The sequence below is a fragment of the Ochotona princeps genome, chromosome 1 (genome assembly GCF_030435755.1).
Source record: "Ochotona princeps isolate mOchPri1 chromosome 1, mOchPri1.hap1, whole genome shotgun sequence".
NCBI lineage: Eukaryota > Metazoa > Chordata > Mammalia > Lagomorpha > Ochotonidae > Ochotona > Ochotona princeps.
This window is the reverse complement of record NC_080832.1, coordinates 25,981,726-26,053,814: the sequence shown is the minus strand read 5'-3', so window position 1 is coordinate 26,053,814 and position 72,089 is coordinate 25,981,726. Positions and strand designations below refer to the sequence as shown.

General features: G+C 43.2%; 1 protein-coding gene across 1 annotated transcript; it reads left to right on the top strand.

Annotated features, from left to right (window-relative positions):
• Positions 1–58,194: 58,194 nt before the first annotated feature.
• Positions 58,195–70,408, top strand: TNFAIP3 (TNF alpha induced protein 3). Its single transcript, XM_004587267.4, is given in 9 exon segments — positions 58,195–58,811; positions 58,814–59,132; positions 62,412–62,602; positions 63,227–63,374; positions 63,543–63,713; positions 64,436–64,616; positions 65,282–66,213; positions 66,881–67,062; positions 68,023–70,408. Coding segments are annotated over 9 exon segments (2,499 nt in total). The 5' UTR covers positions 58,195–58,724; the 3' UTR covers positions 68,311–70,408.
• Positions 70,409–72,089: the final 1,681 nt, after the last annotated feature.

Below are 72,089 nucleotides of genomic sequence, written 5' to 3'. Positions count from 1 at the left end.
GGGAAACATTGTCCCATTCACATTTCTCCATACCTGACCTTCCCCAATGTAATCAAAGGCCCCAATGCACATGGCTGTGCATCCCTGTCAACTAAGCAAACATTATTAAAACTAAAGTTTTAAAAATATCCACCTCAAGTAACCATGTTAGCACTAAAATGAACTTTAATGATCACCTTATCCAAATTTTATTCAAAGGAGTTGAAGATATCCACAAATTTTTAAAGCAGATAACCTTAACCTGGCAATTTCACATCAAGAATTTTAGCCTCCAAATGTACTCCGCAATACACACAAACGTACATGTAAAAAGACATTGAAAAGACATTGGTTACAGCATTATTAGTGGTTGACAAATATTAAAAACAGCCAACCAGGGCCCAGCACAGTGGCCTAGTAGCTAAAACGTTCATGCCTTATAAGCGCCAACATCCCATATGGGTGCTGGTTCTAATCCCGGCAGCCCCGCTTCCCATCCAGCTTTCTGCTTATGGCTTGGGAAAGCAGTTGAGAATGGTCAAAGCCTTGGGATCTTGTACCCCTGTGGGAGATCTGGAGGAAATTGCTGGCTCCTGGCTTCAGATCGGTGCAGCTCTGCCTGTTGTACTCACTTGAGGAATGAATCATCAGACGGAAGATCTTCCTCTCTGTATATCTGACTTTGCAATAAAAATAAATAAATCTTTAGAAAACAACCAAACAACAAAAAGGTGTGTATTTATACACAAAGGACAACATATACATGTAGGAGAAGCAGTTGAAATAATCCCCATGGCAGAAGAAAATGTTCAACCTAGGACCTTTTCAAACTACTTCCTATATATAAATGTGTGTGGAAAGGGGATATGTATGTGTGTGTGTCCACAGAGAGAGTGAAACTATGCTAATAGTACTTGCTCTAAGGAACAAGACTGGCACAAAGGTGGAGAAGGAGAGCCATTATGTTTTATTTCATATACTCCTGTTACTAGCTTTTAAAACAGCAAATATTAAGGAGTACACGCAATGCAGAAATTATTTCCTCCCTCTCATGTGAATATCCTTTCCATTAATATTGTTGATATGGACCATGCGCTCTGTTACTAAGTATGTTTCCTCATGGCTTTCCTTGCTACCGAGGTAGTAGACTTGAAGCCTATTTCACACCGTTTAGTAGTGGTTTAGTGCTAGACATGTGATTTCTTTTTTAAAGACTCAATGTGGTAGGAAATGATACATTTTCCCTGCAATCACTCCCTGCTGCCTATTAGAGCCATAGCCCACGAGGGAATGGATTGCTGTCCTTTTCCTTTTCTGTCTCACTCCATCAATGACTGGTTAGAACGCTGGCCATGATGGAATTACAACTGTAACTCAAGCTATTCCTGCAATACCCTCAATTAGTTTCTCAGATACTTTCCAAGGCCTGGAAACAGTACACGTTTAATTCACTCTGAAGTATCTTTCAGATGTTTCTGGAAGTCCCTAAAAATTATTTCCTGGGTGCTGTGTAATAGTACCCCTTGTCCAAACTGCTCCATGGTTTCTCCCAGCCATTGACCTGCCATCACTGCCACTTGTTAGGCACATCCATTTACCCTGTAGCTGAGGTCCAGAAGTGTTCAAATTCCATGGTTCCCCTTTAGGTTGAAGTATACTTCCTTCCACTCAAAATTCCCAGCCCTAGTGGGATCTTGAAGTGGTTCACAGCAGTGGTATCTGCTCCAGTGTTTTTTTTTTTCCTAGAATTATCAGTGACTTAGAATCTTCTTGTCCCCCTGTAGTCCTTTTGAGTGATCAGAGAATCCAGCTTTCCTTCTTTTAATATTTATATATGGCCTGTTCAGTGCAGACATATCTAGCACATAGAGTGATAAACAAAACTACCCTAGCCCCTGCAACCACAAAATTTTCAGGCCATGGAGAAAGTTAATGACCAAGTAAATTAAAGCAAATAAACGTGTGACTACGAATTGATGCAAACAGACAAAATCCACCAAATACCTATTTTAGATAAGATGATCAACAAAGCTCTGACCTGGTGGCAGTTTACATACAACTGAGATATCTTGAAAAACTCAGCTAGGAAATAGCGAGTGGTGTTACCGTGATTTTAGTAGGAAGAAGATTCTAAGGAAGAACAGGGCAGAGGTGCAGAAGTGTATCAAAGAGCTGGGAGACCTGGGATGCTCAGAAGTCATTGTAAACTTGGAGTATTCTAAGAACGTCACATTTGTTACATCTTTTCAAACCAACGTAGTTCTATAAAATAAAAAGTGATTATTGGTCCCAGTTAACGTACATCATTAAAGCACAAAGAGGTTAGCTCACTTACGTTTGTCATACAAGTGAACAAGCTGAACCTGGACTGTCCCAGAGTCTAAGGTTGGAAAGACTGAGGATCTTGTTAAAATGACAGTGTGACTGAGGCCAAAGGAAAGAGAGGGAATGTTTACAAAGAGACAGAGTGAGCCAAGAGGCAAGGTTAGATCACACAGGGTTAGTGGCCATCTCTCTCTCTCACAGTGCAGCATGGTTGATTGGTTAGTGATGCTGCACCAGAACAAATGTGGTGCTGAGAAGTAAGCCTTAGTAATGAATAACTAGCACTCTGAATATTTGTGAAAAGAAGAGCACTTTCTTTAGGTTATAAATAAAAAGGAGGATAAGGTCCTAGTGAGAGTGGTGCCTGTTTTGCCCCAGATGCTGAGGAAATCATACCACATCCCAGGACTTAACTGTAGCAAGCCATTCACACTGAAGAACTGAGCAGGACTCTACTTCTGGGGGGGCTGAGACTGAGTTCATAACTCGGGCCAAGGAAAGACAACACAGGAAACAAGTTAGCATGGTGCATGGCTGGTCCTTCCCAGACAACAATGATTTCCACCTTGGCAAGAACATCTCAGCTTAACATTTTTGTTCATTGCCCCAGCTACAACTTCTCCATGAGGCTGCCCAGCCTGAATGACTTGTCCCTGCAGGTGAAGAAGCTGTGTCTGGTGCATAAATGCAAAGAGAGAATGAAAAAAGGTACAAAGTTAAGAGGCAACAGGTTTTTAAAAATTATTATTCCTTGCTTGTTCTCCTGAATCCTTTCAGAAGATTCCTCTAGTTTCTAGTACATCTCAAATTTGCTTCCCCAAATGAGAATATGAACTAAGCTTAACTTAATAAGCTGATCTATGCCTCAGCTCTAGTACCATAAGTCAAGGAGAATGAAAAGGTAATTTCCTAAATTCTGCTTGCTAATAATGGTAGATTTACTAGTTAACCTGCTCTTGATTCTTCTCACATAGACTGGCCATCGGTTCTCTACATTCCCCTTGCCCTAAGTTGCTATTTGGGGACTTACCCCTGGCCTTCAAAGCTGATTGCATCCCAATGGTAAGGATGGCTAAGCCACCAGCACATTCTATCCCCTGAACACAGTGGTGTGACCTAAGCCATCTCCTTCAGAGTGTGCTTGCAATGCCAGGTCAGTCTCTTCATCCCTCCTGCTGCACCTGAAGGAAAAAAAAAATCAACAAAACAAACAAACAAATAACAAGAAGTAAGAGTCATGTGGGAACCATAAGAGGAGCCTGACTTAGAAAAACAAAATAGAGCTGCAAGGGGACTTCCAAAACTTGTGAAAAAAATTAGATCAGTTTATTTTGCTACCAAAAAAAAAAAAATGACATCCATGAATGGACTTACAATTTGCATCTCCTGTGAACGTTTTAAAGCTGTATGTGTGGATTCCCAAGTATTTTGCACCAAAATCAACTGATCTTACTATTCCATTTTCCATAAACTTACTAAAGTGACCCACGGAGAGCTGTGTGCTAGTTGACACTACTGAGCCAAAGTGCCTATCTCACTGTTAAACTAACCACTCTGCAGGATACAAGAGGAAGAGATTCGGTGTGGTTCAGGACGGCATGACTCAGAGATCTGCTCCTGGCTATTTTTTTCACTTTTTAATATTCCTGAAACCCAAAGGACATTTTAAACATCTGTAAGCAGTCATCCTCCCCAAATACATAGGTAGAGGCAGAAACTTGAATGAATGCTTTTAAAACAAAGAAAAGGAATATTAGCTAAATTTGTCTTGGATTCAGGAGAGGAAAACAATTATAACCGTGCACTGCATGAAGGTTGGATTAACTCATTTTGAAACAAAGACCCATAGTTTGGGGGCAGGGAGACTTAAAATGTTTCCACTTCGATGCTGTAGCAGTTAGATAAATTATGATATCTTCTCAAAGCATCAAACTTTGTTCCAGTTGTTTTTGCACCTTAAACTTTAAAAAGAATGACTTGCTCTGTCTTCAATATGGATTTGTAAAAAATGCAGCAAGATAAAATTGACAGTGCTCCATCACATGAGAGATCAAATTTTGCAATACTAATTTTCCCAGACCAATCTGCAAGAACTATGATGTCATGCATTTGAGTCAAAAGGCAGTAAACACCCCTCTCTCTCTCTCTCTGCTTCGCTATCTCTCTAGCTCTGCCTGCACTTCTTGAATAAAAGAAAAAAAAATTAAATCCTGTAAGCATGCAAGAACAGACAAATAAACTTAATATAGAGGTGCCTGCTTCCACCCACTTTAGTAAGTGTGTGGCTGGTGGCTTCCTGTGAAGGAAATATTTTGTCGATTCTTGTCTTAGTTAGTTAAGACTGGCATTCCCCCTGGGTACCACCATACCATGTTGTATGAAAGAAGAAACCATCACTATGGAAACTCAGGTCTCTTCAACACTAGGAATGATTACAGAGAAACTATGTCTTGCCCTTGTACTTACTTTTTAGTGGGTCACAGGCTCCTGAGTTTTAAGAACATTCCAATGCCAAACCAAAGCTACACTCTAACATAATGTCAGAAAGACGCATTTTATCAGCAGGGCTAAAGGAGCTCGAGGGGTTTCATGCAAATACCTTGTACTTTCACCAGTTTCTGTTCTCAGCCTCTTCCTTCAAGAGGCCCCTAGGGGCAGAGTGTGTGTGCATATGTGTGTGTGTGTGTGTGAGAGAGAGAGAGAGAGAGAGACATGAGGTCCCGAGTCTCCTCCATCTTCTCTCTGAAACCCCCTTGACAGATAAGGCTCAGTCCTGGCAGCCGTGTCAAATACATGATATCACTAGATTTTTGAGAGTTGCCTGAAGTCACTGGGAAATGAAAGATGATTCCACACACCTATCCTTTGGCCCAGAGAAGATCCTCTCTACCTGCCAGACACCAAGTTGGTTCCCCAGAGGCTGAGACCCAAGTGTACTTGTACAGAATGAGCATCTCAAAAAATGTGTGGAAAATGTGTCTTAGGAAAACACTGCACATGGATTTCAAAATTATTTGCACCTAAATAAACATTTTTGAACCCCAGCTTTCTCATGAAATTGTTAAAATCCCCTTGTAATTGAACACAAGCACACACACACAAACACATATACACACAGAAAGAATAAATCTCCATGCCTGGAAAAAAACAGCAGCTGAGTGTTTATTTACTTTGTAGTGGCTCTTTAAGCCCTGAAAGTTTAAGAAATCCCAACGGAAGTGATGAGAGCCCTGACCAGACAGAAATGTGAACTTGGTGAACAAAAAGAAGGCCACAAGATTAATGTTATACACATTTACATAGAAGGTAAAATCTACAACAAATTCAATATATCATAATTCATTATCTTTAAAATATAGAGCACTCATCAACATTAATAGAAAAACATGAAAATTCCTGAATAAAATAGACAAGGGACGCCAGTCACTCCGCAAAGAAACAAATAAAAATGAGTAAGAAACAGACAACAGATAATATCCACCCCTTTTCTTAATCAAGGCAAAATTAAAGCAAGAAGAAACTTTTCTTATCATTGGCTTAGCAAAAAAATTTCTTTCCCTAATAGTGATGGTAAGAGTACAATGAAACAGGAAATCCCACAAACTGCTGGTAGGAGTCTAAACTTTCTGGAAAGCAACCCAGCATTTCCCAAGAGGACTCCAATATGTTTGTATTCTTTGACCTAGTAAATCTACTTCCAAGAACTGATCATTAGAAAGTAATTCAGAAATTCCAAAATATAGACAAATGTTCATGCACAAGAGATGTTATTCCAACCTCATTCAGTCTTGAAAGATTTGTTTGTTAACTTGTCAGGCAGAGTGACAAGAGTAGCCGCCAGAGATCTTCTGTCCATGTGTTTAGTTCTCAAATTGATCGTAACAGCCAGGGTTATCCAGGCTGAAACTAAAAGCCTGGAACTCCATCCAGATCTTCAGTGTGGCTGCAGAGGTCCAGATACTTGGGCCATTTTCCACAGGCTTCCCAGGAGTCTTCCCAGGGAGTAGGGTTGGAAGCAGAGCAATCTGGACTTGTACCAGCATTACAACATGGAATAGTGGTGTTGCAAGTGGTGACTTAGCCTTCTGCAACACAGTGACTGACCTAGCCTTGCTTATTTTGAGAAAAGGAGGCATCCTGAATGTCTAGAACTCATGTCACCCTTTTCATTCAAGTGTAGGTTAAATACAAGTTCTCAACAATACCATATTTTTCTTCTCTATATCCTTTTTCACAGAATCCTTGGCCCTTTTTGCCCAGATGCCAAAGAGCTGGGCATTAGCACTGGCCATGGGGAGATACAAATGCCAAGAAATCCACTTCCTCCTTGAGAGTGACTCAGCCTGTCCCTTCTGATAGACACTTCAGATGGGTATCCTGGTCCTGTGGGCTAAGTGGAGTTCCTCAAAAGCACTGCCCCCTCCCGTTCCTGGGGGCTGAGGAAGAAGAGGAGCTTGGAGCTGTACTCATTTAGCCAACACATGTTGGTTAGCCTGAAGGGATTCGTTAGGACTCCTCAGACCCATAGAGATGCCAATAGCCTGGACCACCTCCTTGTAGAAGTCAACCACCCTTAAACTCTTCCACACTGCAGCTGCATCCAACTTGCACCTTGGCACAATGCCTCTCCAGGCACACCTCATGATGGCAGAATATGTCCTGACAGCAGAAACACATGTGTGAGGAGCTCTGGCTTGCCCTATTTTGCACATAGGTTGAACTACAAGGCTACACATCACTGCCTGAGACTTCGGGATCACATTATTCCAGCTGAGCGCCATAATTCTGTACCCCTCCTGAGCACAGATCTCATTTCATACATTTGAGCATCCCTTGTGTCCCCAGCACTGAGCTAGGACAAAAGCCACACACAAGACTGTCATAGTCTTTATTCTTGTCAGATGTAGAGTCTGGGAAGAGATAACTTTTTCCCTCCTAAGTGCTGCAATTATTATTTTTAGTGCAGGTGCACAGAGTAGGCTAGAACTCCAAGGAAGTGAACTTTGGGCCTGGTGCAATGATTCAGTGCCTAAATCCTTAACTTGCAAGCGTCAGAATCCCACAGGGATGCTGGTTTGTGTCTAAGCTGCTCCACTTCCCATTCATCTCCCTGTTTGTAGTCTGAGAAAGCAGTAGAGGATGGCCCAAAGCCTTGGGACCCTGCTCCCATTTCGATGACTCAGAAGAAGCTTCTGCCATCAGATTGGCTCAGTTCTTGGCTGTTGAAGCTACTTGGGAAGTGCATCAGCAAGTGGAACATCTTTCTCTTTGTCTCTCCTTCTCTGTAAATCTGCCTTTCCAATAAAAATAAACATTTTTTTAAAAGTGAGCTTTGAACCAAAGCATGAAGAATGCACAAAGTTAGGCAGAAGCAATAGGACAAACAGAAAGAGGAAGATGGTCCTGGAGCAAGGAACGCTGGAGGGACAGACTGGCCTACATAAAAAGTGCCGTTAGTATTCCAAATGGCAAGGAAGAGAATCCAAGCCACATTTTAGTTCAGGACCCAGAATGAGAGCCAGTGGACGTGTTTTATAGTGAGAGGGGAAGGAAGCCGGCATGTTACTGACTGTGAGAACAGGCGTGAAGCAGCAGCATGGCTGTGTAACGTTGCAGAGGCATGCCAGCATGTAGGCATCCAGTGTTGAATCCAATCCTGAAGGCCTAGTGCTGGTGACAGCCTTCATCACAAGTCACAGACATGGAACTCGGGCAGTGGTTGTCTGTGGACTGATGACCCATCCAGGCTTGTGTGTGTCTGACTCCAGCATGTGTCCATAAATTTGTATGTGTGTTTGTGTGTCTATGTCTGCAGACACAGCCCAAAACATAAAGATAATTTTTTCAAAGATGTTTGAGTGGTGCAGCCAAGACAGACTTTTAACTTAAAATAAAAATAAGGAAATCTTTAATCCATGCAGAGGAGAAACAGACAGCATTTACTACATATAGGATAAAAATCATATAACCATCAATAAAAAGTATTTACTAAGAGTTTGTAATGATATGGGAATGTGATTATGACATAAAAGTAAACAAAATAAAAACGCAATGGAAAAATTGTAAATAGTATAACACTTATTTAAGCATTTATATTTGCTGTCAGCAAAACACAGCACAAGGAAATGTTAGTGAGGATTATCTCAGTAGCATGACAGGAGACCCTCTCCTCTTTTCATAATACTTTATTATTGTACTTTCCAAATCCTTAGATTAATAGCTTCAGTATATAGTGCATAGTCACATTAAGCAAATAGTATTAAATCAGTTAAGCAGGCAACCTCATTGCAAGCATGTTACACATATTGGTAAGATGATCAAGATGCTTTCAATCTACAAAGTGAGCAAATTCTACTTAATGTGTTTATTCTATTTAATGTGTTAATGAATATATATATTCTTATGGGGGAACATTTTCTTCCAGTTAAAGTTAACTTCCCTTCTGCCTAAACAAAAAGTTAAAAAAAAAAAGAAAGAAATTTAAAAAAAGGAAAAAAATGGAATTTTAATTCAAATGTGGAAATTTGGCCAAATAAATTAGGACTGCTCTGTTGGATACATTCACAGCTTTATCTCCAAAGTCCTGCTAAGTTAAGCAAAAGAGCAAAAAGCAGCAGCAAGGTATCCCTGTTCTCTGGTTCAAAACTGCCAGCTGTAAGATGTACAGAGAGTTGTCTGCATGTCTAGAAACAGGAAACAGAGCATGCTTCGCTTGCCAAAGGGCACACCAACCACGAAAGCTGTTATGTAGAAAATCAAGATCAGAGGCAAGCACGCAGGAGTCTTAGAGAACACAACAGTTTGCGGTGACAAGCAATGACGTGAATTTGTGTTTTTGTGAATACAAACTGTCTCACCCCAGGTCTGGTGACTAGAGTGTCCCCTTGTCCTCCCCCAGTCAAGCTTGGCCCGCTGTCACCCCACCACCTAAGACGAGCTGATTAACAAAGGGCACTGTGCTATTAATTATGGAAGCATGTCTGTCACTGTGAGTGTATCAAACAGAGGTCTTGATATTATCTGCAGCTGATCACAGGATAAGGTTTTACCCGCAGGAAAAGCCTGGCCACAGCCTGCCACAACAGGACAGCCGGGCCTGACGCAAAGGGCGCTGTCGCACCACAGCAGGATAGATGCTGGCGGGAAACACACTGATCGCAGCCAGACTCCATGGTAACAGTGCCGCTTGGCAAGCCAGAGGATGATGCTCGTCATCTGGCAGAGGCTTATCCAGAGATGACAGGGAGTTTTCAAAGACAATACGTCAACAAGGACATCTCAGCAACAGTTGTTTGTTATTGCAGTTCACAGGGACACAAAGGGAGGGGCAAGAGTACCAATGGACTTTGCATACGGAAAACATTCCTGTCCTGGAAGAAGGAACAGAATAGATATAAACGATTGCTCTTTCTTGGAAAAAGAATGCTGATCAAGCAACCGTGACCCAGCACCTTTATGCATTGATTCATGATTTACTGCACAGAGAGAAATGCTCTGTTTCAACATGTTTACAGAGAGATCTGCAAATTGTTGCCATTGACACTTGTAAATTCTAAGCAGGAGAAATCAGGAAGTTATAGGAGGAACACTAAACAAAAGTCAAAGACAGTCATTCTCATTGGGAATCCTTCTCTAAGCAAGTGGACTCATGCCTAGATAGGCTACAGATACTGCTCCTTCTCTAAATTCTTAAAACATCCCAAATGGAAAAAGATACCTTAATTGACTGTTTGTGGGGATGTAAACTAGTGTGACCATTATGAAAGACGCTACGGAGATTCCTCAGATATCTAAAAATAGATTTACCATATAACCCAGTTATTCTGCTCCTGGAAATACATCCGAACAAAATAAAATCCGCGTGTCAGATGTACCCAGAACTCCACATTTAACAACAGTACAATTCACAAAAGCTAAGATACAGAACAACCCAAATACCCATCAAGCCATCACTGGATTAAAAAAAAACATGATGTATGTATACTGTGGAATACTACTAAGTCACAAAAATGATAAAATCTTACCTTCTCAGCAAAATGGACCCAGCTGAAAACCATCATGCTCAAAAAGTAAAGTAGTCCCAAAAATACAAATATGTATTCTGTCTGATCTGTAACAACTAGTACATACAGCACACAAGCCATAATTTATATAAATAAGGTTAACATACTGGAAATTAACTGCCATTTACTATGTGGAAATTAACTGCCTGTGTTTATACCCCCAAGTGATAGTAGGATTTCCAATTTTTCCTTTTTTTTTTTTCATTTACCAGCTATGTCATGATATCTTTAAATACAACAATTCTGAGTTTATTGCTATGAAGCAAATTAATATGCCACTGTAATGATTTGGGGAAAAATTAAAAATGTGTAATAGAGAAGCAGCCCCTATGTTTCTTAATCTGTATTGTGAAAAACATGAAACCTACTCTTTCATAAATAAATTTTTAAAAGGAAGGAAACATCCTATTTGTGATTTTGGCATGGTTTTACATATTTCAAAAGGCTCATAGAAATTAAACTGAAAGATAAATTTATTTTGATGCAAAACAATTTGAAAGCCATGCATATAAACAGTGTTTCAAAAGTTCCTGAATATATATATATTTTGCAAAAATTATGCTTAGATTTCAAATTCTTTTTGGCACAAAAATTCCATTTTTATGAACTTTTAGAATTCCAATTTACTAGGGTTCCATACTTCCCAAAACCCCTGCCATCTTCATCATCTTTACACTTGTAGAACATGATACAGGACAAAGAATCAATGTATATTTACCAGTTGTGGTGGCAATGGTAGCAATAGCTGGGTAGGGAGCAGAATGGGTAGATGAACAGGTAAATGATGAGACATTCTATGTCTAGGCTTCCCAAGGTTGTGGCTATGTCTGGTGTGCCCCAGCCAGCTAATCTTGATATATCACCTGTTTTCCTTTCCAACACAGGCAGGAAAGCCCACTGGTTCAGAATATGGACACCAGAGGTGCATGACCAAGATTAGAATCCTGACTCCACTCTGAGCTCCTTGTGAACTTAGGCAAGTTATTCTCTTTCCTCGTACCTCACGGAATGAAATAAATTCAGCAGTGAGATACCCAATACCCTCAGAGCAACAGTTTAAATTTAGTCAGTCGTGTTTTAAGTCTGGGTTCTTAATTTAGAACAAAACTCCAGATAATGAGAGCTCTTTGCTTTGAATTTTGATCTTTACATTCAATCTTTCCTTATTATCCCAAGGTAAAAGCTTGATCTTGTCCTAAATTTCTTTTTTTTTTTAAGTAATATTTTCTTTTAGTATTTATATTAGCCAATTAACAATTTTAATTTCAAAACCCACACTACTAATTTTGATATTTATGTGACAAAAATACAAAGTCACATAGTAATTCATTATAAGAAAAAATGATCTCACACTGTTTAAAGTTATTAGATGAGTTTACTCTTCAGATTATCAGTTTATCTGCTAACTCAACTGACTTGCGACTACCTTCTGCATTGGAAAATTTTCTCTATTTGTTCTTTTTTAAAATTTACTTTTTTAAAGATTTATTCATTTCTATTACAAAGTCAGATGCGCAGAGAGGAGGAGAGACAGAGAGGAAGATCTTCCATCTGATGATTCACTCCCCAAGCGACCGCAACGGTCGGTGCTGTGCCGATCCGAAGCCAGGAGCCGGGAACCTCCTCCGGATCTTCCACGCGGGTGCAGGGTCCCAAATCTTTGGACCATCCTTGACTGCTTTCCCAGGCCACAAGCAGGGAGCTGGATGGGAATTGGAGCTGCTGGGATTAGAACTGGCGCCCATATGGGATCCCGGGGCGTTTCAAGGCGAGGACTTATGCCACTAGGCCACGACGCCAGGCCCAAAATTTACTTTTTTTGATGATATAATTTCATTGGCTCTTGGCTTTCCCTTTCCCCCTCCCCAAGTACCCTTTTCCTCCACTGATTTCCCCTGTATTATTACAATAGTATAGTCCTTCATAAACAGTCATAGGTCCATCATTCTGCAATTTAAGTGTATCCTGACATTGTAGGTATGGACAATGGCACAGAGGCCAGCATTTTATTGTCAAGCTATGTCTAATAGTTTCATTGGGAGTCCATCTTTGATTTGTAAGTGGAGAAGTATGCTACATTGTGACTTCACATCTGGGTATGATAGTACTACACAGTTACTATACAACCCTTTAAATGAAAATCCATAAAACAAAATCAGCAGCAAGAGAAAAAAAAAACAGAAAATTTACAACAGCATGAAGCTAAATAACATACAACTGATTGATCAATATGTCACTGAAGATTTGAAAAAGAGAATCAAAACCCTTTTGAAGAAAATTTTGTTATTGAATAATCTATGTGTCACTAAAGAAATTAACAAGAAAAAACCTTTTGAAAAAAAATGAAAATAAAAACAAAAATATCAAAATCCACAGAAATGGGAGCCTACAAAAATCTAAACATCTCAAATAAATGATCTAATAATGCATCTCAAGGACTTATTAAAAAAGAAAAAATGATCAGGAAACAAGAAATGATAAAAAAAATCACCACAAAAATAAGTGGAATTGAAACTCAAAAATTAAAAACTGCAAAAAGAACCAATTTTTAAGAAGATGAACAAAACCAACTTTTAGCCAGACTAGCACAGAACAAAACAATTTAAAAAACAAAATAAAATTAGAGATGAGAAGCAAACCATCCTAACAAACTAGCAAGGGGATCTCTTCTTTTGATCATTATGTGGTGTCCTTCATCTCTTTTAATATTGTTCATGTCAAAATCTATATTAGCTGATACAAGTATGGCTATACCTACTCGTTTTTCTTTTCCGGTATCCTGAAATACCGGAAATACCGAAATACCTTTTCCATCCTTTCATTCTCAGTTTCTACATATCTTTATTGGTGAGATATATCTCCTGTAGGCTACAGATAGATAGGTTTTGTTTTTCAATCCAGTCTGCTAATCTGTGATGCTTGATTGATAAGTTTAAGCCATTTAGATTCAAGATTAATTTCGTCCTGTCATTTTAGCAATGGATTGATCATTGCTTGATTTAGTCTTCTTTTGCTGTTTTTGGGGACATTTTCCATGTTTGCTTTGGTTTTTGTAGGTGCTATTCCTTTTCTCTGAACATGAGGGCAGGTCTGGAAGAGGTTAATTCTTTGAGCTTTTCTTTACTGTGGAGAAATTTTATTTCATTTTCAAAAATACGGAGAACTTTGTTGGGTAAGTTGACAATTTTTCCCCTTGAAAATTCAAAATATGTCACTCCATTCTCCTCTAGCCTATACAGTTTCTTCTGGAAGGTCATCAGTGAGTCTGATTGGGGTTCCTCTATATGTTAATTGACTTTTTCACGTGCCTATTTAAGGATCTTTTCCCAGTGTTCAACAGAAGAGAGCTTGATTATCATGCCTCCTGGCAAACATCACTTTTGGTCAACACTATTTGACATTTTGTTCCCCTCCTGTGTTTTGCTTCCCAATTTTTTCTCCAAATTATGGAAGTTTTCCTTTATTATTTCATTGAATACATTTTTAAACCCAGCTTCTCCTTCTTTGTCGTCTGGAACTCCCATAACTCTTATATTCAGCCTTTTAATAAGTGTCCCTTAATTTTTGAATACTTTTCTTAGCTTGACTCACTTCCTCTTTCAGCTTTTTAATTTTTCTCCCATTGTTGAAGGAAATATATTCCAATTCTAAGATTCTTTGCTATACCACACTCATTCTATTATTGAGACTTTCTGCTGAAATTTTAATTTGTTCCATTGCGTCCTTCATTTCTAATAATTCAGCTTGATTTTGTTTCAGCGTTGCTATTTCCTGTATGACATAGTCTTTAAATTAGTTGAACTTCCATATGTGTTTCTTTTTGTTGTTTAGAGGTTCTATAACAAGTTTTTAAAATTCTTTATCCTCCATTTCCTAAATGTTATTCTCAGTTAACTCTAATGTTGACAAAGGCTTTTCCTCCTTTGGGGAACAGTGTCCCTGTCTCTTCTTTTGTTCTTGGTCATTGCTGTTCCTCTTAGGGCCGGTTTCTAAATGGTGTTGCCCACTGGTGTACAAGTTAATTTTATTGATTACCTTTGGTGCCCAGTTCTCCATTTGCAGTCACTTGTGTCAATCCTTCCAGCGAGTTTCAGTCCCAAGCTCTTGTGCTAGGCTTCCACCACAGTCTCCTTAGCCCCAGCTCCTGATTCACCACTTTCCACCCACTATGATTCTGTGCTGTGGCCACACTGTTGCCTGCACACCCTTATCTCCCACTCTTGGTTTGAGTAGTTCCTGGGATCAGAGAGATGTCAACTGTCTTAAATCACTGGATTTTCAACATTTCTGGTCTTTATGGAACCCATTGGCTGTTAGTTCTGAAGGCCACTGAGGCCTAGTTTGGGTAGGATGCCAAGTCGGTGTTATTTTCATGGTGAGACCATTGCAATGCATTGAGCTAGAGTGAGTTCTCTCCTGGCTCAGCGCCTCTGCAGCTCACTCTTGTACCATCAGCCCCACAGCCTTTTCCTCAGTACACAAAATGGTACCTGATGTGGCACTGGAGGAGGTCTGAGCCTGCTGGCCATTAGGTCTGGAGGCTACCTGGACGTATTTTGAGTGGAAACTGTAGCAAATCAAGTCGGTACTCTTTTCCCTGTGGGACCAGTCAATGCATTGAGCTGGAAATGAGCTAGCTCTTGGCTTAGAACATGAGCATCTCATTGTGATACCTCTAACCCCATAGTATTTCCCCCAGTACACAAAATGGAACTCAATGTGACACTTGTAGGGGGTACGAGCTATGAAATCTACCCTGTTCCTGCACCCCCCCCTGTTTGGGCTCCACCACTCTGCTTCTGCTCATGGTTAAATCAAGCAAATAAGCAGGGTGGGCAGTTCTGTGTCTGGGTTCACCTCCTGAGCTCCCACTAAATTCCCTTTTCCACCTGGCCACTGATGGAGCTCTGATTGCCGATCGCTAATCTCCACTGGGATATCTGATCACTGCAACACCATTCTGCTGTTTCTGCTGCTTTCCTGAGTCTATGGGTCTCCAGGTGTCCCCCTGCCATTGGCCTGTCTTCTCCTGTTTCCCAGGATCCTAACCTCTCTGTTTCACCCTGGCTAATGATTCTCCATCTGTTTAACTGTGTCCTTACCCTAGTTTGCCATTTTGCTTTTCCTGGTCCTAAGCTTATACCTCAAAGTTGCCATTTAGACCTACGAGGACTCCTAATAAACTCACTAATTCTATAAATGTGCAGATGAATTACTTGAAAAACTAGGTGTCCAAATTAACCACTGTAACTGTATAACACCATTGTGTCCTTTGTCATATGTGTTGACTGGTACCATCTTGAGCAATGCTGGTTACCGTGGCTGGGGTAAAAAACAACCAACACTCACTAAGTGGACCTGAAACAAAGTTAGGGAAATAATGTGAAAGCTAACTGATGCAAACATATACATCCAGGGATTTGGGGATCTTCTCATTCCTGTTTTTATTCCTGTGGACACAATATTCCAAGGACACATTAAAACTTAGAAGGGTATAATGGGAAGTTTACATGGTGTATATTTTTGAAGCCAATTATATAAGATCATCTATACCTTCAAATTCACAGCTCAGTATTGCCTGGGGAAAAGGACCCAGATCCTGTTCATTCAGACCAGCAAATTATGTTTGAACAGGTGATCCTGGTAATTTGGACATACCTAAAGTTTAAGAACCACTATGTTGGTGGTTGTCTAACATGATTGGCTTCATTGCATGGAAGAGAGCATTTCTTGTTGCCCAACCATCAAGCCAGTGGCTGTCAACCCTGCTATATTGCATAAATCTTATGTCCAGTCATCATTCTCAGCGATAAGTTTCATCGGTTTGGGAGGAGTTTTATGGAAAAACTGTTAGATGACTCCTAGTGCAGATGACACAGGGGGCTCCTGTCATGGTTTCTTCTCTTGTTCTTGCTTTCCGTGCCTTCCTGGTCCTCCTCCCACTCACCTCCTACTTTGGCAGATCAATCAATCAATAGCCTTATCTCAGAAACATTGAAGAAAATTTAACACAACACATTTTTGCGTGGGTTATAGTCACAAAAGTCAACCAGTCCAGTGGTTTTAAAACTTTTTTAGCAGATATTTTTCTTCAAAGAAAGCCATATGGGGAAGTCCAAGATAGAAAGGGACAAGGGGCTCAGTGTGGTAGCCTTGTGGTTAAGGTTCTTGCCTTGCACACGCCAGGATTCTATGTGGGCAATGGTTCTAATCCCATTGGCCCTGCTTCCCATCTAGCTCCCTACTTTTGGCCTGGAAAAGCAGTTGAGGATGACCCAAAGCCTTGGGATCCCGCACCTGTGTGGGATGCTCAGAAGAGGCTCAAGGCTTTTGGCTTTGGATCGGCTCAGCTCTGGCTATGGTGGCCACTTGGGGAGTGAATCATTGGACAGAAGATCTTCCTCTCTGTCTCTCTTCTCTGTATATCCACCTTTCCAATAAAAATAAACAAAATTTTCAAAAACTTTAAAAATATATAAAAAGAAAGGGGAAAAGGAGAATAGGTATGAGGATAATGAGCTTTGGGATTGGCACTGCCCTCTTGGCACCACTTGGCAAACACTGGTCTAGTCCAATGTTGCCAGTCCTAGATGTTCCACTTTATCCTTAATAACATTCAAGGTCAAAAGTTTCTCTACCTACTCACTAAGCTACTGCCATTTGCAACTCATTCCTTGAAAACTATTTTACCTTCTAGCCCTGATCAACCTGTCTCCTGATCACCTGCCACCATGAGTACTGGCTCTTCTTCTAGTGCTAGAGAAATTAAGGCCTTTTTCTGCTAGAACCCTCTTTTCTTTGTAAAATTCAATAACCTGTTACCTAAACAGTTGTATTCAATGTGGTGGTACAGTGGAATAAATCAAGACATTTTAAAAAGTATATCTTATGGTTCTGAATTCCCCTATCTCCAATAAATTCAGAGTCCCTGTAGGCCAACACAGGTGTGCATGGACAACCTGGTGGCTAGGCTGAGAAGCACCACCTGTGCCAATCTCACCTCTCTCCTAGGACAGCATGGCCACCCCTTTCATCTGCCTGATACTTGATGGTGTTCTGAACCTTCTCACCCTCCCATCCCTGTTCCCAAAATAAGTCATAATGGCACAATTTGCACCAACTGCTTTTAGATTATAAAGGCAAAAACTGTAAGTGGTAGATGGATATATTACAAAATTCTACATTTCCAAAGGTAATTGTCTATTGTTTCCTTACTCAACAATTTTGCTTCTGCCTTTTCCCAAGCAGATTTGGCTTTGGGGAAAGGGAGTAAAAGACTATTGTAGCAAGCACACTTGCCTGCCATGCTCATACAAAAGATAGATAATGTGACTGATTTTTTCAATTAATGCGCCAAGCAACTCCACCCAGGTGGCCCGGTTGGTTGTTAAGTTGGTGAGGATTCCTCTCTTCTCCTGGATTCCCTACCCTCATGAGTCATTAAATAACAAGCTATGCAAATGTAGGCTGCTTAGGTTGTCAGGTTCACCAGCCTCCAAGTGGCCCTTCCTGAATCTTCTTAACCAGTAAATCCTGAATGAGGACAAGATCATGTAGGCCAAGAGCCGAGTAGCTGGGCCAGAACTGATGCTGGGAAATACCTAAGAGGTCAAAGGGCCAATGGCAGGTATTTGCCTTCATGAGGCTGAAGAACACAATTCAGTGGTTCCCATTTCCATTCAAAACCTTGCCCCCTTTCCCCCTAGAACATGAACAAGATCCAACTTTTAAGACATAGGTGACATTTGCACAACCATTGTATTCAAAAGCCAGGTGATCCAAGCCATCTGCTCCAGGTTTAAGCCTAAATATGTAACTGTATGTGGAAACTTCATCTCATGCAGTTATTATTGCTGTATTATATATGTGTTATATGATATAAGTGCTATCAGTATTATATAACATAGTTAGCAAAGTTATTTTCTGTTCCTCTCAGAAACTGTTTTTATGTCAACTCCATGACCATTACTGTGAGGGGTACTGGGACTTCCAGAAATTACTAAGACATCACACAACAGAAAGGCGTGGAGTGCTTTAAGGTTGCACACACACCTTCTCAAGCCCCCACATCAGACCCCAGCCTTCTTCCTGAGATCTGGCAACCCACAGTCCGCCCAGTGTGCCTTCTCCCTCAACGTTCCTCCATGTCAGCAAGCTTTTCTTTTTCCTTTCCTCTTCTCTGCCACTACCTCTGCTGCACTCAATGGCCCTGGCTATTCCCACCCTTGGGTGTGAAACCCCAGGGGGATTTCCCCCACAGCCTCTTCCATGGACTTAGAGCTGGCAGCCCTCAAGATGTAAAATCAGATCTGTACTCTTGAAAAATTAGAACAAAGTTGAGGTGACCAGGAAAAAAAGCTACAAGATGGCCAGTAACTGCCAAATGAGTCGTTTGGAGAAAAAAAAAAGTTAAAAGTGCCACAATTGTGAGCAAAAGGGAGCCACTGAGCTCCAATTGAAAAAAATCACCAATTCCAACTTGGGGTGGTAGGGGTGGGGAGGCAGAAACTAAACTCCCAAAACTTTGTATTCATATTAACATTTTATTATCATATAAAAGTTATTTCCTTCAGATTACCTAAACAGGCAGAGACATATTCTGCCCATTTTACAAATGAAGAAACTGAGGCAGAGAGAGCTCAAGAGAACTGCCAAAGGAGATAGCCAGTAGATGCTGCTGCCAGCACTACACTGTCAATTTGGGGACTCTGCTCAGCTGATCTTTCTTGTGGGCTACACATTCTACTGGAGTCACTGATGTTTGCTCACTGCTAGTGCTTGGAGCTTGGCTTCCTGTTTTCTCAACTGCCATTTACAGTCCTAGAAGGTGAGTTTTACTGCCTGCCTTTCAGAGACAGGACAGCTTGGAGAGGAAAGTCCGGGGAGGAAAGGAGTCTGTGATTTCCCCGAAATCTTCCTGCCAAAAAGACATAAAGTTAGTATGTAAATCCAGGGCTCATTCATCCACCTGAATTCTATTTTTCCACTGTAGGACTTACATGTTAAAAACTTTTCCTTGTGAAAGAAAAAGATAATATAAAAATACAAAAGCTCAGTTTGTAACAAATGGGTGTAGGCATTTGGTGCAATGCCCAAGACACCTATTGGGAATGCTCGTTTCCACATCAAAGTATTGGGTTCAAGTCCTTGATCTATTTCCGGTCTACCTTTCTGCTCATGCGCAGCCTGGGAGACTCTAGTAGCTAGGTTCCTACAAACTCTGTTGGAGACCTTAAATGAACTCTCTATTTCAGCCTGACCTAATTGCAACTACTGTGGGCATCTGGAGAATGAACCAGCAAGTAGAAGAACTCTCTGAATCTGTTTCTGTCTTTGTATGTGTTCAAATAAATAAATATGTGCTGTTTAAAACGTTGGGCAGTGGATGACAGCTACACATGGACACAACAACCCCTGTTAGGCAACTTGGCCAGGCCAAAGTGCAGAGGGAGAAGGAGGTTCTCCATGGTTGATAATGAAATTTACTCATGTATCTCATAAACACTAACTACTAAGTTACTTTGGAAAGGAAAATTTTGTTAGATTTTCACTCGGCTTCGATTGCGCCCCATGATATCATGAATTTCCTGTCCAGAGTTCTTTCAGTGACTAAGGTGCAGAGTTTTGAAGCCCAAGCCCACTTAGATCTGTTGCTCACTTGCAGAGCTTCCCACGGATGATTCAGTGGCTTAGGTGTTTTGTTTTGTTTTCCTTCATGTAAGTTCAATTCTTTGTAACACACAGGGCAACCATGTGGACAGCCTTTTAAAAGTACTCTAATTAGTGTGAAGCTTGGGATATTAGAAATGCCTCTTCAGCTGTGAAATGGAGACTAACATCCAGATGTGAGGATACGATGCAGTATGCATCTCTATTTCCAGACAAAGATGAACTTATAATGAAACTGTTTACTATATCTTGACAATAGGATTCTGGACTCTCTGCCATGGTCCATGCCCACAATGATGGACATATGACTGAGTATGAAGAACTGTATGTTAATAATGATATAGAGGAACTAGGTGGGGTGGGGGAGGGAAATGGGGAGGGGATAAGGGAATATGGAACTGTATCATAAAATGATAGCAATAATAATAAAATGTAAAAAATGCAAAAAAATGCCTCTTCAAATTTTTATGTAAAGACAACACGAAGGACATTGTTAGGAACCAATATAAAGAATGGGTATTTCACAAATATATAGCACTAAGCACGATGTAGTGAAAGCAAGTTTATGGTAGGTAATTGGTACAACAAGTTTCTTTCAGAAGGTCAAGTGGAAAACTGTTTCAAGGGGTCAGATCTCAAAATTCTCAAGTATGACTGAATGATTGCCTAAGGGAACCCTGTACTTTCATGAGGATTTCTTCCTTTTTTTTCCCCTTTTCAAGTTCAGGCCAACCTCGTTGATGACTATGACTCAGATGATAGACTGACTACTTGTGGTTTGAAGGGTGTCACTGCAGAATTCTGATCTGTTTTGTCATGGACCCTCCCTGGGGATTCCAAGGTATTACTGGCCTTGCAGGAACTCCCCCTCCTCAATAAACCACAATTCCCAACAAGCAATGAGCAACTTCTTCATGGTGAAAACGGGACATTTTAGAAAAATTAACTAGTAATAAAACCAAGTCAAGAAAAGTCTCCTAAATGCATTGCTTACCATATTTGGAAAAGCAGTTTGTGATATAGACAGGAGTTTCACAAGAAGTAAACCGGATTGACTGTGAAGAACTTAACCAAAAAAACCATCGTTCTTACTGTTTCGTATCTATAAAAACTATTGGGGAAAGAGATCATAAAGACCAATTAGTCCATCCTCTTTCATTATATCCAGAGAAATGATTAGCATTCCTAGGCATCCTATAATCAAATTCAAAGTCTTATTAACACTTACATGTACCTAGTACATTCGCTGTATGTGAAGAAGGATTGAGAAGGGCCAGTATGGGAGTGTAGTAGCTGAAATCGGCGACCTTGACACCAGCATCCCATATGAGTGACAGTATATGTCCCAGCTGCTCTGCTTAGAATCCAGATAACATATGTGTGAAAATGAGCAAAAGATGGCCCAAGTGCATAAGCTCTAACATCCATGTGGAAGACCTGGAAGATGCTGCTGGCCTCTGGCCCAAACCTGACCAAGCCATGTCTGCTGCGGTCATGTAGGGAGCTAACCAGCAGAAGGAAGATTTTCTCTCTCTCTCTGTTTTTTTTTTTTTTTCTCTCTCTTTCGTAAACAATAATTACTAACTTACTTAGCAGAGGAAAATGATTTAATTAAAACCTTTGTGGAGTTCCTAAGACAGATATTCCTCCTCATGAAACTCAGTACACACTGGAGGCGTCCACACTCTATTTACAAACCTCTTCATGCTTATTATTAGTCATTAAGTGTAAATGACATGAGCATGCTCTGCTCTGTCTTCTGAAAACACGTGTGAGAGACCCACAGACACGTGAGGGTCTCACTGCATCCAAATTCAAGAGCATGCCTGACAATAGACCTCCATCGTGGTGTTACGTCCATTTGCTCTTAAGTCATCTCAGGTAGAGACATATCAGAGTGTCTGTTCAAGTCCCAGCTACTCCACTTCTGATCTAGCCCCCTTGGAACAACAGATGGCTTAAGTCACTGGGCCCCTGACACCCACCTGGGAGATCCAGACAAAATTCCTGGCTGGAAAATACAACATATTTGGTGTTGCTCTGGAAATGAAAATGGCGCTGGCCAGATCAGCAGAGGGCTACTCTTTGAACACATTTGGACTTCACATTTCCTGGATTCTGTCTACCTACAAATAGAGAAAAAAAGAGTCCTGGGGTTTGTACAGGCATCTTTTTGAAGCAGCATATCACATATAAAATGTGTGAATGTTTAGATTGAAAATTCCCAAGAACAAGAGGGATTAGGATCTTTTCTAAGGGATTAAATGACTCAACATGATTATTTAACTTTATTCGATAAATATTTTTAAAGCAAACAAAAAAGACACACATACACACATAAAACCTGCTTGATTACATAATTATCAATTTACTCAAATCTTTTATAAAAGTTTGTAAAGTTGTGGATTGCATCAGGTAGGGCTTGTTTTGTTCGGAGCAATGTTTTCTATTTCTTTCAACTTGATTCTCATTGAACAGTCTTATTACTACTATAGACATTCACATTTAGTGAATATGGCTTTTAAACAAGATAGAAAAGGATGGAGAGAGAAGAGGGGGAGGAGGGAAGGAAGACAGGGGATATGGGTGCTGGTTCGTGTGCCAGCTTGGCCACTTCCCATCCAGCTCCCTGCTTTTGGTCTGGGAAAACAGTGGAGGATGGTCCAAGTCCTTGGGACTCTGTACCCACATGGGATACTCAGAAAGAAACTGCTGATTCCTGGCTCCTGGCCTCAGATCAGCTTAGCTCCAGCCATTGCAGCCGTTTGGGGAGTGAACTACTGGATAGAAGAGCTTTCTGTCTCCCCTTCTCTCTATGAATTTGATCTGCCTTTCCCATAAAAATAAATAAATCTTTTTTAAATAGTAAGGAACAAAGAGGGAAGAGAAAAGAATGGAGGGAGAGAAAGGAAATTCATATGGGCACCTACGTGTGCGTGGGTACATGTGTGAGAATTTGTGAAATTTACCTTCAAAATAGAACAGCAGGATATTATAAAGGCCTGATTCAGTGTTTCTGCTTATAACAAGCATCACCAGGGACCACGCAGTAAAAGTGCTCATTTGGGGGCCTCTGTGCTGAAACTACTGATGTGCATGAAGGCTACAGGTATCTGTTGATCACAGCTCCGGGCGGTTCCTCTGAGGTAGCAGTGGTTGCAGGAGAAGCTGAACTAACCACCTTCCATCACTCTGCTTGTCGCATGCCACTTGCTTGATTCAGGTCTGTCTGTAGTGGGCATCTCCAATGGTCCTTTCTTTGGTGCCCACCCTGACTTTACCATACACTCACCTCTCTTGAGGTCTCATCCATTCCATTGTGTGATGGTTGTACGCATGTATCCTGGTCTGTATTGCCAGATCTTGTCTGTCCTCACTGGAACAGCTGTCTCCAATAATCCTGCCATGAGCATTCTATCTGGGAGAGTAAATATGTGTCCATTTTGTGAACTCTTAAAATCTTGGATAGAAGAAACAACTTGCACAGGAAAAACTGAAAATAAAAACAAAAGCTTGAGGAACCGAAAATGTCTGAGGCCTGAAGTCAGGGAGTATAGCAAAGGAGCAAACCCGACAGTTCTCATTCACACTTCCTCCAGACTCACTTCTAAATCACTTGCGCATTTCTTGTGCAAGGGTGTTGTTTTCTGTTTCTGCCAAACTCACCAGATTTTTTTTAAAGATTCATTTTATGGGAAAGGCAGATTTACAGTGATAAGCAGATACACACAGAAGGATTTTTTTTAAAGATTTATTTGTTTTTATCAGAAAGGCGGATATAGAGAGGAGGAGAGACAGAGAGGAAGATCTTCCATCCAATGGTTCACTGCCCAAGTGACCTCAATGGCTGGAGCCAAGCCAATCCAAAGCCAGGAGCCAGGAGCTCTTCTGGGTCTCCCACGCGGGTGCAGGGTCCCAAGGCATTGGGCCGTCCTCGATTCCCAGGCCACAAGCAGGGAGCTGGATGGGAAGCAGGGCCACTGGGATTAGAACTGGCGACCATATGGGATCCCGGCAAGTGCAAGGCAAGGATTTTAACCACTACATTATCATGCCGGGCCCAGAAGGATATTTTATCTGTGGGTTCACTCCCCAAATGGCCACAATGCCCAGAGCCAAGCCAATCTGAAGCCAGGATCCAGGATCTTCCTCCATGTCTCCCACATGGGTGCAGGGTTCCAAGACTTTGGGACATCCCATACCGCTTTCCTAGGCCATAAGCAGAGAGCTGGATGGGAGCTGGAGCAGGTGGGACATAAACTTGCACTCATATGAGATTCTAGCACATTCAAGGCAAGGATCTACCACTAGGATACTGCGCTGGGCCCAATTGCCAGATGTTTATCATAATAGTCATTCATTTTGATTATAATTGACTGAGTATGGGCATGTGTGACTCCCACTGATGTGAAACCACATGAAATTTGTCTTCTCATTCATTTTTCATTTACTCGACACTTTGTTATCAACCTATTCCATGCAAATGTGTCATTCTTTAAACTTACATGCAAAAACAAGTAAGAAAAATGCTCTCCCTTGAATAAATGACAGTAAACTGTAAAAACAGATACATAATGAATAGTTGCATATTATGCTACAATGTGACTGTGATATTAAAAGATAAACATAAAATGCTAGAGAATATAGAAAAAATATGTCATGAGTTTGGGAAATGTCACCTTTACAGAGGAGCTGAAAACTATTTTTGCAGTAAATTATCAATGTTTTTAATTGTATAAATACGTAAGATCATATTAGAAAGAACATTTTTTCACCACTTTATGTATTAACAATTTTCTTTTTCCCACATCCTTATCCAGTCTTCGAAATAACTACATGTGGGCACTGAATCCAGAGCATATATAATTGTGTCATCCGAAATATTGCACACATTTGACTTTTTCACAAATGAAATACCATTTCTTATAAAACAAAATGTATAAAAGCTATTAGGTTTCCCAGAATAACCTATTTAATGCATAGTAAGCTATTGCTATCCTGCTCTACACTAATAGAGTAATTGTATCTTAATTAGAAACATACATTATTTCTTTATTGTTCATAACAAAAAGAAAGTAATAAGTGAAATGAGATATTTTTAGCATATTCTCAATGTTTATCCTTGAAATGTGAATATGATAGACAGCCATGGTTGGAGAGGGGAAGACTATCAGCGGATATCCATGCAATGGGCAAATCTGTTTCCTTTTGAAAGCATTGTATAAAGCATTTCAAAATGTTCATAAAAATATGTATTATGAAAAAAACTGAGTGTGAATTTCAGAAGTTTTTCTTTGTAACAAAATATTCTTTTATCTTTTATTTCCACTTTCCACAAGTTCTTTTTAGTGCCCTTGTGGAGAGGGACCAGAAGCAGCTGATGCTCAGAGATAGTGATGATCGTAGCATGCACAGCTCATTTTCCTAGAGAGAGATACTCCTTCTGAAATGGCAATAGAGATGGGCAGATAGACATCTAGGTGGATTCTGGCTGACTAGGTCTGATGGTCTTCTCTGAGTGTTTTAGGCAGGAACTATGTTGGGGCCAAGTATGCAGCTGAGTAACACCGGCCCTGCTTCTAAGGAGATGACAACCACCTCAAAGAGGAGGCGTTTAAGAACAAATGATTACAACTTAGTAAGTAGTATAGTACAAACAGCACTGGGTGAAGAGGTGGTATAGAGAAAGGAGAGATCAGAACGCTATAGAGGACGGGGAAGGGAGCTTCAGCAGACGTGTCTCCTTGGAACTTGTGCTGGGGACCCCAAGTGATCTACAGTATCGGGGGAGTAACTTGGGTGGAGAAAGAGAAGATGCTCCACACAGAAACAGCACCATGGCAGAACTATGGGCTAGAGGTAGAAGTGCAACAGTGAATGGGTAGAGTGTAAGTTCAAGAATGGAATGGAAAAAGAAGTTGGCAAACCTGGACAAGAAGGTTAGAGAGGTGGATGGGTGGGATGAAGTGATGGAGACTGACTGAGTGTTTGTTTTGGTTTTTTAATGTTCATTGGAAAGGCTGATTCACAGAGAAAAGGGGAGATAGAAAGGAAGATCTGCCATCCACTGGTTCAATCTCCAACTGGCCTCAACGGCCCAAGCTAAGCCAATCCAAATCTCTCACATGCGTGCAGTATCAAGGACTGGGGCCATCCTCTATTGCTTTCCCAGGCCACAAACAGAGACTGGATTGGAAGTGGAGCAGCCAGTCCATGAACTGCTACCCATATGGAATGTAGGTGCTTAGAGATGGAGAACTAACCAGTTGAGCCATTGTGCCACCCCCAAGACTGACTTTTTTTTTTAAGATTTATTAATTTTTATTGGAAATGCAGATATACAGAGAGAAGGAAAGAAAGATCCTCCATCTATAGGTTCACTCCCCAGCCAGTTGCAATGGCCAGAGCTGAGCTGAACTAAAGGCAGGAGCCAGGAACCTCTCCCAGATCTCCCATGCAGCCACAGGGTCCCAAGGCTTTGGGCCACCCTCCACTGCCTTCCCACGCCACTGGGACGGAGCTGCATGGGAAGTGTAGCAGCTGGGATACAGACTGGTGCCCATATGGGATCCCAGAGCATAGAAGGCAAGGTCTTTAGCTACTAGACTACCACGCTGGGCCCCCTTAACTGACTTCTATAGGAGGAAGTTGGACTTTCCCCCATAGGTAATGCGGGTCAATGACAAGTTTAAAATAAAGCAGCGACAAAGTTAGATTCTGCAGTTGAGCCACATGGGGGAACTCGAAGAATTTCAGATGAGAGGCAAGGAAAGACGAGTGCCAATGTGGTAAGCAATTATAAGTATAGAGGGAAAGAAACTGGAAAGGAAGAAGCCAAGGTTTTATAGTGAGGATTTTGGCAACAGTATGAATATGAGAGTCAAAGGAGAAGATTCCTGGGTTACTGGGGCAGGTAAGTCAGGGAAGGGGAGCCCATTCCTGAAACAGGAAACAAATGTAATAGGGAAGCAGACTTAGGGGCTAAGTGAGATAGATTTAAAGTTAGGGCGTATTTAGGAGGAATGAAATAAACAATAATAAATGGTTAGCAAACAACTTGAAGGTCAAGTTGAAACCAGTAGCTTAACTCAGTAGTAAAATCACCTGGGAATGACTGGAGTTTCCCAGCGAAGCTCAAGAGCGGGGCAGCAACTGAGACCATCACGCTTAGTGAAATAAGCCAGAGTCCCCAAAGGACAAGCACCATATTCCCTGTCTGATCTAAGACAGCCTTTAGGATAGGTGAAGGTAGCCAAGGAGCACATATACTCTAACAAATGAATGGTAACAGAAACTACTAGCGCACTGGGAAGTAAAGTAATGTTGTGATACACATCCCTACTCCAGAATAAAAGTAGGACTCCCACTTTGAAACCAGTAAATACTTCTGTACAGCATGATAATAAATTTCCTACCTCTACCTAGCATTTAAATAGCAGAAAGTTAATCTTGTAACTGTTACTAAGGGACCACACTACTGTGATACTTCATAGGATAACAGCAGGGAGCAAAATGGGGAGGGAGAAAAGGGGAAAGGAGAGAAGAAACTCTACACCAAAAACACTGTAAAATAATAATAATAATAACTAAAGAGTGGGGCAAACAAAAGAAGCTCACCTTTAATCTGTACAGTGACATGGAATGTGAAAACAGTAGACAGTTAAACAGAAAGACAGCCATAAGACACTATTAAGAACATAGTTAAGAGAAGACTCTATGATGGGGTAGATGCAACGTTGGGGAAAAATCCCATAAATGAGCAGTTTGGTTGTACAGAAAGGAACAGAAAGTGGACTAAGGAGACTACAGGAGATGAAGGGATGAATGGTTATGGTCAGAGCAGAAAATTTTGACACTTAGAATGGTGGAGGCAGAGAACTTTTGGTTGACCTTGAATTTTCATGGGTGTCCATGAGCAGTGTATATTCCCATAGCAAGAGGATGCTGATACTGTCAGCCCCCTGTATATCTAGGTTTCAAAGAATGGCTTCAACAAACCAGAGATTCAGCCAACTGTGGATCAGAAGCATTTGAAAAAGTTGCATCTGTACTGAAATTTATGTAGGCTTTTTTCTCCCCTTGCCATTAGTGGAACAGCTATTTACATCCCATTTACATTGTGCTGGGTACTATAAGTCACCCAGACATGATTTCTGTGTATAGGTTACATGCAAATGTTGTTCCATTTATAGAAAAGACGTGAAGATCACTAAATTTGGACCCAATCCTTTGTGGATACTGAGAGGTGATGATAGCATGGGGATTTGCTATGAGAAGACAGTGGTCATAAAGACTGAATCACTGATTCACAGCAGAGAAGACAGAGGGCAAACTCTTAGGAACAACAAATGTTACGCAAGCCCTTGTTGTGTTCTATATAGCCAGGGTCCTTCTGGCTCCCCACTGCATTTTCTTCAGGGAGCTCAGGCCTTGCCCTACCACTCTTGCCAGCTGGCCTGCTTTCAATTCCTTGAATGCTGTAGACGCTGGGTCACCTCATGCCCTTACAAGTGCAATTTCCTCTTCTTAGAATATCTAATACTCTTCAGCTCCCACTCTCTCTTCCTCTGAATATTGCTTTACCAGAGAGACTTTCTCCAAATCATCAGGCCTTACGTCTGTAGGTACCTAGTATTTATTAACATTGATCACAGTTGTAACTCAGCATTTTATCACAATGTGTTTATGACCAGTCTCAATGAGTACAGTCTGACAGGACAGACCCAAATTCATACTTACCAGAGCATTCATGTATCGTTACCAGCCCCTGGTCAGTAAGGAACAGAAGCACCACATGCAACTTATAGGAGAATGTCAATGTAAAATGTTGAAATCAGCCTCCGTAAAATAAAGTTCAAGGATTAGCTTAAATGTCCAAGTGAATGTGAAGGTGAATGGTCCACTGGCTGGTAAAGTAGCTAATCTTACCAATGAAGCCATCCCAATGTGAGGGAACTTCAGAACTTTTGTAGAAAATCTAATTAGTAATGTTTACTTTGGTATAGAAATCTTTAAATGTGTGCATGATTTTTTTTAATATGTACTTTCATAACTTTTTGAAGACCTCTCATACATGTAGAATTTTAATGTACCAAAATAAATATTTTAAAATCCCATTTCCATGGATTTTTTTTACATTTTATTATTATTATTATCATTTTATGATACAATTCCATAGGCTCCTGGCATTTCCCTCCCTAATACCCTCCCCACCACCTAGTTCCTCTGTATCATTACTAAAGTACAGTTCTTCATACACAATCCTATGTCCATCATTGCGGGCATGGACAATGGCAGAGAGTCCAGCATCCTATTGTCAAGATATAGTGAAAAGTTTCATTGTAAGTCCATCTTTGTCTGGAAGTAGAAATGCATACTACATTGTGTCCTCACATCTGGATGTTAGTCTCCATTTCACAGCTACTGTACATCCCATTGAATGAAAAGTCATAATACAAAATCCACAATAGAAAGAAACATAGAAATTTACAATGCCACGGGCCCGGCGGCATGGCCTAGCAGCTAAAGTCCTCGCCTTGAAGGCCCCGGGATCCCATATGGGTGCCGGTTCTAACCCCAGCAGCTCCACTTCCCATCCAGCTCCCTGCTTGTGGCCTGGGAAAGCAGTAGAAGACAGCCCAAAGCTTTGGGACACTGCACCCGCGTGGGAGACCCGGAAGAAGTTCCTGGTCCCGGCTTCGTATTGGCGCGTACCGGCCCATTGCGGCTCACTTGGGGAGTGAAACATCGGATGGAAGATCTTCCTCTCTGTCTCTCCTCCTCTCTGTATATCCGGCTTTCCAATAATAATAATAAAATCTTAAAAAAAAAAAAAAGAAATTTACAATGCCACAAAGTTAAATGACATGTTACTAGATATGACAGTCTCCATTACACAGCTACTACACATCCCCTTAAATGAAAAACCACAAAACAAAATCAACATCAGGGAGAAAAAAGAAATTAACAACACCAAAAAGTTAAATAATATGCTACTAAATGACTAACGTGTAGCTGAAGAAACGAAAATCAAGACCAGAAAATGAGGCTACTGTATGATCTAGGAGTCATTGAATGATTTAATCAGAAGAAAGTGTTTTGAAGAGATGAAACCGACAGAAAACAACAAAACCCATGCGATATAGTTTCTCCTGATTTTTGTTGGTGAAGTGTGTCTCTTCTACACAATAAATAGATGGGTTTTGTTTTTTAATCCAGTCTACTAATCTATGACGTTTGATTGAGCTTAAGCCATTTACATTCAGGGTTAATATGTATGGGTGTTACTTTGGTCCTGTCATTTTAGGAATGGGTTGTTCATTGGTTTAGTCTTCTGTTGTCATTTTAGTGGGATGTTCTTCCCATTTGCCTTTGGTTTTGTTTGGTGCTATTCCTCTCCTCTGTGAAGAGAACATCTTGAAGTATCATTTGTAGGGCAGGTTTGGAAAAGGCAAATTCTTTCAACTTTTCTTTACTGTGGAAAAATTTTATTTCATTTTCAAAGACAAAAGAAAGCTTTGCTGGATATGTTATCCTAGGCCAACAATTTTTTCTTTTAGAATCTGGCATATGTCACTCCATTCTCTTCTTGCCTGTGGAGTTTCCTGTGAGTTTAATTGGCATACCTTTATATGTCAGTTGATTTTTTTTTCATGTGCACATTTAAGGATCTTTTCCTTATGTTCAGTTGTAGAGAACTTGAAGATCATGTGTCTTGGTGAACATTGCTTTTGATCAAGCCTATTGGGAGTTCTGTGCCCCTCCTGGAACTTGTTTCCCAATTCTTCCTCTAGATTAGGGACATTTTCCTTTATTATTTCATTAAATACATTTGCAAACTCAGCTTCTCTTTCTGCACCTTCTGGGACTCCCATAACTCTTATATTTGGCCTCTTAATAGTGTCTTTCAATTCTTGAATACTTTTTTTGGCCTGATCCAGCTCTGCTTCCGGCTTTTTGTTTGCTTCCCCCTGATGACAGGAAATATCTTCCAATTCTGAGATTCTTTCTTCTGCTTGCTTCATTCTATTTTGGAGACTCTCCATTGTACTTTAAATTTTCTTTACTGTGTTCTTAATTTCTGATATACCAGCCTTGATTTGCTTTATTGCTTCCTTAAATTCTTTGAACTTTTGCTTGTGCTTCTCATTGTTGATCAGAAGCTTTAAAATGAGTTTTATGAATTCTGTGTGCCCCATTTTCTTGATGTCTTCCTCAGTGAACTCTGAGGTTGGCATAGGGTTTTGCTCCTTTGCAGGGGAGTTTTCAGTAACATTCATTGTGCCTTGGTCTCTTCTTTGTACTTCTGGTTAGCAGAGTCTTCTCCTTGGGGCAGGTTTCTAAGCTGTGTCACCCACAGGTCTACAATGCGATTTTACTTATTGCAGTTGGTACACAACTCTTTGCTTGCAGTCACTTGTGCCACAACCTCCAGCAAGTTCCAGGTCTGGGTTCTTATGTTAGATTTCCACTGTGGCCTCCACAGCTCCAGCTCCTGACTCACCACTATCCACCTTCTGTGATACCGTGCTGAGTCTGCACCATTGTCTCTGCAACCTTTCTCCCACTTCCAGTTGGAGCAGATCCCAGGATTAGAGAGACACCAGGTGTCTATATAGTTAGGTTGTTGGTGGCACTGATCTTGTCGGAACCTGTTGGACGTTAGATCTGGGTGCCATACTGACCTATTTTGACCTGTTAAATGCCAGTCGGTATTATTTTCCTGTGGGACCAGTGCTATCCACAGACCTCAGTGAGGTCTCAGGAGATCAGCACATGCGCAGTTCACTGTTGTCTCCTGCAGTCCTAAAGCCACTGCCACAGTGTACAAAATGGTGCATGACATACCACTACTAGAGTTCTTGATCTGCTGGCCATCAGGTCTGAGGGCTACCCAGACCTGTCTTGGGTGGAACCTGTAGAATGCCACGTTGCTGCACTTCACTGAGTCAGAAATGAGTTCACTCTCAGCTCAGCGTATGCTCAGTCCTTTCCCTTGCCTTTGCCTCCTTACGCAAAATGGCTCCCAGTTCAGCTCTGGGGGCTGACTGGACTGTGAAATCCAACCTGTTCTCGCACTGTCCATCTGGGATCTGCTGCTCTGTGTCTGCTCCTGGTCAAATTAAACGGACCAGCAGGATGGACAGTTCTTTGTCTGGGTTCACCTCCCAAGCTCCCAGTGAAAGTCCCTTCCCACCTGGTTGCTGGTGGAGTTCCAGCTGCTGGTAAAGTTCAGATCGCTGTTAGCTGAATGTTGCTGGAATATCAGTCACTGCACCATCACACCGTTGTGTCCACTGCTTTCCTGTGTTTGTCAGTTCCCAGGTACACCTCTGCTGTTGTTCTGTCCTCTCCTATTTCCGGGAATATGTCCTCTCTGCTTCATCCTGATTAAATGTTTTTCCGTCTGTTTAAACATTTCCTTACCCCATTCCGCCATCTTGATTCTCTCCATGAACTTTTTAAAGCATCCTCCTATATAAAACTACTCGAAGTTCAAATCATGGCCTCTCTGTCCCTCCTGAAGCACTTCATTACCAAATAATTGCCTTTAAATGTTTTCATCACAGCCCTTCCCTACTTCAAAGGCTCCACTATCCTTTCCCTAACACAGCTTAAGACTCCTCTCCACTCCCCCAATCTTCCCCCTGACAAGCGCTTCTGCAGTATGACCAAATCTAAGTCCTTAGGGGCAGGTATTTTACCCAACCCGTGTCTGGGTACCTAAGGCCTACTCTGAGCTCCACCCCTGATTCCAGCTTCCTGCTCATATTCATCCTGGGAGACAGCAGGTGATGGCTCTGCCACCCAGGAGGAGTTCATGATTTCTGCTGTCAGTTTGGTTCAAGTCTTGTGGGGGCTCTCTCTCTCTCTCTCTCTCTCTCTCTTTCTCTCTTTCTCTCTTTCTCTCTGCCTGTCAAAGAAATAAACACATAAATATAAATTCAACCCGTTCTTCTGTTCAATTCCAGTTAATTGTTTTGCTTTTCTATTTATCGGCCCAGCTCACTTTCCCACCTCCCACCTCCCCAGAGCTTCCTCTCTTCGCCAGTTCTCACCCTTCTCCAGAATCTTTGATAGTCTTCCTGTCACTCAAACCCTGCTGAGACACCTAGCTCCCCTGTGGAGCCCTAGGCCCTGGTCATTCCTTGCCTCACATCCTCTTTTGAATTCCCACAACATTTGATGTCCATAAAAACAGGACTTGATTAAAACTTGTTCCAAGTCAGTCACTAAAGTTATGTGGTGTTCATGAATGTGCCTGGGTGAGGAATATACGAATTCCTGGTACCAAATGTGCCTTTTTAGTTGTTCTACTGACTCTCATAACATAATTTAAAAAAAAACTGCTGTGAAAGTATGTTTAAAAACTACGACTCTCAATTAATTAGGCAACTATTTCTGATGATTTTCTAGGCTGTCTATTCCATAGAATTCGGGCAAACTGACTATGAATAGTGGAAGACAAACTTTGTATAAACAATCGAACAGGTCACATATAAAAACTCTAAGCATTAAATCAACAAAAAAAAATTAAAGGAAATCTTTGAAACAAATGACAATGATGCCTCTGTGGGGGTTAGCTTTCACTGCAATCATTTTCATTAAAAAGATGACCACGTGCAAGGTTAGAATTCAAGACCTATCCATTACTCTTGAAGAAACCAGCTTGAGATGCACCATCACCAACCTGCTGGCAGGAATCCTTGGAGGACTCAGGATTTTAAATTGTTTTTTGCTCAACTTGGAGAGCCGGCAAGTCCAAGTTTCTGCAGTTTTCTATAAACCATTAACAATTTATGTACCTGTCACTTTTTCTTTGGGAAAATTTAGCATTACATGTCTAGGTTTAGTCCTGCTCTTGCAAGTAAAAATACATGGTTAAGGGAATTCGGGAATACCCAGGAAATGTGATCTCACTGATGAGGAAACACGGAAGTGTTGAGCATTGACTATGAGACCAATTTTCTAGTGCAAATGGTCTGAGGTCTACCGTTTTGGGAATATCCTTAGGACACATTCATTTTCCAGATTTAGTTTTAAAACATCTAGTTATTTGTCAAAAGATTACCAATGGTGAAAAAGCAATAGTAGTAAAGTGGGGAATCACCCAAAGTTTTTTTAGAGACTGATAGAATCCAGGTAATTAGAGGCACTAATTTCAGGAGACCTGCTTCAAATGACATTTCCCTCTGGTCCATAACGGGCATCTTTCTGTTTCACATTGCCTGTGCACCGTCCACACAGAAGGCGAGGGTCATCGCCCACGCAGAAAAGAGACAGAAATATGTGTGCCACCCCCACCTGCTTCTGAAAATGAATCTATGTGGAAACAGACAAGAGTCCTGGGCCAGGGCTCTGGCTGAGTGGTTAGTTCATGTGAAATATAGAGACTAAAGATCCATTTTCATTTCCACATGAATCATACTTGCTCTCTGTTATAAATCGGCAGCATAAAAAGACTGCAAATCCCCAGTGCCCCATTTGGTCCTCAATGCTGCCCCCGTGCCTGGCCAGGCTAACTTTATCCCCAGAACCTAAAGTGCATGGGGTTAAAACTTCCAGCATGGTAAGCAAGAACAAGGATGCCTACCCACCTCAGAAAGGGAATTGTGAGAGTTAAGTAGGTTTCCAATTACAAAACATTTGATTAGGAGCTAGTGTTTGGCACAGTCTGGCTGGAATACCCACCTCCCATATTAGTGTGTCCCAGTTTATGCTCCAGCTCTGCTTCCTGCCTCACATTCCTGCTGGTGCACACCCTGGGAGGTAGCAAGTGATGGCTCCAGTAGTAGGATCCTTGTTACCAAACCCTACCCAAACCCACTAGGTTTAGACTGACCTAGTCCCAGTTGTTGTGAATATTTGTAGAGTGAACTAGCTGGTGGGAATTTTTTTCTGTCTGTCTGTCTGCCTGTCTCTGTGTTTTACAAATAAGAAAAACTTGGAATAAAATAACATGAGCCCATGATAAATGTGATGTAAAAATGTCAGCTATCAATTTATTGTTCCATTATCATACCATTGTGCCTCTTGAACAGTTCTCCTGAGGATTTCTGTTGCCCCAACAATCATCTTTCAAAAAATTTTGTATTGACTTGACCTTAACTTTTTAGAACTACACTTAATTCTCAATTTCTCGAAGGGTTTTCCTCAAGATTGTATGATTGTTCATGACTATGGGAGGATGATCAGCAAATCCTCTTGCAGATGAATTCTGAGCTGGTTGACTCCAGGCTCTGGTCCTGTCACAGATGCCAAAGTTATCATCCTAATATGATAACTCAACTCTGCTGGGAGCACACAAGTTTTGTTTACATCACTTCTTTTCTTTTTCTGTTACCAAAACCTGTGCATCAGGTACCCTTTCAAAGCCACACTTTGCACAGGGGATAATGAAGGCCTAAATGACTGGCTGTGTCAGCTGGAAATGGAAAGGACAGACACAGAGGCAAATTCAGCTCCATCTCCAGCTTTCTTCGTCAGCTGCATGTTGAGGTTGGTGGTGGTTTCACCAGTTTCAGACCCCCAACTATCCTCTTTGAAGAATTCTTTATGCCCTTGATAGCAAGTCCACAAAATTTTCTAGATCAGAACCTGATGAGGTGTCAGAAAACAAATCCCAGAAATTAATCATGTAAGACTTTTAAATTTTTTTTAAAGATTTATTTTTATTTTTATTGGAAAGGCAGACATACAGAGAGGAGAGACAGAGAGAAAAATCTTCTCTCTGTTGATTAACTCTCCAAGCAGCCTCAACAGCCTGAGCAGCACTGATCCGAAACTGGAGCCCAGAACCTCTTCTGGGTCTCCCACATGGGTGCAGGGTCCCAAGGTTTTGGGCAGTCTTCTACTGCCTTCCCAGGCCACAAGCAGGGAACAGGATGCAAAGCGGGATTGCCGGGGTTAGAACCAGCACCCATATGGGGTCCCGGTGCATGCAAGGCAAGGACTTTAGCGGCTAGGCTACCGTGCCAGGCCCCAAGGCTTTTAGATTTTTTAATGCTGGCAATGGGAGGGTGCTATGGCACAGCAGCTTGAGGTGACACCTCAGAGGTCTACATGCCATATTTAAGTGTTTAGGAACCAAGTCTCATCTCTACTTCCCTTCTAGCTTCCTCTTAATGGGCAGTCTGGGAGGCAGCAGAAGATGGCTCAAGTACTTGATTCTCTGCTAGCCACATCAGCAACTGGATAGAGACCCAAGCTCATGGCTTCATCCTGACCGTCTCAGCTGTTGAGGACATTTGTGGATTGAAGTGGCAGATGGAAGATACCTCTCTCTCTACCCCCACTCCCTCTCCCACTCTCTTTCCTTGTCTATCTCTTTCTGTTTTTCAATTAAATAAAAAAATCATAAAAATATCTAAATGCTGGAAACAAATTAAAATAATACTTTCTGGCACCTGAAAACGCAATCAAATCCATACTTCAGGGTGCATAGACAAAGCCTTGCTGGTGCACAGACACACTCGTTTACATACAGCAAAGGCTGCGTTACACTACTGGAGCAAGGCTAAGGAGATGTGACAGACACGATACGGCCCACCATGCTGACAATATTTCCTGTCTAACAAGCCCTTCTATAGACTCTTTCAACTCAAGGTCCTGTCACAAAACCAGCAGCCTGAGAGCTGATGGGCAGAGTCTGCACCTTATCTCAAATTCTGAACTCTAACCTTAGTTTTAACAAGCTGAGTCACCTGCACAGCGTTAGCTCAGGAATGCTGGTCTAGAGAGAGATCCACGTCTAGCAGCTTTGGAGAAAGAGGCAAATTCTGAACATTCCACTCATGCTACTACATTTCCTGTCCATGTCACCTTTTGGGAGATTGATGCTTGTGTTTTTCATCTATAATCGGATGGATACAACAGCTAGCTTTATGAATTACTTGGAAGGGCTAAACTAGACCTCACCAACGCCAGCCATACAGCAAGTATTAGATAACGTGAAACTGAATGGTATGTCCTAAGATTGTGAACTCTGGACATTTAGAACCTGTGACTTCTCTGATAAGAATCTACCATTTTAACTGCATGGAACTTGAGGAAACAGACAAAACATTTTCAGTGTGTTTCCTCAAAGGGAAAGACCATTTCAATATGTCTGAACAAAGGTGAAAACTCATTAATAAAATAATGCTAGCAAAGATGAATACAAAAATATCTGCCTGCTTTTCATCCTCCTAGTCCTCCCCATGATCACCATACGCAGATTCAGCTCCACCTCAGATGCCAGGACAACCATATCACTCATTAGTCACCGTTCAGGTGACTCAGCATCAAGTCAACCTCACTCACAGACCTGTTCTCTCCACGTGTTCTACATTCATAAAAAGTAGGTGTCCGCCTCAGGTCTCATTTATTCATTAAACAAACCCTTAATTACATGTATCTTATGTGCCAAGCAGAGGATACAACACAATAGAACACAACAAAGCTATAAGCAAGATAGGCACAAGGATCCTCAGAGCAAGCCTTCCTCATGTATCTCAATGAGTCAGTACTTTTGCCTGCTAAAATACTCAACACTCCATGTCCTCCGGAAATGAATCCTAAATTTCCCTGCTCTCCATTTTTCTAGGAATGAAATCCTCTGTGGGTTAGTCCAGCCACCCTGTGTCTCCCAGATTCCATGCATTATCTCCTGTTGGACCATCAATATGACTTCCAAGTGCCTGCTATTGGATCCTGCCCTTCCTAACCATGGTCTTCTCTCTAATGAAGTACCTCTTTGGGTGCTTTAGTTTTGACAAAAACCTCATCTCTTACAGACAGGCCTCATCAGTCCAAGCTGATGACATCAATGGAAATTATAAATGGAATTCTGGCTTTGTTCAAGCACCTTTTTATGATCACGGGGTAGCCTTCTGCATCATGACTCATGTCTCAATGCCTTCAGTGTGTTCTTCCCTGGGCAACTATCTCCCCTGATTCACGAACCACGTGCTTTTCCCCTTGGGGAGTAAGGAATGCACTGCACCATGCTTCTCATGGTTGTGTAGTGTACCTGGGAAAGGCCAAATGCGGAGTGACGTATTTAAGCATTTTTCTTGGTAACCAAGTGAAAGTATTTTTAAAAATAGGACAAGTAATTGAATAAAGCATTCTTTCGCTGCTATTGCTATGGGATTTTCAGGTCACATGAAAATGTAAATCTTGACCCGTGAAAAGCAAATGGAGCTGAAGCAAGCATTAAATTTCCCTGGACTTTTTCAGGTTGATTTTTCAAACCAGGAACCATAGCCTCTCTCTGAGGTCTGATTCTTGTTCACAAAAATGTGTGCACCAATAGCGCTGAGCCTCAGTTCCACATGAAAGAACATGCGCTCACATGCAGTCATGTCGAATTGCAATGGCTTTTACAGTTGATCTCATTTAACTTCTGCAAAACATGCCAAGTTAGGTATTGTGGTTAAATCACAGACCTCGGAGACCAGCAATCTCTTCCAGTAGCAGTTGTGCTAGTTTCTAGTTCTGTGACCTTGACCTTCAGTACTTTATCTGTAAAATGGGATAATTACACCTATTTCAGAGCATTAAATATGAAATATTAGCTCAATCCTGAGTATACAGTGAGGCTGTCCTAATGTGGGTGATACAGAGGGATGCAGGTGCTGTGTTTGAAGAGGCAATTGACAAGCCCCTACTGCCCATCAGCGGGTGATCTGCTTCTTGTGAAACTGAAATAAAATCTCTGAGATTCATCACAAATCTGGCAGGAATTTCTTCCTTAGGTCCACAGTTGTCAAGACAGTGAGTATTGATCCCTCCTTGGATAAGCAGTTAATGTAGAACAAGGATGCCCCCAGCTGCCCCTACTGGGATTTTTGGTCACCTCAATAAACCTACCTACCACAGAAGTGAGCAGCATAAAGGCGAGTGTGGCATAGGTAGGAAAAACACTTCCTATTTCAAGGGACTGGCCAAGTGTGAGTCACAACCATGGAAATTTGAGATTAGTGAAAGACTGATGTACCTTACTGAATTAGTCACATATATTCCAGGATATGGCAACCAGTATGCATTTGTCATACATTGTACTTTTGTGTTAGGCCCAGGTACTTGGCATTACCTTCCTTAAACCCTTATCAGAACTCTCTAATGTGGTTAACATTGTGATCCCTTTTTATATTACCTATATTTTATGACATCTATAAGCAGAAACCTCAAAATACTACCGAGGAACACAAAAATATTTAAGGGGTAAGCATATTAGATTCTTCAACAAGTAAACTAAACTTCATAAATATGTAAAGTTTCCCTAAAGCAATTTGTTAATGTAATGTACTGCCTTGCAAGGAGAAGGACTAGAAAAATGGATTTTAAAGTTCGAATGAAAAACTAAGCAACATTATCCAGAAAAATTCTTGAGAAAAGATTATAAGACATTTTGTGAGACATTAAAGCATATTACAAAATTTGAATTACCAAAATAAAATTTTCTTTGCATGAAATCAGACAAAAATGTATAGAAAAGACTAGAAATTCAATAGTATGTCAAAATATAAGGCTACTTCAAAAAGCTCACAGGAACTTTAATACGTGGTTTGGTGCAAAAACAGTTACAAAATCCAGAAGTTTTTGTTCTTTAAAAAAAAAAATAGTTATTTGAAAAACAACTAACAGGAAAAAACAAGGTAACAGGAAAAGGGAGTCAGAGAGAGCTTGCACATACTAACAACAGAGAGGGCCAGAGCAGAAGGCAGCAGCCAGAGACCCCACGCAGCTCTCCCCCATGGCCGACAGGGACTCACACAGTTGGGCTATGATTCCCAGTCACATTAAAAAGAAGATGGATTGCTAAGTGTGACACTCCGCTATGAGAAGCAGGTATTCCAAGCAGTGATTCCATCTGTTGTACCACAGTACCCACCCCTTCAGTTTTTCCTATAATTTTCTATTATTATTTAAGCTATTTGCAATCTTTTATATATATAAAAGATTTTATATTTTATTTTATATTTTATATATATATAAAAGATTATATATATATAAAAGATTGCAAATAGCTTAAATATATATATAATTTAAATATACATATAATTTATTTGAAAGGCAGAGTGGCGGAGAGAGAGACTCAGAGAGAGAGAGAGAGATGCTCCACACGCTAGTTCATTCTCCAAATACCTGAAACAGCTGGGACTGGGTCAGGCCAAAACCGGAGGCCAGAAACTGAATCCAGGTCTCCCCTGTGGGTGGCAAGGGTCCAGGTATGTGGGCCATCACCTGCTGCCTCCCAGATGTGTTTTAGCAGGGAACTGGATTGGAAACAGAGGCAGGACTCGATCCAGCCAGTCTAGCATGGGATGTTAAAGCCTGCGCATGCACATATCCAACAACACAATGCCTGCCACAGAAATGTCTTTTACTCAGTGATATTGAAATGACCAGGTGGCCATCTAGAAAGATGAAATGCAGTTAAGTCTCGGCTTCATAGCTTAAAATAAAATAAATTCCAGATGGAACAAATCTTTACATATGAAAAATGAAGTCACAAAATCTTTAGAAAATAATTGGTAAATATATTTCAATTAAGAGAAAAAGGCCTTTCTAAATATAATAAGAGCTCAAAAGCCAAAATTCAATTAACACTTCTGCTTTTTTACTTAGAGGTGAGTATTTTTCTAGCAATTAAGATGCCTGAGTCCCATGTTAGAGTAACTGGGTTTGATTCCTGCTCCAGCCACTACCTCCAGCTTTTTGCTAATGCAGACCCTGGTAGGCAGAGACAAGGACTCCAGCTGGATTTCTGTCATCCATGTGGGAGACTTGGATTGTGGTCCCAGCACTTTCAGACCCAGTCCTGGCCAAGCTCTGGAGACAGAACTAGCAAATCAAAACACACACTCTCTCACTCACTCTTTCTCTCTCTTACTTTCTCTATCCTCCCCTTTCTTTCTGAAATTCTGCTTAGAAAATGTAATGCACAAAGTTAAGAGTCAACTTTCACAAATAAATGCATATCTATCTATCTATATATAAATGTGTGTATCTGTATAATTGCAATCCATACAACACTAAGAGCTAATTTCCCTGTGCAAAAGCAGCTTTGATACTTTGATTAAAATACTAACACCTGCAAGAAAATGCAGTAATAAGAAAAATCACAAAATATTTTTGCAGTTACAGAAATAGAAGTGGAAAAAAAGTTCCTTAAAACTGAAGGTATGGGGCCCAATGAAGTAGCATAATAGCTAAAGTCCCCCCCTTACACCCGGCTAGGATCCATTATGAGCATCAGTTTGTATACCGGCTGCTCCACTTCCCATCCAGCTCCCTGCTTATTACCTGGGAAAGCAGTCGAGGATGGCCCAAAGTCTTGGGACCCTGTACCCATGTGGGAGACCCAGAAGAAGTTCCAGGCTCCTGGCATTGGACTGGCTCAGCTCTGGCCATTGCGGGACGCTTTGGGAATGAGCCAACGGACAGAAGATCTTACTCTCTGTCTCTCCTCCTCTCTGTATATCTGCCTTTCCAATGAAAATATAACATAAAAAAACCCTTGAAGGGATGTTCAACTTCACTTACGTCGAGAGAAATGAACAGTAAAGCACACAGAGATGCTATTTTCACCCCTGGGGAGCAGCCCCTCTACAGCACAGCTCAGAGGTACAATGGACAAGTTGGTGCTGTCTATTCAACTTTCAACACAAAAGATCTTTCAATCCTGCAAGGGTGTAACACTATGGGGAAAATCAGTTGGGGGATGGGAATTCTAGACCCAATGGAATTGTATCATAAAATTCTAAATAAATAAAAAAAGACACATCTCACAGAGATATATTTATATGTGAGAAGCAATTTTCCCAAACTTATCATTGGCCCATAGGGTTAAAGACCAAAGCCGTCTAAGTGTCTGTCAACACAGCTATACCATGGAATGCTGGGTGGACATTTAAAAAATAATCAAATACGGGACAGGAGTTGTATGGGTAGGTCCAAGCTATTTTTAAGTCAATAACTACATAAATCTAAGGAAAGATACTTCCAGAAATTGAGAAACTTGACTAAAATGCCATTGCTAATTAAAAGGAGAGCCATTGGTGCTAGAACTCAGTTCTAAGTGCAAAGCCTCGCTTGCAGTAAGGACTACGCACGGCCAAGCAAATGTCATGCAACTGACAAAACCGTGAAGGATGATGGGTGTTGCCTGTTTTGTGACTGGGGATCTTTTGTTTCTTTGGGTGGTTTTTCAAGGAACAGAAGGACAGAGTGAGAGCACCAGTGTGGATTCCAAAACAGACAACGGGCTAAGTAACTGTGGAGAAATTTATTACAGCTCTTCCTTTAAAATCTGTCAGAGATAATGCAACAGAAGCAAGGGATCGATCGGTATGACTTGTGGACTTCTCCCTGTCTCACTGGAACCAGCTAGCCGAGGGACCCAGGGTGGTGAAACATGTCGATTTGGCCCTTCTAACTCCCTGATCCTTGGAAAACATCTTGCAATCCAAAGCAAGCCAGATCCTTGTGACAGAACCTTTCCTTCAGCAAACTGAAACTCAGCAAGCTACAGCCTCAGCAGTTGTTGAAGGGCATGTGGCAACATCACAATTCAGTTCAAGAAAGGAAATGAAGGCAGAGTTCTTATCTATTTAAAACAGCTTGGGGAAAGAAAGTGGGCAAAGGGTAATTACAGCACCCAACTTGGCATCTGGCCTGGAAAAAGAAAGGTTAGTATTTCTTTTCTTGCAAAAATTGTCAGGAAACTTCAAACTACAATCCTTGCTTAAGAGCTGTAGGGAATTTTTCAACCCTATATCCCATGGTTGTTGAAATGTATGAATTATTTGGCCCTTGCAACTCTCCCTTAAAACACACACACACACACACACACACACACACACACACACACACACAATTATTCATTTTTCTAATGGATGGGGAAGTTACACAGGATTAAGGTTCTGAAGAATTTCCAAAACAATGTAAAGGCCCGACTCTGGTGTCTTATCTAACTCTAAATTCTGGTTCTTTTGGTTTGGTCTTGACTGTTTTTATCTAGTGGAAGAAATCCTGGTTGGTAAAAACACACTGGTATTTCCTAGAGACACTCTGATGGGGGAGGGTTGGTTGTTATTTGTTTTTGCTTTCACCTTTTTGTAAGTTCCCATGGTAGCCTGGTGGACTGCGGTCTTTTGGGCAGTCAGGAACCTTGGGTTTTATTTCTGTTCTTTAACTTTCATTCACTCGTTATGTGTTCCTATGCTTATCAGTTCATTGCCCTGGGACCCAATATTTTCAGAAGGAAGAAAATCAGTGAGAAAATTTGTGTTGAATCCGATAAATCTGTATGAAGAATTGAGCTGTGTAAAGCATATGGAAGCATTTTGGGTGAAATAGGAGAGAGACCGTGGGGCTCTCATTTTTCATCTGCCCTGCGTGGCCTTGAGGATGATCTTCATTTTACCTCCAAAAAACTCCAGGATTTCTCTGCTGAACAGTGAGAATCTTCAGCCTTGGTAACCTCTAAGCCCCTGTTAAGTGCTAACATGCCATAGTTCCATATTTTGTAAAAACCTAAGCCAAGATATAAAAATAATGTCTTCTTTCCTCAAATGTGGAAAACAATCATGAAATGCCTTTTCAGTTTGATTAACTCTAAATAAATCTTTTTTTTTAAATCATGCCCTATCAACAAAATGAGCAAATGTGAATACTGACAAGCCCTTACTATATGCCAGTAACTTTTCTGAGAACACCACAACTATTAATTTATTTACTTCTCCTAATAATTCTAAGAACTATTGTTATCTCCATTTTTCAAACATAGAAGTGAAGTAGAGAAAAAAGTAGCTTGCCTGAGTTTTCTGTAACTGACAGGTGGCAGGATGAGCTCTGAACACAAGCACTCTGTACTCCAGTTGCTGTATGAGCCGGTATCCACTGGGGGCTGCAAAAAACTCATGGAAAACTGGTTACTCAGATAATCAGAATTTCCCACTAATTTTTGAAGTGCCCATACATTATTAATTCATATACAGTTTTCTTTATGGAATCAAAGGATAAGATAAAAGGATCAATGCTTCCAAATCTGCCATTTTGCCATTGAGCATAGTAAGGCAATCTTTTAATCATCATTTCAGCTCAGCTGAAAATTACACTGTATTTCCTAAAGTTTCTCACAGTGATTTCTGTTAACATTTGTAATTTAAGTATGAGTTTTTAATTTTTTTTAAGAAAGTATTGACTCAGATAAAAACTTTAAGACTTGGAAACATGATCCTTGGTTAGAAGGTTGTTGATGTTTTGTGGTGGTGAGTTTTTCACTCCAATCATCTGATGTTTCTCTAGAAAAGCTCTTTGCACACACAGCGACATCCAGAGTACTGCAAGAATCATTTTGGTATCATAAAGGAAACTACTGTAGCTAGGAAATCTAAGACTCATTTCCTAGTCTGTGGATTTCTAAATAATTATAGTTAAAATGCCAAGGTCAAGAATTTTCAGAAGCCTAAGGACTGTGTTTTTTTTTTCCTGAAGTTCATAGCCATGAGTACACATAAATTAAGTTCTTTCACAAACTTTATTTTTTTAAATCACATGTTTACTCAAGTCTGGGTATTAAGTATCATTGAGAATCAAGGCAAGACTAACTGGTTCCACCAAAGAATCCAACCATAAATGCTTTCAAGTTCAAGGCATTTCTCCCTGTAAACTCCTTCGAAGCTGCAATACAGTACCTTGAGATATTCGGGGGTGAGGGGTGGGGAGGGACTTCGGTAAGATATCATGAACATCACTTGTTTCAAGAGAAAATTACATTTTGTTCTAGACATGAAGCACAGTAGCCATTTGTTTTCTCTGGAGACAGACTTGGTGGATTTATTATCATGTGAAAATTCAGGAACCCCCAACCCCTGGCACTGCAAAGCATATGCTACAACTATGACAACTGTTAACTTTTTCTTCAAATTTTCTAAACACTCTCTAGCACACGCTAGAAATCAGCTAAGGTAAATTAGAAGTACTTTCTGAGATGGACAAAGCAACAAAAAAATTAAATGCACAGAAGTGCATTCTGGAGCTTCCAAATATTTTATACAGGGAAGAGATCCAAGATCTTTAAGAGCAATAGGCAAAGCTGCAGAGGGTGGCTGCACCCCTGCCTGTTTCATCGTTATCAGAAAGAGAGCAGTGAGAGGTCGGGTCTGCGTCAAGGACACACAACCTCATTTAGAGCAAGACTGTTTTCATCTATCTAAAGTTCAATCAGCATTCGCACTGGTGTGTTTGGGAGCTTACCATTGAACGGCGGCACATGTTCATCTCTTGTCCTGGTCTTTGTTCCCTAATCTAGCTTTAAAACTAATTCACTGAATCATTTAACTGGATTGACCTAACACCAAGCTCAGAAAATTGTGTTGATTTGTTTGAACTCCCAAAAGACTATTTCCTCAATTTTAGAACACACTTTTTATACCTTTTCACATATTCAGCATGATTCATTTAATTTTTTCGGTGAAACAATTTAAAAGCCAGGAAATAACATGAACAGATTGTCATTACCTGAGTGCTTGCAAACTTAGAATTGGACGTAGAGAAGATATCTCTTCATCACTCACTCACCAGTTTCATTTGTCTGAAAATAAATTCTCGTTTAGGGAGTATGTGGCCCATGTCAGTCATGCCTCTGGGCGAGGGGAGGGGGGAAATGCAAATGGAAACAATCCTAGATAGGGAAAGATGATAATCAATGATCAGACCAACATATAAACAACTGTGCCTTGTGATGTGTGATACAAAGAAAGAAACACAGGGCAGAGCCGGGAGGGGAAGCCAGGAACGTTTCTCAGATTGACACTGTGAGCAGAGAACTGAATGCTGACCAACTGGGAGGGCAGTCCCTACAGAGCAAACAGAATGTACGGGGCCCAGAGCAAATGGTAGCAAGCTCTCTCTCTGTTGAGTTATTTGCATTTTGATAGTAACAAGAAGTTAAATTTAGCTAAAATTTGGATTCCTATTTGCCTTTCATTATTTATCTTTTTTATTACTATTATTATTGTGAAGACAGATTTACAGAGAGAAGGAGAGACAGAGAGAAACATCTTCTTTTACCTGTTTGATTCCCCAAGTAGCTGCAATGGCCAGAGCTAACCTGATCTGAAGTCAGGAGCCAGGATCCTCTTCCGTGTCTCCCAAGCAGGTGCAGGGTTTCAAGACATTGGGTCATCCTCCACTGCTTTCTCAGGCTTCAGGCAGGGAGCTGGAAGGGAACTGGAGCTGCTGGGACACAAACCAGTACCCGTGTAGGATCCTGGCACATGCAAGACAAATACTTTAACCATTATGCTACCGCGCCAGGCCCCCTATTTGTTTTTCAAAAGGTACTTCGTGCTAGAGCTCCAAAAGCAAAGCACCAAGCAAAGGTGTATAGAAACCCACCAAGAGAAGCAGCTCGACACTTGAAAAATGACTGCCCCCCATCATTTTTGTATCAGCAAGAACCAAAGCCAATTTTGGTTCCCCACATAGAGAGAAAGCCATTTAAATGCAACATGAAGCTACAGACCAGTCTTTCTGATTAAAGGCTTAGACGGATGCTGGATTCCTTTGGAAACTAAGAATACTGTTGCTGAGCAGCACAATCAAGGACTACCTCTCAATTTTCAGTGGGCCCGTATGTAAAGGACTGGCTAATATCACAGTGGATCTTAAAAAATCTAAGGCAGTGAAAGGTGGTCACAGAAGGTGGCTAAGAACTCGCATTTACTTTTACCATATTGGTTACTCATTACTATGTCAATTAATTCCATAATGATGTAAATTTTTGCTGATGGTATGTTGGAGCTTTTAATTGATCGGGATGATACTCTGCTGGCTCTGTCTTCAGACCAGAGAGGGTATACCTAAGAAGCCGTTGAACTTGACTGGACAATAAGATGCTAGACTCTATGTTTGGTATATGCTTGCAATGGGGGAATCTCAACTGAACTTGAACTGTGGTTATGCAACAAGGTGGAGGAATTCACCATGGTGGGAGGGTTTGGGGAGGGGTGGGGAGAACCCAAGTACCTATGAAACTATGTCACATAATACAATGTAATTAATGAATTAAAAATAATAATAATAATCTAAGGCAGTCACAGGAGCTGTTAGTAAACAATCTATCTGATCTCTGTCCTGCATAGTTGTCAGATTAGAAGAGTCATAAAGATTCAAGGAGTCTTAAATTCCAGCTTGGATGGTGTCAGAGGAGAAGACATCAGTAACTGTAGGCTGTGCGTCAAGAAGGATGATCTGTACCTTTAACACTAGGAGCTTGTCTCCTCCCACCCATCTGGCAATCAAATCCAGGCTGTGTAACTCCTGTCTTGGGACTCTGAGAGGCATGGAAATCCAGCAGCTCCTTCTCCAGCCTGCCAAGAGGTTTGGAATTTCCACCAGTGAGCTCCAGGGAGCCCTGGCTTCAACAGGAAAGCCTTCTGAAGAAACACAACATGCCATTGGTTTGGAAAGAATGAACATGAATTACCTGAGTAGCTATTCCCAGTAAATAAGCCCCCTGAGAGAACAAAAGCTTCTCTTTCCAAGGTCATGGGCAAAGGGACTGGAGTGGCACAGCAGTGGGGTTATGGAGATTCCAAACTGTAGTCCAGGGAAGGGACAAATGAAAAAAAAAAAAAAAGAAGAAGAAGAGTATCAAAGGCAGATTTTCACCATGGCTTTTGTACTTTCCAAATTCCAGGGACTTGTCCAGCTTACAGCTAAAACCAACACTGCACATCAGCTGGTTCCTAATAACACCCATCTCAGGGCTTTTTGTCAGTGCTCATATTTGGTCATTAATAGCAGCCACCACAGAACCAGAAATGAAAACAGGAATTAAATATACATATTCCTGATGTAAAGTGAAATTACATATTTTGCCAAGCGTCTCAGCCAACTATTGACAGGAAATTAAAGCAGAATTCACAAGGACAATGAATTTGCTGACAAGCTTTAGATTTCAGCATTCTATTCTTCCAGGCAAACCAGAGCAAGAGGAGTTGTACTTGGCATCGAATCAACCCCTCTCAATCAGGAAGAGGTTCTTTGTTCCCACTTTGAGTGACTCACTGGGTACTTCAGATGCCCCTCCACCCTGGTGGGTCTTGCTATATCCATCCAACACAGATAACACCTGTGAAGTGTCTGAAGTCCCCAGATAGAATTTTATATTCATAAGGTGATGAAATCAATGACATCAATACTCCAGTTCTCTTGGTACAATAGCGTCTACACAGGGCTTCAATTGTGCTCTTAGAACCAGCCCTGCTAGTAGGTTTGTAAGTGAAACACTGCTGTTTTGCAATCTCAAAATTCAGTAAAATTTGAAGCAGGACTCAAAGCCACCAACTCATAACTAAACGACATACTGACATAATGCAATTTCAAGATATGCTGAATACACATCTGCCTATTCAATAGAACACAATATTATGATTATCTAGGATTTGGCTCCTGAGCCAATGCAAATGCATAAACCCAAAAGTTGTAAGTGAACAGTACTAAGAGGATGGAAACAGCACAGTTAACGTGTTTTGCATTTGTACCTAGTGTCAAGTGCTTAGGTCTTAGGCTGGGGGGGCCAGTATGCCTTCAAAAGGTAGTTCTCAAAGGAGAGGCTGGGACAGAAAGCCCAGCATGCCCAGCTGCCCCGCCATTCCTCCCAGCTTCCCCTGTGACCATTCCTCTGCACCCATTGCCTCCCCATTACCATTCGAAGCCCTCATCAAGGTTCAAACCACACAGAACAGATATCAGACTTGAATCTCCAAAACCATGAGCTGAAATAAACCTCTTATTCCTTCACAAGTAGCTTATCTCAGGGATCTCGCTGGAATACCAAAATGCTGACAAATACAGAGGGCAGTCATAGAAAGCATACAAAACTTGCCATCCCTGAGGTCGTGCACAGGAATTCTGTACACTCTGAGAAAGGCATTGCCAATGATTCTTGATTAAGAAGCTACTGATGGAACCTGGCATGATAGCCTAGTGGCTAAATCCTCACCTTGCATCAGTCAGGACTCTACATGGGTGCTGGTTCATATCCTGGCCGCTCCACTTCCCTTCCAGCTCCCTCCTTGTAATCTGGGAATGCAGTAGAGGATAGCCCAGGGGCTTTGGGCCCTGCACCCACATGGGAGATCCAGAAGAAGCTCCTGACTCCTGGTTTCATATCAGCTCAGCTCCAGCTATTGCAGCCATTTGGGGAGTGAACCAGTGAACAGAAGACCTTTCTCTCTGTCTCTCCTCCTCTCTGCATAAATCTGACTCTCAAAAAAAGACAAAAAAAAATCTTTGGGAATAAAGAAGAAGAAGAAGGAGGAGGAGGAGGAGGACAACGACTGTTGGTAGGGCTGGTGTTGTGGCATAGCTGGTAAAGTTGTGACCTGTGGTGTCAGTATCCCTTATGGGCACTGGATTAACTTCCAGCTGCCTGATTTTCAGCCAAGCTCCCTGCTAATGCATTGGGAAAACAGCAGAGGATGGTTTGAGTTCTTGAGTCCCAGCACCCATGTTGGAAGCCCAGAAGAACTCCTGGCTCCTGGCTTCAGATCATCCCAGTCCTGGCCATTTCAAAATAACCAGTGGATGGAAGATGTCTCTTTCTCTCTAATTCTGCCTTCAAATACTTCTGTGTTGTTGTTATTTTGTAAGAAGTTATTGAACTGCATCCAAGTCGAACCTGATCCCACTGATTTTACTTGATTCTCTCTAATCAGGTTTCTCCTGGTCCCCACTCTCTTGGGATACACATCTCGTCCATCTTGTGGTATAAGCATATGAGTTGCAGAGACAAACCCATGATGCTGTTTAATTGCAACAGGGCTTGTGTGCTTGTTGTATGCAGCTCATGACATGGGGCTGACAGCAGGTGCAGTAAGCATGGCGCACCTCTTAGGAGCTCGCCAAAACACTCTGCACAACAGGAAGTGGCTGTTGGCAACGCCCGCGTCGCCACCTATCCCGAGCCGAGCAAAGGGACTAGGGTTACAAAAAAGACAACATGCAGTGGACCATTCTTGTCAGGAGGGTGCCGAATGCGAATGATACTTATTGAAACTCCAGGCTGCCTTTTATACTCTGCCTAGCTCCTCCCAGTGTTTATCCAATCCTCAAGTGGCCACCCTAAATCCCTCCAGTTCCTCCCAGTGTTTATCCAATCCTCAAGTGGCCACCCTAAATCCCTCCAGTTCCTCCCAGTGTTTATCCAATCCCTTGGGAGATAACTTGACAAATAGGAAGCAGGAACTTGCGGTTAAGCCAGGGGCTAGATGTATCAGGCCAAGATTGCCCATTCTGTTACCCTTTGAAAAACAAGCTAAGCTGTGGAGTTAGCCCTTGGGAGACTGGGCCCTGTATGTCCCACTTTTTTTGTTTTTTAATCGTCCTTTTCGCCAGATAAATTAAACACCAAGACCCAACTATACTTCAAAATAAATCTAAAACCTAACTATACTTCAAAATAAATCTAAAACCTAGCTATATTTCAAAATAAACCTAAAACCTAATTATATTTCAAAATAAAACTCCCTCTCCTACCAGTTTAGGAGAGACTTACAATACGTCCCACTTACCTTAATCAGCTGGCCAGCCTCCCGGGACGACCCGTCGTCCTATCCTCTCTTTCTCGATATTAGTGGGACCTCCAGATGTTGGCAACGCCCGCGTCGCCACGTACCCCGAGCCGAGCGGAGGGACTAGGGTTACAAAAAAGACAACACGCAGTGGACCATTCTTGTCAGGAGAATGCCAAATGTGAATGATTCTTTTTGAAAGACACCAAAGGCAATAGAAATCAAGACCAGAATAAACAAATGGGACCTCATCGAACTAAGAAGCTTCTGTACAGCAAGGGAAATAATCAACAAAGTAAAAAAGCAACCCACAGAATGGGAGAAGATCTTCCTGCACTAAGTAGGTGATAGAGGGCTAATCTCCAGAATATACAAAGAACTACAAAACAACCAAAATGTCAAAACAAACAAGCCACTAAAGAAATGGGCACGGGAAATGGGCAGACACTTCACAAAGGAACAAACCCAAATGGCAAATAAACATATGAAAAAATGCTCAAGTTCCCTGGCAATAAGGGAAATCCAAATTAAAACATCAATGAGGTACCACCTAACGCCAGTAAGACTGGCCCACATGAATAAAAGCACCAACAACACTTGTTGGTGAGGTTGTGGGGAAAAGGGAACCCTACTCCACTGCTGGTGGGGCTGCAGGTTGGTACAGCCTCTATGGAAATCAGTATGGAGAACATTCAAACAACTCAAAATCAACATACCGTATGATCCAGCAATAGCACTCCTAGGAATATATCCAGAACACTTATTTTATGAGAAACCAACATGCACTTCTATGTTCATAGCAGCACAATCAGTAATTGCAAAAACATGGAAGCAGCCAAAATGCCCATCGACAGAGGATTGGATAAGAAAGCTATGGTTCATCTACTCCATGGAATACTATTCAGCTATTAAAAAAAACAAAATGCAGTTCTTTGTGGCCAAATGGGCCAAACTGGAAACCATAATGCTAAGGGAAATGAGCCAGTCCCAAAAGGTTAAATATCACATGTTTGCCTTAATTTAAGATGATATGATGTTATGTATAACATGTTATGTTATGTATGTTATATGTTGTGTATAAAATAAAATTGAAATGTCAATGAGGTGGTCACAGAAGGTGGTTAAGAACTTGCATTTACTTTTACCATATTGGTTACTCATTACTATGTCAATTAATTCCATAATGATGTAAATTTTTGCTGATGGTATGTTGGAGCTTTTAATTGATCGGGATGATACTCTGCTGGCTCTGTCTTCAGACCAGAGAGGGTATACCTAAGAAGCCGTTGAAGTTGACTGGACAATAAGATGCTGGACTCTATGTTTGGTGTATGCTTGCAATGGGGGAATCTCAACTGAACTTGAACTGTGGTTATGCAACAAGGTGGAGGAATTCACCATGGTGGGAGGGTTTGGGGAGAGGAGTGGGGAGAATCCCAGTACCTATGAAACTGTGTCACATAATACAATGTAACTAATGAATTAAAAATAATAAATAAAAAAAGAAACAAAGAAAAAAAGAAACTCCAGGCTGCCTTTTATACTCTGCCTAGCTCCTCCCAGTGTTTATCCAATCCTCAAGTAGCCACCCTAAATCCCTCGAGTTCCTCCCAGTGTTTATCCAATCCCTTGGGAGATAACTTGACAAATAGGAAGCAGGAACTTGCGGTTAAGCCAGGGGCTAGATGTATCAGGCCAAGATTGCCCATCCTGCTACCCTCTGAGAAACAAGCTAAGCTGTGGAGTTAGCCCTTGGGAGCCCTTGGGAGACCGGGCCCTGCAAGTGGCCTTTCCTCTCAGACCACCAGTGTTTTTTTCTGTTTTTCTTTTTCCTAGGTGTCCACAAGAGATTAACAAATATTCGTTCCTCCCAGCTGACCTACAATCATATAGACATGGTCTATTGCAGGAATCAGATCCCTCCCAGGCCTCATGGGTACTTGATCTCTCTTTGGTTCCAATTCAATGAACAAATGCCCCGCATTCTGCATCCCTCCTTCGCATCAGCAACCATTCCTACACATTTCCCTGCTATCCTCTCCTGTCTGCTTTCTCCCACCGAAAAAATTCTTACTGGTCTTTTTGGTGTGTTAATAGCAAAGGGAAAAAGTAAGTGTGATGGGCAACAGGGCCCCCCGTCTAGGAAGCAGAAAGAACTGTTAAGACACGGGAAGGGCAGGACAAAGCATCTGTCCTTTCAGACACGGATCAGCCCTCAGCATGTCTTGGGCTCACTAGCTCAGGGGTTGAGTTACAGTGAAAGCAGGGCATCGCGACAGAGGGCTTTGAACCACACCCACCTCTGACAGCCTTGTCGCAAATCCTGGCAGGCAAAATGGCAAACAGCTCTGTCAGGACGATCGGAAGCGGCAGGTATGAACATGGCCTTTCGGGCTTGTTATTCCTTATTACATTCCTCGATCATCAAACCAGGGAACAAGATGTGAGCCAGAAGGCGGTAATTTAAGCTGCACGAGGAAAGACAGGATTGGAGCCAGACAGAGATGAGAGACAGAGCTGGTCTATTTTTGTTTACCAAGGAGCGCCAGGGCAGAGTGTTCTGGGGATTAAAGCTTTGTAAAGCATGCTGTTTGATACATTTTTTTAAAGTCATCACAGCAAGTCTGGAAGGCTTCCTGAAGGCATATCCAAGGTCCTCCTGCCACCAAGCCCCTACGTGGCCTGAGTCCACATCTGCCTAAGTGGTGTGCCTGTGAGGCTGGGTACCCACAGGGCCCTCGAGGCTTAAAATCTCATGGCAACTTTCTTGAGACAGGTAAGACAGACCTCACTCCAGCAGTGTCTGACAATTACCTGGTTGTATAGTCTCCTATCAAATGCATTCAGCCTCTTAAACTCCATGCCAAAGTGTCAGTTAATAGTAGCTACTATGACTGTCCATTATTTGAGTGTTGATGGCCAAAGACAATTGGGAATGAGGATAAATGAGTCCAGGAGATGCAGAGGTGGAGGAAATTCCATCCATCACTTTGGGAAGACTAGAACAAGGGACAGGTGCTGGGCATGGAGGTCAAGGCCTGCATAGGATGCCCACTTCCTGGCTAAGTCACACTCCAGGAAGTAGCAAGGAGAGCTCAAGTGCTTGGGTCCCTGCCACCCACGTGTGACTATGGACTGAGTTCCGGGCTCCAGGCTTCAGTCTAGCCCAGCCCCAGCACTTGGGAAATGGACCAGCAGATGGAAAGTCTCTGTCTCTTCCCTCCACCTCCTGCTTTTCAAATAAAATGAAAACAAACCAATACTGAAGCATTTTTAATTTACCCAATCTCATTTACCGGTGTGTGTGTGTGGTTAAACAAAGAGTAGGGCTGCTCTGTTAATGGTGGCCTCCACTGAGTCTGCCTTAGCCAGAACAGCGGCATACTCCACAAGGCAGCCATTCTGCTGGGGAAATGAGCACACCTTTCTGATTCGAAACTTGCCATTCACAGGCAAGTACTCTCAAAGATACAAAGCTACAGAATACAACCATCCAGGTCCACTTCAGCCATCTAGGAGCTGGGCCAAGAGGTTCAGGTACTGTGTTAGTGAAGGCAGCAAAGTACCCTAACTCCTCCCCGCCACCACACACATACACAACCACACAACCACCGTGCCTATACCCCCACCCCCAGCCCTTTGCCTCGGCTCAGGCTCCTCCACCGCCCAGGGGAACACCTGTTTCAAGTGACTCATAGTCCTGGGGAAGCCTGCAGTGCCACATGGTGACAGGCAAGTAGCAGGGAGGAAGAACCAGGAGGCTCAGCCCTGAGAGGTGGGGGAAAGGGGAGTAATTAGAGCAGCCAGAAGCGCATGGAATGAATCCAGGGCCAGAGGGCCACAGGTGATTTCTACACAGAAATATTCTTTGAAGGCAGTGCACGGCGTGTGTAGCGCAGAAGGGGAAAAGAAGCCAGTGTGGGTAGGGAGGGGTAGGATGCTTGCTCTGGTCCTTAAATTTATCGAACAGTGGCCTTGCCCGGGCTAGTCCAGCGCCATAGCGAGGACTCCTGTCCCGCCCTGGCCAAGGGGATCCAGCGTGTGTGTGTACGACAAAAGGGTCAATAGCAGTGCCTGCTTCATTTTCTTGAAATTCCAGCAGAGGCTCCAGCTCAGGGCTCTCCCTTTAGGGGGCGTATCACGTGACTAACCCAAACTTTTCAAACCCAGCGCAGGTCCAGGCTTGGGTAGGGTGATTTTTCGGGTTTTCTTGCTTTTTTTTCCCCCTTCGCCTTCTCCACAAGCTGATGATTTTCTGCAGAAAAACGGCTGCAAAAAAAAAAAAGAAAAAAAAAGAACCGATTTCATTTCCAGTTCCCATCACCGCGATTTCCACATGGATGTGACGTCGCATCCCCGCTTCCGAAATGCCCAGGTGACTCACGCCGGGGACACCCCGCGGGGCGGGGCGCCCGAGTGTCAGAGCGGGGCGTCCCTGGCGCGCGCGCCGCGTGCCCTGCCCCCTGGCGGCGACGGCCGGACCTGCGCGCGGGGCGGGCCTGAGGGCGGGGTCACGTGACTGGAAAGTCCCTGTGGAAATCCCCCCCCCACCGGCTGTCGCGCTAAAACTGAAAGGGGCGAAAGGAAACTGCGCAGTCTGCAACCTTCGCAGCCGAGCTCCAGGAGTTGGAAGCGCGCGGGGGCGGAGCGGTGAGCACAGCCGCCAGGAGATATCACACCCCCGGGCCCGGTGAGCCTGCGTGAGAGCCCAGGCGTCCATGGGACGCCTCCCCGGCTTGACCCCCTCCTGCGGCGCGCGCCTGCGCTGACCGGCCTTGGGCAGCTTGGGGACTGACCCCGGGAGAGGATCGCGCTGCTGGCACAGGTAAATTACCCGCCGCGCCTCCCGTTGCTGCCGGTGCACGGGCTCACCGCGGGCCGGGGCTGCGGGAGCGTTGGGCACCGACTCCCGACCGGACCGCTCTCTCCTGGTTCTTTGGTTCTTTGCAGCGACCCTGAGGGCAGTCCCTGGCCCGTTTTGTGCGCACTGCAGGGAGGCAGTTGAGGTGACAGCCAGCTCTTGCTCTCCAGTAGTGCAGAGAACTTGAGCTGCAGCCTCCTGGCCCAGAGTCGACCCTGGCGTCCGCTGCTCCGGGGGTCGTGGGTGCTTGCTCATTGTTGCGTCTTGCTTCAACTCAAACGCTGCATGTATTTGGCCACGTAGGCTTTGCACAAGCTCGGCGGTGGCTTCTTCCTAGACCATGCAGAACCAGCCAATGCGGGGCGAAATGTCCCAGGGGCCAGCTCGCCCAGGCGCTGGAAAGGGGCTGAGCTGGAGGAGGGTGGGTTCAGGGCATGCAAGGTGTCTTCCTTCGGTGGCGGCGTTGGAAGACAAGCGTGCGTGGACAAGTGGCTGGCTGATTTGCCTGGGAGGGTGTGAAGAGGGATTCCACTCTAGCAGTGCTGTGCGGCTCCCTGCCACACACTCGGACTGTCTCTTGTCAGCCTGGGTCATCCCACATCCTGCCACCTGGCTTCGCAGGAAAGCAGTGGTATTAGTTAAGGAAGGAGCTTAGCGCTTTTTTGAGCTGGCTTTGTTTTGAGTTCCCGCTGCCTCTCATCTTCCCTTGGAAAGCCAGTCTGGCCAAGTGGCTCCGGGGAGAAGGGTTTGTCCATGACAGTCATTGGCACTCCCTTCTGTAAGATGTTGCCTGGACGTTTCTGCGATGCTTTGTACACTTTCTGAATTTTGAGATCTTTGCCTCTCAACAGTCGCAAGAAGAATTTGTTGACAAATAATTCATATATTTCCACATCGCAGACAGAAATACGCATATATGTGGCTGCCCGGATTGGAAAACTAAGACGCGAATGGAAGGATTCTGAGTGGTGATTAAGTTCAATAGGAGAATCTTATTGGTGCTAGCAACCCCCGCCAAAAAAAGTGGGGGTGGGGGATAGGATAGTATGAGTTTTCAATAGGGCAGTGAGGTAACAGGTGTAGCGCTTAAATGAAAAGGATTCTATTGCTTTTTTTTTTTTTTTTTTTTTTTGCATGGCAGGACATTCTGAATGTGTCTGGTAGATGTATTCTGTAATCTCCGATGTGGAGAGGTGGAGGAAAGGGAAGTCTGGGCAGGAGGGTTTTCCTTAAGGGAATTTCAGGTGCAGGTTGTGCAGACTGAAGCTGTGAATGAGCATGCGCTGGTTCTGGAAGGCTGGCTTTCCACATCTTGCAGCTGCTTCAATAGCTCTCACTCTTGTAGACCTTGGCTGCATGGTCTTGAGGTCCAGATGGCAGGTAGAAGAAAGGCAGAGCAAGGTACCACCTGCTCTGTTAAAAAATCTCCCTGCTGCCAGTCTGTGTTATCTAACGCTGGCAGGCTCTGTAGGTGCAGGTGTGTTGTTGCGGGACTGGCGCTGGGCAGGTGTTAGAAGACCTGGCTTCAAAGTAGGGTTCTCCCTCAATGGCTATTTGTCCTGAACAGACCCTATACCTCTGTTGCCTTAGCTGCAGACTGAGGCAGCTGTGGGAATTCAGAGAGGGCAAGACGTTCACTCTGGATTCTTAGCTCCAGCCTCAAGCACAGTGTTGGTCTTCAGTGGTGACCAGCAGCACTTGTTAGCTGGCTTCATGGGTGGATGGATGGACGGGTGGATGGGTGGATGGATGGATTGATGGGTGAATGGATGGATGGATGGATGGATGGATAGATGGATAAATGGGTGGGTACAAGAGACTTCACTATACCTCAGAGGAGACATATGCTTAGTATTTCTGTCCCTTCGTGTTCTGTGATTTTGCCTAAATCCACCTGCAAGAAGGAATCCCAGAGAGCGATTCCACTCAGCAAGCTGATAAATAAACCCAATCCAGAATGACCGCCAGAAAATGTGTTGACTGCCACCTGAACATCTGGTCCTCACCCTTTCTCCTTCCAGCGGGCATAAGAATTCAGACCACTGTATCCGTGGCTGTAAGGATGCCTAGACACACCCACAACTTGTTGCCCTGGCAAATAACACAATTCAGGACTGGGATTGACAACTGTTAGGAAACTTGCTGGGGAGTCTTGGTGCTCTGACATCATCTCCATGTCCCTGGAAATGTGTCCTTCCTCAGGGCCAGGGATGAGAGCTGGCTCTCTGCACAGCACTGCTCTGGAGCAGTCCCAAGATCATTCAGATCATTGCCCACTGTTGGCATGGAGAATCGATGCCAGGCTTTGCCCTCTGTCCTCTTTCATTTGCTCTAGTACCCTCCTTGCTGAAGCTGTTCTTCCTTGTCTGCATCTGTGTTTTCATTTCTTCCACCAGGTGATGCTACTGGGAGATTTTAGGGTAAAAAACAGGATGGAAATGCCTGCATGTAAGTGTAGGCACTTGCATGATGGGATACGGGCTGCTTGGCAGCTGCATTGATTTTACTATATGTGCTGCCAAAGCGAACACAGGCAGCTGCATCAAAATGATTATGCTCCTGTGTCCATTGCTTGGATATTGTCAAGTTCAATGACCAGATTCTGAAGAAAGCTCTTAAAATAGCAAAGATTCTTATTGTATAGAAACTTTTTTTTCTTGCTTGTTAAATGTTGGGCTTCATCATACTATGGTGATCATCGTAAGACTCATGAATACACCATCAGGACTTGCCTTTGGGGCTGTAGAGGAAGCCCCAATCAAGCAATCCAGGTGATAGCATTAGGTTGCAGGATTTGTCATAAAATATTTATTGTTCTTCTAGTGTAAGGAGGTAGTGCTGTAAAGGTAAGACAAGGCATGTCCAGTAGCAAGGGTTGCCTGGTAGTGGTCTTAGGGAGGGAGCTTTGGACTTGTCAAGTCTTCCTCTTGCCCTTGAGTGCCTTGCTCTGCTCCTAAATCACCCAGGCTGCTTCTGTCATGACACTGTTGTGGGATGGGAGTTGACACGGGTTTTTAGGGGGCAGACCCTATCACTGATGGACAGACTGGCCTCCCTGGAGGATGTTATTGAAATTGTGGGTTATCCCCCCGCCCTGCTCCTTCTCAGCATCCCCTCCCCCCCCGCCTTCTCTTGTTTAGACTCATCTGCGATCATGATGTAACTTAGAACAGTCCAGTGTGAGTTCATCTTTGGGGCCAGCTAGTGTCCTAGGAATCCCAGGTGACTAAGATCTAGGGCCCACTGATTAGGGTAATGAGGAGATCAAGCAGTGGGGTTTCCTGCGCACAGGTCTATAGGAGCAGCATCAAAGGCAGGTTAACGGATTGGGTTCTTTCCTTCCTCCTCTTCAGGTGTTGCAGAGCACCATGGCTGAACAACTACTTCCTCAGGCTTTATATTTGAGCAACATGCGGAAAGCTGTGAAGATAAGAGAGAGAACCCCAGAAGATATTTTTAAGCCTACCAATGGGATCATTCATCACTTTAAAACCATGCACCGCTACACGCTGGAAATGTTCCGAACTTGTCAGTTTTGTCCACAGTTCCGGGAGATCATCCACAAAGCACTCATTGACAGAAATATCCAGGCTTCACTGGAAAGCCAGAAGAAGCTTAACTGGTGTCGAGAAGTGCGAAAACTGGTGGCTCTGAAAACCAATGGTGAGTGGGTCCTGTCGGTCTGCTGCTCCCTGGGGATTGGCTCCTGGGGGCTGCTCCTTGTTCCTGAAGTTTCGGTAGCATTAGTCCAAGCCTAAGTCTCTTAGGACCATAGACCCCCATGATTCAGAATGTCTCTGAAAGCAAACTTGTTCTGTAAGTGTTTTTCTTAATGTTTTCCAAGTACATTATTAGAGTGCAATGTGCATTAAGGCCGGGGAGGGGGACAGTTCTAAACACCCTACTCCAGCTGGGTGATTTATGTTTCTAATTCTTGCAGTGATACTATTCCCGGGGTGGGTCAGTAGTGGAAACATTTAAAGGTTTTTAAAGGTTCAAAAGCAAGGTGTGGTGTGCACTGCTGCTGTTCCTCATTGTTTTCAGCAGATGCGGTGGTGTGTTTAGATTTGTTGAATGAATTGATGGCATTTGCGGGTTCACCAGCCAGTGGTCATTGAGGATCCAAAGGGCTCCGCTTGTCCCATCCTTCCTTAGTTTTTCTATTTGCCTTTGGCTCTAATATATGAAATACAAGACAGTTGAGATTTTTCATTGTGAATTCTAGACTTCTGTTGCATAACTTTGAGGGACTTCTAGCCACTGATTTTTTTCTGTGCCTTTCTTCCCAGTAGTCCCTCTTCAACAGGTGCTATTTCCCAGTCAAAACTTTATTCTTTTTTTTTTTTTTAGTAATTTCCATTGAGCAGGAATCCATGTGTCAAAGACATCTAAGCCTACTATTTTAATCCGACATAAAGGTCATCTTTTTGGGATGTAGACAATTATATAAGAATTATTATAAGTAGACTGTTTTAGGATTTGGTGGAAGCTGGAATCTTAGGTCCTTAAATCAGTGGCAGTCTTAAACTGTCCTGATCAATACCATAAATCCAAGAGCAGAAAATCTTTGTTGACAGTGATCACAATAAGAGCATTAATTAATTTAATCGGCTGTTTTTGACTTGGATTGCCTAGAGTGATAGGTGGACGCGTGTTTTGCTTTATTTTGATTCTGGGGCTTTTGTATATTCCCTGAACATCTTGCCTATATTTATGAAGCTTAGACTCTTAGAAGCGTAGGCAGAAAGAAAATGGGGGATAGCGATTGTCTACTTTGTTCTTGGCGTTAAATCAAGTGATGAATAGGAGTAGGTAATTATGTTAAGTCCTCATCAAGGGGCTTATATACCTGACAGTTTGTGGTTTTTAACCCTCTTCCACTGTGTTACAAAAAAAAAGGGGGATGACGTTGGGAGAGTGAGTTGGAAACACAAACACTGCCAAGTTAGAAATGAGGTGGGAAGGAGAAAATGTTATTATCATTCACTGGATTAACTAACGTTTTTCTGTATTTCCTTGTTTTAAAACAAAGAATGCATAGTAGACATTCAGTTTGCAAACATCTTTTAATTAAATCATCAAGGGTCTGTGCTTAAAATCACTATAAATGCAAATGCATTTTGATAACATTTTTTCTGGAAAATGTGGATTTTTTAAGGCTCACAATCCTTTTATTTTATACTCTCCAAAAAATTCCTTGAAATTCCAAAAATAGGAAGGAAAGTTACTTAAGGGAGGGCGGAAATGACTTTCCTTCTCTGATTTTATTAGAACCTTTTTCTTTCTCTCGCTCTTTTCTTCTCTTTTCTTCTCTTTTCTTTTCTTTCCTGTGTCTTTTTTTCCTTGCAGTCCTTCCCCCTATAGGAGAGGTCTTCAAAAAGTCAGTGGTCTGTTTGGGGAGGGAGTGATTCACAAGTTTTCATTTGAGGATATGAGATTGTGGTGAATGAGGAAGGGAGTAGGTGGCATAAAATTGAAACTTCATGTGAACAATTCCAGCGTCTATTGGCTGCAGCGATTTCGCTTGTATAATGAGTAGCCTTATTCCAGCTCACCCTGGCCACGCCCCCTTGGAAAGTCCAGGGTGCAGTTGGCAGTTTAAATGTCTACACACCAGAACAAAAAGTACAATAGCTGTTGCTCAACTGCTAGTCAAATAACTTAGCGCTGGGGAATTCCAGATGTTACTTAGGGAATTTCATACTGGTGCATCTCAATAAAGAACTGAAAGTAAGCACATGAAGAAGAAGAAAAAAAAAAGCCTTATCTTTGCTCTAGATTTTGCAAAGGGGAAATTTCAACAGCATGCAATCATTGCCACACTTTTGCCAAGACACAGGGCTTGAGCCATCTCTTGTATTCATTGTTTGAATTCTTTACTGAGCGAGTTTTTCTAAGTGGGTGAAATTGAATGGGTACTGACTGGCTGCAGATATGTTTATTTGGGTTTTTGGCTAATTTTGTTTTTTTAGTATAGCTTTACTATAACTTCAATTTGCTTAAACTTTCAATTAGCTTTATTGCCCGGCCTAGTAAGTAATCTCAGAAAACAGTTCATTCTGCTTATTAAAAAGCAAAAAGCAAAACAAAATATTTTGCACTCCCTAGAGTAGGTTCAGGAGTTAACATCTGTGGTATTAAACATTCCCCTGAAAATGTTTATTATAGGGTGAAGGGGTGGCTGAGAAAAGGTGCAGTCGATTGAATATGTGTCTTAACCTGAAAAAATCTTAAGTTAGAGGAATAAAAGTAGACCTTTGTCTTCGAATGCCTGCCGTAAACAATGAATTTAGACAAACATCGCACATAGACATCCCAGTTACTGCTGAACTTTTGAAAAGCACTTTGCATTTGATCATGAGCAGGGTCACCTAATGCACTCCTGAGGCAAGCACTTCTGGTGGGCCGTGGGTGAGCCCCTCTTACACCCCAGGAGAAGAAACTCCCAGAAGCGTAGGCTGAAGTGGGATGGCCAAGTCACTGAGCCCTGAGTCATCGCCAGAGTCCAGGACACCCAGCTTCCTGCTTTGTGCCTGCTGCAGTTTGTGTTCTCCCTTCCAGCTAGGAGAGCAATCACACCAGGACCTCAACCAGCCCACCCGGCACTGCTGGAAAGGAATGGGTCTGTGGAGAGGGCACTGTAGTACCCTCCCTTCACAAAAAGGAAGAACACCCATACAACTTGAGGGATTTCCCCCCAAGGTGGACTAAAGGAGGGAGAGCAGAGCCAGGTGAAGCGGACCAGTGTCCCCTCGGTGCTCCCTTGCTCTCATCATTCATGGGACAGGAGAATGAGAATTATTGTCACTGTAAGGCTCATAGCCTTGTGAGATGTTATCAGTTGGCCCCTGACAAGTAGGGCTGGTTTATCCAGAAACCCTTTGCTGGACCTTGCATGCGGATTCCTTAACTTTGCCTCCCTGTCCTCGCCTTTGGTTGCAGGTGATGGGAACTGCCTCATGCATGCTGCGTGCCAATACATGTGGGGTGTGCAAGACACGGACTTGGTCCTGAGGAAGGCACTCTTCAGCACGCTCAAGGAGACAGATACGCGCAACTTCAAATTCCGCTGGCAACTGGAATCCCTAAAATCCCAGGAATTCGTGGAAACGGGGCTTTGCTACGACACTCGGGTATGCTGTATTCTACCTTAAAGCTTTGGGTGGGATCCTGGCAGGTCCCTGCTCCCCCAAAGAACAGATGAGTTAAAGAGGTCACGCGGATTCGGGCTTAGCAATGCTTGCTCAGCAGAAAGCACTGGAAACCTCCTGGAGGAATGATGGAGGGTTTTGACACTGCTGGGCTTCAGGATGGCAGGGTCCCAGCTGCAGGACTCTTCATTCTAGGGTGGATCTGTTGTCACGCAGTGTCCTTGCCTTCCCATCCTCTTCTGAGCTGGCCAATCAAATGAAGACACGTGCCTATCATTCTTGGCCACAGGAGTGGAATTTTTACATACATTCGGATGATGAGCTTCAATGTTATATGCCAGGAGGGATTTTTCTGTTGTTGTTTGAAAGCAGGTGCTAGTCTTAGCCTCCCCCACTTTTGAGTTTGCCTCTGTAGTGGAAAAAAAAAAAAGTAAAGGAAGAAAACCAGAATGGGGAGGAAGGGTAATCATTTGAATGATTTCAAGAAAGGGGGAAATAAGCCATGTTACCTAAATGAATAATTGCAGAGTGAGATCACAGTGACGTGGAAAAGTCAGATGTGCTCAGTCTTTTTTTTTTTTTCTCCCACTACCCTGCTCCTCTTAGAACTGGGATGATGAGTGGGACAGCCTCATCAAAATGGCCTCAACAGACACAGCAATGGCCCGAGGTGGACTTCAGTACCACTCACTGGAAGAAATACACATATTTGTCCTGTGCAACATCCTCCGAAGGCCCATCATCGTCATTTCAGGTGAGCCGCGTGCCGGCCACCCCCGGCTGCTTCCACGCCTTAATGCCGCGATGTTTCGGCTCCAAGGAAAGACCCACAGAACCACAGTTAGAGGTGATAACCCACGCGCCAAGTGGGAGTTCCTTCAAGTCACCTAAGGGCCTTCCTGTTCTTTCTTTCTTGAAACAGACAAAATGCTGAGAAGCTTGGAATCAGGCTCCAATTTTGCCCCTCTGAAAGTGGGCGGGATTTATTTGCCTCTCCACTGGCCCGCCCAGGAATGCTACAGATACCCCATCGTGCTTGGCTACGACAGCCAACACTTTGTACCCCTGGTCACCCTAAAGGACAGCGGACCTGGTAAGAAAACTGAGCACTAGTTTCCAGATGTGGAACATTCTAGAAGATTCCAGATTTGGAAAGATTAGGGCTAGGTCTTCTGCTGCTTGCTGAGGTATATTGTTCTTAGTAATAGGAATGCGATAGAGTGAATCATAATGTTCCCATATCTCTGGGGTCTGACTTGCCAGTCCATCCACTGCAAGTAGGACATGGATACGCATACATAGTGCTACTGCTATTACCACTGGTACATGAATGATGGATTAAGGCACATGTAATGCCTAGCAGGGTGGCTGACGTTGTCTTAAGATTATTGAATAGCAGACACCCAGCTTTAAGTGCATTACTTTTTTCATCCCATCTTTACGACATCCCTGTGAGAGGCAGGCATTGGCCATCTTGGTGTGGGGGTTGGGGATCGGGGGAGGGGGCTCCTAGAGGTAAATCTGCTGAGCCTCAAGTAACATGCTAGTGACAGAACTGGGATTTAGACTCGGGCCAGTGTATTTCTGTAGAGTGGAAAGCAAGACACTCACTCCCTCCAGGCTGCCTTCTAACAGGTGAGCTTCCAGGAAGCAGGGCGCCTTAAGCTGGTTATGATCTCGCACTTTTTATTTTCCTGTTTGGATTTAAACTTTTCTGGTCTTTGTCCTTTTTCAAGCTGTAATCATTGATTGCTTGGCCTTGTCTGGAATATGTTACTTATGTTCTGTTTTTCCTTTCCTCCTCTCATGCCCCAGAAATCCGAGCTGTTCCACTCGTTAACAGAGAACGAGGAAGATTTGAAGACTTGAAGGTTCACTTTTTGACAGATCCTGAAAACGACATGAAGGAAAAGCTCTTGAAAGAGTACCTGATGGTGATGGAGATCCCAGTGCAGGGCTGGGACCACGGCACAACTCATCTAATTAATGCTGCCAAGTAAGCAGTTTCTGCTTAACGCTCCTCTTCGCCAACTCTGAGGTTTTGTTTTTTTTCTGCATATGTGGCATTTGGCAAGGACAGACCCAGAATGGGCAATAGAATTTATCTGTGGGATAGTCTGTGATTTTGCCACTTGGAAATGAGGTGAAAGCCCCGGAGTACACATGGAATGATGGGAAATATTTAAGCCTGGCACAGGAGATGGCAGTGAGGGTGGAAGAGGGTCAGTGTCTCAAAGTAAAGATGTGCCAGTCGCAGTCCTAAAAGGTAAAATGGCCCGTGGACATGCCTGCCTCTTGGTTCCCCGTGGCCGTCAACTCTGGGAGAGATTAGATACAAGTTTTAAAATGAATCATGATGAAGCAGAGGGCAGGAAGCCGCCACAGCGGTTTGTACTGTGGAGTGGACTAGTCCCAAACGAATGGCTTCAGTCCTAACTCACTAAAGACATTTGACTGCCCGGAAGTTAGAAAGTTGAAGTGTAGAAGTGAAATTTCTTCTCAAGAAGTCATAATCGGGTGGAGAGGCAACCCGAGCACAGCCCTTTCCTTACAATTATCTTGCAATTATTCCTTGCAGTTATTGCCAGGTGGTGGATCTAACAGTCACTTCCGGCGTGTATTTCTGTATGTCATCTCACAAGCTTCCCTTTCCACCTGCAGGTTGGATGAAGCTAACTTGCCAAAGGAAATCAATCTGGTCGACGATTACTTTGAACTTGTCCAGCATGAGTACAAGAAATGGCAGGAAAACAGTGACCAGGGGAGGAGGGAGGTGCATGGCCAGAAGCCCTCGGAGCGCTCCAGACCACAGCTTTCCCTCATGGATGTAAAATGTGAAACACCCAACTGTCCTTTCTTCATGTCTGTGAACACACAGCCTCTGTGCCACGAATGTTCTGAGAGGCGGGCAAAGAACCATTGCAAACTCCCCCAGCAGTTCAACTGCAAGCCAGGCCCAGAGGGGCTCCCAGGCATGGTGCTCGGGACCTCTCGGCGAGAGGCCTGTGAGTCCCTGGCTTTGCACCCCGAGGAGTCAGCTGGGGGACCCCGTTCAGCCCCACCGACAGCCCCCAGCCTTCTTCTGTTCAGCGAGACCACAGCTATGAAGTGCAGGAGCCCTGGCTGCCCCTTCACCCTGAACGTGCAGCACAACGGATTCTGCGAGCGTTGCCACACTGCCCGGCAGCTCAGCACTGCTGCGCACTCAGCCGGAGGCGACCAGAGGCATTTAGACCCCGGTAAGTGCCGAGCATGCCTCCAGGATGTTACCAGGACGTTTAATGGGATCTGCAGTACTTGCTTCAAAAGGACTACAGCAGAGCCCTTCTTCAGTCTCAGTGCCAGCATCCCTCCCTCCTGTCACCAGCGCTCCAAGTCAGATCCCTCGCAGCTCATCCAGAGTCTCTCCCCGCATTCTTGCCGCAGAGCTGGGAACGAGGACCCTTCCTCCGGCTGCCTGCCCCCAGCTGCACGGACTCCTGCGGACAGGACCGGCACTAACAAGTGCAGAAAAGCCGGCTGCACGTATTTTGGGACTCCAGAAAATAAGGGCTTTTGCACGCTCTGTTTCATCGAGTACAGAGAGAACAAACGTGAGTGCAGAGATTGGTTTCCTAAGGCAAAAAGCAGCCACCCTCCCCAAGGGGATTTATACCTGACCTGCAGCAGAGGGGCTCCATCCAGGGAATCAGGTGCAATGGGCGGAGCCCAGCCTGCTTTTAACAGCGGCTTGCAGCCCAGGATGTGCAGAATGGCTCTGCCAGCCACCAGGAGGCAGAAGGTACTGCTCTTGTGATGGGATCAGCTGTCGCATTTGCAAAGGCCAATAGTGCCCTGCAGCTGGAGTTGAGGGCATTGGTTTTCCGAGGGTCATTCTGTGTCTGGCATACGCAAGAGCATTTCAGCTAGACTTCTTTTCACAGCAGAAATCTGGCAGTTGGAAGAGTAGCTGTGGGAGCGGGAGCATCTTCCCTGAGCTAAGGATATACTTGGGGTTTCAGCCATCTGTTTCTGAAAGAAGGACAAGTAGTACCTATCTGGGTCCTGCAACTGCCACTAGCCAGTACTCCTCGTGTGAACTGAGCAAGTTAGAAAAGCAGCATGTTTCAGTAATAGTATTTCTGTTGAATCTAGAAGTGGTATTCTGGGCAGCACTCCCCTCTTCTGTGTTTGGAATTCATTTTATTTCTCTAGCATAGGCACCTCTGTGTCCACGGAGTGACTCCTTCATTGTGCTCATCAGCCTGAACTTTCTTGTAGATTTTGTGGCACCCTCGGGGAAAAGCAGCGCCACAGCCTCCAGGTTCCAGAACACCATGCCCTGCCTAGGGAGGGAGTGTGGCACTCTTGGAAGCACCACGTTTGAAGGCTACTGTCAGAAGTGTTTCATCGAAGCCCAGACTCAGAGATTTCATGAAGCAAAAAGAACCGAAGAGCAACTGGTGAGCCACGGTCATGGGCCTTCCCCCAGCAGGCAGCAGGCCTCCCTTGCTGGAGCAGTTCCTCCCGACTGTGACATGCAGGCGTTCTCCCCATGGGTTTTGTGTCCCCATGATAAGGATTATTTAAGAAAGTCCTGGGGCCAGTATTGTAGTACCACATGTTAAGCCACCTCCTGGGCTGCTGGCATCCCAAATATAAACACCTGTTCATGTCTCAACTGTTCTGCTCCATTTCCAATTCAGCTCCCTTCCAATGCACTGGGAAAGCAGCAGAGGATGACCAAAGTCCCTGGGGCCCTGCCACCCCTGTGGGAGACCAGGCTGTAAGTCTTAATCTCCTGGCTTTAGCCCAGCCTGGCCCCAGTCCTTACAACCATTTTGGCAGTGAGCCAGTGCATGGAATACATTTCTTTCTGTGTCTGTCACTAAAAGCCTGTAGGAAGATCTGGGGGGGGGGGGGGGGGCAGGGAACCTTCTCTGTGGTTTCCCAGGTTGGAAATACTTTAGCATTTATTTTAGAAAACAAATAAAATCAGTCATGAATAAAACTTCAAATTTCCAAAGAGTCAGGTAGTCATCTGAGACTTCTTGGAGCTGTGATAGAGATGCCAACATCTCAAAGGCAGACTTCTTAAATAATTCCTTATCATGGAGAGTGAAAAGGTAGAACATCCCAGAGATCCTTGCTTGGCTGACTCAAAGCAAGCTGGCAGATCACTGCAGAGCAGTGGGGAAATGTCTAAATAAGTGCAGCGCTTCCTTATTTTGGACAGAAGAAAGCTGGGTCAAGGGTGCAGGCCTCTGCCCTGCCCTCCCTGGACTTAGAAGGGAAACACCTAGTTCCGACTGCACCTGTTGGTAGACCTCTGTCCATGTGTAGAATATACCGTGTCCAGTGAGTTCTCACCCTACCCTCCCTAAGAAATGCAAGCCACAGCTGTGTCTGTTCTTCCCACCCAGAGAGCCAGTCAGCGCAGAGACGTGCCGCGCACCACCACACAGAGCAACTCCAGGCCCAAGTGTGCCCGCGCTTCCTGCAAGAACATCCTGGCTTGCCGCAGCGAGGAACTCTGCATGGAGTGCCAGCACCTCAGCCAGCGTGTGAGCCCAGGTGCCCACCGCGGGGAGCTCGCACCTGAGGAACCACCCAAGCAGCGCTGCCGGGCACCTGCCTGCGATCACTTCGGCAATGCCAAGTGTAACGGTTACTGCAATGAGTGCTTTCAGTTCAAGCAGATGTATGGCTAACTAGAAGGGGGCTGGCCAGCCACCACCGCTGCCAATGCCAATGCCAACATGGTGCTACACTCCAGGCCTCCAGATCCCATTGGAGGGGCAGTGCCTGTGACAGGGAGCTCAAGTGTATGTTTGAGCAGGAGAGGAGAGGAGAGAGAAGCGCTTGGTCCTAGCCACAACGTGCTCGGGTTTGGAAGTCAGGGAATAATCCCAGGGGTCCCTACAAAGCAGAGTCCGGTGATTGGCAATACCCTAGGCCAAAAGGAGCTGGGGCTCCGCCCCCAATCCCACCGCGCAGAAGGCTAGGAGCGTTTTTGGACTTGCACCGTGTGCTTTAAGACTGGATGCTGCCCACCAGGGCTATCTGATCACCTAGGCAAGAAAATGGAGTGGTCACGCAAGCAGGAAGGTCGAGAGATCCAGAGAGAGCCATGCCACCTGCACCTGCCCTGCCGCGTCTCAGAGGGGTGAAGCCAATGCCTGGGGGTGCAAGGGTCCTCCTCCAGAAGCTCAGGGAAACGACTGCTGGGAATGTGTCAGGAGTTCATGGCATCCCCATCAGCCACGTGCCCTCCTTCTCTGCAAGCTAGTGACAGGAGGCCGGGGAGGACTGTGACCGAGCTGCTGGCACTGATGCCATTCCCTACAGAATGAAAACAAGCTGCTCTTTACCATATGCACCTTTGACAAAGAACGTTTTAGGGAGAAAAATGTGTAACTTTCTTGGTTTTCATGGTCTGCTGGAGAGGTTGGCTTGAACCTGTGTGTGTGTCAAACTGTGTACATTAATAATACACCCTTATATTATGTATGAGGGATTTTTGTCTATTATTATTATTTTGAATCATTGCCCTAGAGGTGTAAGTCAGAAAACTGAAAAATAATAACCTATTTTCTGGTTGTTGCTGGGGCACTACCTGTTGTACACAGCTTCTGTATGCTTTTTTTTTTTTTTAGGGAGTATCCCAGTTGTGTCTGTGTAGTCCACTTTATTTATTTTATTACAGACATTAAGGTTATTTAAATGAAGCCTTTTCTTGAACTCTGGAGAAAATTCTGCAATATCTCCTTTAAGATGACTATTTTGCTTTGCTCATGTTCTGGACTCGGCGACACAAGCCTCCTCCATACCCCTCTGCTCACCACCTCACTTGGAAAGAAGGAATTGTACCCACAGTGCGTCCACTAGATTCTCATGCCTCTTGCTGTGATTTGATAAGAAGGTGCCCTGTTCTGGACAGGTGCTTCTGAGTATCCTACCTCCTTGGAGATAACATAGCAAGCAGTGGGGATGAGAGAGGGAGGGTGTTCACAGGGCAGTGGTGACTTTCCAGCATGGTTTCATTGGCTGTGCTGACACAGTGTCCTGGGCTTCCTAGCAGGGACCTTGGGTCAAGCCTTCAGACGGAGAAACCCAGGCAGAAGCAAGGAGAAGAGCAGGTATCTTTTTGCCATTAGCCTACAGGTTCTCTGTGTGTTCTGTGTTGCTGTCATTTTTAGTCAGAAAGGAAAAACGTAGGGGCACGTGTTTCCCCCAGTAGTAAAGGCTGCCAATTTCTGGGTCTAGAGTCATCACCTCAATATCTCTGTTATCTATAACTCTACATAGCCTTTCGTTGTGTTATGTGCTATGCCCATTCCCTGACGTGACTCTTTGTAATTTCTTTCTAAAGATGTCAAATAAACCTCAATGTTTTTATTTAGTCCTTTCAAAGTCAGTAGACTAATATTTTGTGTCTATCAACATTTTCTTTCGTAATGTGAAAATGTGGAATTATTTATACTTATTATAGAGAATATTTGAAATTTGCACATTTAGCTGTCCTTTATACTTTGTTGGATTTCTTCATTTTTCCTAAATAAATGTAACTTTTCACAAGAGTCAATATTGCAGAATAAATTATTTAAGAATGAATCTTGCTGTGTTCTGTTGATGAGTGCTGAAAGAAAAAGACTCAAATACTCAAACTGCTTTCCAAAAAACTGCATTTTGATGTATCCTGGAACAACAAATACTGTCATCATCCATGGAATAGTAAGGTTGCTTGTAAAAAATAATACAACTACATGAGAAATAGGGCTGTACTGTGACTTGGAAGTAGAGTCCCCTCAACAGTTTATATACTGAAGCAGTCTCCAATGCCATAGTACTGAAGTAAGGAACTATATGTAACAGATAGGTTCTAGGGGCAGGTGTGGGGAACAGTAGGTTAAGCATCCTGTATCAGAGTGCCAGTTCAAGTCCTGATGACTTTGCTTCTGATCTGGCTTCATGCTGATGCATCCTGGGAGACAAAGAATGAAGATTCAGATGCCTGAGACCCTGCCACCCAAAGGGCAAATGGGAGACACAGGTTGGGCATTCTGGCTCCTGGCTTTGACCTGCCAAGCCCTGGATGACCTAGGCATTTGGAGAATAAACCAGTGAAAAAGATTCTCTTTCTTTATCATTCTGCATTTCCAGTACATGAAAGTAATTAAAATCCAGTTTTTCAAAGATATGAGGGCCTACTGGGAGATAATTAGGTCATGGGGACACTACCCTCAAAAAGGATCAAAGCCCATCTCTTGGGAGTATTTGAGTCTTATGGGATTGAATGAATTACCACAATGGCAGGTGGCTGGTTATAAAGTAAGACCAACCTGTATATTTGGCCTATTTGAGTGCTTTTTCACTATTAATGTTTCTTAAGATTGCTGTATTACACTGCCTTTTAATTTGCCATGCTATGAGTTTGTCAGAGCAATTGATTTGTTTACACAAAATCCCTCATAGCGTATGTGGCTGATTTGCTTCCTGGGGGTGCCATTGAATTTGTTCTTATGTTCTTATTAGAGTCTGGGTCAGAGAGGCCAGAAGAAGCAGCAGAGATCACTGTGTTCTGTTGTTGCTGTTGTTGTTGTTGAACCCTTTCTGGCATGGGCCATGTGAATGTGTGCTCAGATCAATTACAAATGGTTCAGAGGGGACCTTCTCCCTTCTTTACAATTTTTGTCCCATTGGTCACCTAGCCTGAAAAAGTGCAGTTCATCAGTCAGCATGATGAACATAACATTTGACCATAAGTCATCAGGATTTCTAGAACAGGAAGTAACACATTTAGCAAGTTTCTCTGATTCAGAAGCATGGCACATAAAAATAGAGCAGAGAGCACTTGGGGTGTCTGGGCAGGACTGCAATCTGCAATTGTGGTTTGAGGAAAATGCAATTCCAAGTTTGCTTTGGAGCTGAAGTTTTCATGCTGTACATTTTCCATGACCATTTTAAATACCCTCATACACTTGCACACTGTAGTATGCACATCCATTTTCACATTGGGTTTCACACCGTGGCTCTCTTCAGCATCTCAAACAGGAATAGACAAACATCCCAGGAACTGAAGGGCTGAAAAGGAGAGCTAAGAAGGAATGGGCTTTGCTCTTGTTTGCCCAAATATTCCAAACTGCAAGTATCCTCTTCAGACCATGCCTAGGGGAAGCTCATATCACCCAAAGTTGAAGTCAAAGTATTTTATGTCCACCCTTTCTTGCTATGCTCAGGGAAGGGCATGCCTGTCTTCCTGGCTATCCCTAGATTGCACACTTCGCACACCTCCCACATCCAGACTTCTGGGATGTGGTCTCCAACAGGTATCCTAGCTCCACTCCCTCCCTTCTATCCTTCCTCTCCTCTAGCTTGGACCTGAGCAAGGGCCCATCTTCTTGCCTGCAGCCTCATCTCTTCACCCTATTACCTTACTCGCTGCCTGTTCATGGTACCTCACATACCTGTTCATGGCTTTCCTCTCAGT